The 72,089-nt window shown below is 33.4% G+C and overlaps 1 protein-coding gene across 10 annotated transcripts; it reads right to left on the bottom strand.

Annotated features, from left to right (window-relative positions):
* Positions 1-39,410: 39,410 nt before the first annotated feature.
* On the bottom strand, positions 39,411-71,654 carry LOC148599003 (uncharacterized). Of its 10 annotated transcripts, none has more exons than XM_088560726.1 (18): positions 71,475-71,654; positions 70,030-70,218; positions 68,950-69,056; positions 59,949-60,066; positions 59,579-59,671; positions 59,139-59,276; positions 53,036-53,158; positions 48,451-48,468; positions 47,337-47,528; positions 46,526-46,638; positions 45,277-45,391; positions 44,336-44,431; positions 43,414-43,542; positions 42,919-43,041; positions 41,672-41,825; positions 41,065-41,091; positions 40,499-40,574; positions 39,411-39,881 (listed from the first exon to the last, which is right to left on the bottom strand). In XM_088560726.1, the coding sequence occupies exons 1-18, from the start codon at positions 71,530-71,532 to the stop codon at positions 39,855-39,857; spliced, it is 1,896 nt and encodes a 631-aa protein (XP_088416852.1). In that variant the 5' UTR covers positions 71,533-71,654; the 3' UTR covers positions 39,411-39,854. The 10 variants fall into 10 exon arrangements, 8 of the variants coding, with proteins under 8 accessions (XP_088416852.1, XP_088416854.1, XP_088416853.1 ...); XM_088560727.1 differs by having other exon boundaries at positions 39,870-40,006; XR_015918402.1 differs by having other exon boundaries at positions 39,836-39,881; positions 41,065-41,825.
* Positions 71,655-72,089: the final 435 nt, after the last annotated feature.

Raw genomic sequence — 72,089 nt, 5'->3', positions numbered from 1 at the left:
CTATATGAAAACAATCTTTGTACCTGTATGTATGTTACGTTTAGAATAGAATATACTAGAAAAAAATATGTACGAGTTTTAACGCTATTTATAAAATATACAGTATACCGTGCAACCGGTTCGGTCCGTGGCAGAGTTATTATAATCCGCGAACTCACAATATGCCTTCTATTACTTGAATTTCATAAGAGATTAACATTCTGACGCGTAAAATCTTTAATTTCATTACAGATCTATGATGATATATTATGTTCGCTTGACAGATTAATTTTACAAAAAAAATAGTTTTCTTCTTTTTTTTTCTGTTCTTTGTTTTGTGTTTTTTATGTTGTGTATGTGTGTGTTTTATTATAAAATAATACAATATAAATTATAAAAAGAACTCAGTAGGTTACCATCCCGGAAGAGAAACAAAAATATATTTTATGCATTAAAAAAAAAACAAATGAAGATATGAGAGATGACAGATTCGTCCCGCGAAGAAAGGAAGTACGGATGGACAGAAGGACGGACACACCATCACTATATTCCCCACTTTGCAAGTTGGGGTATAAAAACGATCTTCAAACATATGACCATTTACTGATATGGTTTAACGTTCTTTGGCAGAAAGAACGAGAACTACTTTACTAATTGAACAGACCCTCCCCTGAACTAGTCGTTCAGCCAAAGTAAAGGAAGTTGACAACCTCTCTTGCACCGAAAACAATGTGTCTGGCTAAGTATTAAGATATGTAACATACAAGTATTACGGGATGCCAAAGCCGTAGCCAGGGGTGCAATGGGTGCGATCGCACCCCCATTTAAAAAAAAACCAACTCAAATTGATTTACATCTAAGTCTACAATTAAAGAGAAATCATACAAAATAACCAAGTAAAATTGTTCATCAGTGATCAGTTCACATCCCATTCAGAACTGCTGGCTATGGACATGGATGCGTATTCAGAATCTGTAGCGGGTGTTCTACGTTTGATGTATGGAAGCGAACCTTGGCATGATAACGGAAGGAAATATCATAATTAAATGTTTAGTGGACACTTATACAAGTGGAAATCTTCTTATACAAAATGTTTGTGAAATATCTCACTTTCTATCTAGTAAACAAAACAGACAAGTGAGTGCAAAACTATAAGTTACATGTATAACAATATACATGTTAAAAACGTAATTATACTCTATTCACTTTGCTCATGCATTATATAATTGAATGTAGGAACTTGAAATGTTAACAACAAAACACAATCATCCTAATCATCTGAGATGTAAGCGGGTTGTTTCTATGGTTTATAAGCTATCGTTTTTTAAACTATCTGGTAAAGTTTTCATACATGTTTAGACCCGTGAAACTCTTTAAGGTTGGATCCCCGTTTGACTCAGGCAGGCCATCTATAATAATATATCAACATGTATTTCGGACATCTATCTAAAAACATCGTTCAATAGATAACACACAGTAAACATCCCTGGTGCACTTCGATTTTTGTTTGTTGTTTGTTGGGGTTTAACGACCGAGCCGCAATATTTCAGCTATATTCAGACGATGAACATGAAATGGATGATAAAATGACCAAAAATGACCAAAAGACAATCCTTTGTTTGAATATTAGCGTAAGCTTGTTAAATTGAAACAACGTTTTTAAACACTTTTTCTTTTTGATTAACTAAGGGATGAATATGTTCACTTATGAATATGTTATTTTGAATTCAATTTACCTATTGTTACCTTTATCTGTATATTTAGATAATTAGAATATCTAGTTTAGATTTTTATTGGATTATCGCACTCTCTTTATTGCTCTTAACAGGGAGTGGACAGAGGGGTTAGTTCTTCTCGGTTCCCAACCCCGTACTCCCGGTTCCCTCCCCACTTGGCAATTTTACCCTTATTCCATTTAAACATGTTTCAAGTAAAGGAGGGGTTCTTCACAGTTTGACACCGAAACAGTGATAAATAGCAGACCCAGGGAATTCTAAAATTATTATATTAGGAGTATCATTTGTTGTCGAGGCTCCATGGACCATGGTGCTTTCGGATAAAGAATCATCATATAAACTAGTATTCATCGCTCAGATTGGCACTACGTGGCGGCTTAGGATCATGAAGATGAAATGCAATTAATACTACCAAGCATTTACTCGACGCTAAAGGCCGTCTTGATCTCGTCTTAGGGTATGTGTTACTCTCCATTACTGAAGGTCCTACACCAACTATCACGTTAAGGGCTAGGAATTACAGGAATAACAGCTCTGTTTCTTGATATTTTAGTTTTTTACCATGTTATTGACGTATACTATAGAATCATTATATGCACATAGTTGTATATGCTCTTTTTATTACGTATATTAACCAAAAAGGTTTCGAATGATCTAAATGGTCCTTGCTTGTGTCAGCATCAAAGGTTTTTGTAAAAGACGTGATTCGGTACTGGTTACGTAATCTCATCTGGGGCAATTTTGAGTTTGAAGTGTTTATTAATTTTGTTTTTACCCATCTTTGCCTTGTTTGTTTGTTTTTTTGTTACTCATCGGTACTAGTCACGTGATCCTTTTTCAATTTTGATTTTGATTTTGCATTGTTGTTTGTTGAACGGTCTTGTTGCTTTGTGTAGTCAGTGTTGCCATAGATCTCACAGCGGTACGAGTTCGACAGCACATCGTTTGGAATTATTCAGACTCTTCTATGCTTACGTATTATCTTGAAACAATCCTAATTTCGGGGATTTGATACATCGCATCTACCCCAAAGAACTTGAGATAAAGGATACTACAGACACTGTAAAGTCAGCCTCATATCTTGACCTACACATAGAAATCGATGGTAAAGGAAAACTATTGACCAAACTTTACGCCAAACGTGATGACTTTTCATTCATAATTGTCAACTTTCCTTTCATCTGTGGCAACATTAGCAGAGGACGCTTACCCTACTCCTATGCACCTGGTCCATGCTCCCACTTTTTAGTGGAGTCCAAGTTGCTCATATATTTTTGTTACTTTGTATGTATGATTTTAGTTACTTTATGTTCTTTGTTGTGTATGTCTGTTTTCCATGTCTGGTCTTTGTCACTGGATTACATTCTTTTGGTTACCGCTATAACCTTGGTTCCCTTGATTACTCTTTATCTTCCCTATATCAACTTGATCCGATGGAGCAGTACAGCGAATAGAGTCATCACATTCTGAGAAAAGTTGTTTTCAGTTCATTTCAATATCATTACTATAGTTCATGTTAATTTTACTTTTTACGACAAAAGGATGGTATCGCATTAAAGAAATGACAAAATTACGTTGAAATACAGTATTTATATATAGTATCAATAATGTATAGGATGATGGTATTTTCATTCCACTGGAACAAGGGAAATGATTACAATGATCCATTTTCAACGTACATGTATATGAACATTGTTCACATAAAAAATACTTTCCTATCATATTTAAATGGTACCGCATAAGTACAAAATACTCTATTATATAAAAGTTGGGTATGGTTTGCCCTAATTTTATTAAATGTTAATATATTCCCAATGTACCATGTACAACAAAAATGGATATTTTCGATATCCAAAATGAATTTTTTTACATTTTTAGACAAATAAGACGGAATTGCATTAAATTAAATGTTAAATTGCTTCGAAATAGAGTATTTTTTAACAATACTCTAGGAACTTTTGGTATTTTTATTCTCCTGAAACAACAAAAAGTATTCCCATTGATCCATATACAACAAACATGGAATTTTTTAATAAGAATATCGGGCCAATTACTCTGAGAGGATAGATTCATTTTTACTTTTTATAACTTGATATACCTGTCATACTGTTAGACGGTTAATGTTAGTGTAAGGCTTAGATAAGAGTAGAGTAAACGTTTTGGTTAGAGTTTGGGTTAGGCGTTACAAATACATGTACATGTGCACACTACAAAAATGTACATTTGTGCTTTTGTCAGTAATTATCGAAATGTTTTGGGCTATATATTTTCTATTTTTCAATATATATATATATAAATATAATGTAATGAATATATCAATACATATGTCTTACTTGTGTTTATTCAACCAGTCAGTGTTTTGTCGGTTCTGTCCAACCTTCCGCAATTCCCCATTTTGATCTACCTGATTTAACCCACTTTTTCGTTTCAAATGCCTGTATCTAATCAAACAATTGCGGTACCAGCTGCTGCGGTTGTGTAATATCTATTTTGCAGATTTTGTACCTGACTTGATTATGAAACGGATTAGTATTCTGTAATTTTGTTGTTACCCTTTTTTCAAACACTACATCAAAAAAATGTTGCTCTGTGTTCTCTCAGGGCCTTTATTTTAAGCATTGCATCATTCATGCGAAATTACAGTCCGCGTCGGACTCATAGCCAAATGTTTGAATGTTTAACAGTGTTTCAAAACAATCAACGATCTCCACTACTCCATCATTACACGTCGCTATCTGTTCGTGACAAAGTAACTAATTAGGAGTTTATTGTCTTATTCAAACTGTGAAAGTTTTATTATTCCTTAGCATATGAACATTTTGTCAAACATACAAAGGAGGAACCTAATGTAAGGGATAAAACATTTTTCGCCCCGTGCAGGTCTGGGTGTTAAAAGAATAAGCCTGCAGCAGCGCTAAGCTTGTCGTAAAAGGCGACTGAATAGTGCTCAGAAACCTAGCCCACAGAGCAGTGGTGGAATGGGGTACCCCTGGCGTGTTACATGCTGGGGTTGTCAGGCTATAATACGGAAAACCTGACCGCAAACCATAGTGGTGCGCCGTGTTGGGAAAGATGGCACGTTCCTTGCACGTTAAAGAACCTTGCTTTGGTATTCGATAGGAGTAGCAACATTTGCACTTTACCACAGGAGGCTAAATTGCCCGACCTTACCAATCCCTCCCTTTTATCTTATGGCAATCAAAATTTGTCGACCCTATTATCCTTGTGTTCCATCCCTCTTTTTTTCATTTCATCATCATTTCATGTTAGTTTTATCATCCATTTCATGTTTATTGTCTGAATATAGCTGAATTATTGCTGCTCGGGCGTTAAACCCCAATAATCTATCATTCATTCATATTTTTTTTTAAACGTGAATTCAAAGCATAACTGATCTATATTAAATTTGGACCGTTACTTTGGCTATAAAAAGTTTCCAAATACTATAAATCTTACTTTCGTTAATTTAAACCTTTAACATTTCTGACCAAATAAAATACCTATTAGCACAGATACTTTTTATAAATAGAGCACCCATAATGTCATTATAAATTGTTAGTGACATATCTTTTGCTATAATTGTGCTTATCAGAATTTATTCCTTGAAATAAGTTTACAGCATACATACATTTGTAATTTCGATACAATTGGTACTTTTTAACTTTAACCGAGTATCTCTAACATACACATCTATAGAAGTTAACAATTATTTAGCTGTTAGTTCCCTTTGTATGAACATTTTTTTTAATATATTGCATCGAATCTTAGTATGTTAGATGAAGGCGGAGAATGATTCTTCTTGCGTATTATTCCTATCAATAATTTAATTGTAATAAGTATTTACGATTATGTAATTTGTGAGTGACACACTACCATGCATCGGAATGGGAATTTTAAACTTTAAGTTATTTCGTGAAAAGTATCAGATGGAACAATGCGATCATAATTTTGCAGGTAGCAAGCTAAAGTTATATATTCCATTAAGTTGTAGAATTACAATCTATGTCTTAATTCCAATCAAATACCACAGTATATAGTTAGAAAATTCAAATCAATAAAATGCTTCTAGTAACACTTTTTGTAAGATATCCTCTTATGGTATTATTCCCACCAGATAGCAAAATACAAAATTGCGATTTTAGTTTCCATGTTTTATCATACAACACTTCCATAAGTATCCAATTAAACAATATTATTTAATCATATCATTTGGAGAATCGCTCCTTGGAGTTCAGAAAATGGTACTTTCTTGCCTTTTTTCCATCTTGAATACCATTAGAAACAAATAAAGTGTCAATTGATACACTATTCATGCCTGTGCTAATGTAAATCATTAAAAAGTATTAAGTCTGCTACATGCCAACTCATGGCCTACTTTTGTACAGATGTGTTTTCCGTTTTCCTTTGTCGGTAAAAGAATCCTTGAAAAAAAAGCCAGATATGAAAGTTGAAGATTTCTTTTAAATTCTATTTAAACTTTTATGCTTTTAAGACCTTCTATCGTTCTCATTACTTCATAAATCTTGTATTTATTTCACTTTTGTTTTTTTTTTATCATACAGTGTATATTATTAATAGGACTATCAATTAAATTGAAACAATTAAGACACAAAAAGAGTAGATAAATGCAAGATTTTTAATTGAATCAAAATTAAGTTTAAAAAAAAACTATTTCCTTTATTTCTTCCGTATTTGTTTTTTTTTAGACATGATAATTTCAAGCGGGTTATTTCCCAATGCCTTGTCAGTAGAACTTGTCAATACAAAGCTTCATTTACAATAAAGGATAGGCTACAGCTAAATGATTTGCTGGTCTGATTTCTAATAAAAATATAGGAAATGTCAGCAGGTAAAACAGATTAACCAATAGCAAATCTTCTAATGTAAGTGGCTAACACGACATTCGAAATTACATGAAGGCTCCTGGCTTGGCCAATGTACATGATTTCTTCCGCATTCATGATCCTTATAGTACCAATAGTAATTTACAACTTTAGATGATAGAAACGTAGGAATGGTGGTTGGAATGCCAGATGCAACTAATAATTCTAACATTAAAATACAAAGTTCATCGTATAAACATATTTCCTTCTATAATTATTTTGTCTATTTTATTTGTTAAATAATGGTATTCTCATTTATCTGTTCTGTTGTACCTAATTTCAATCGATGGTGTATTTATGCAGACGTAGGTATCAAGTACTAAATTGTTAATGTTAAAGGTATAAAATGAATTATTGATTGTTTCTTTGAATATGATTTCTTTATTGTTGAATTTGCACGCACAGTGAAATGTTAAGACAATTTACATTTGAGTCATCACAAAATTTAATGTAATACATGTCATAAAGGTTATTAAATTTTAAAGACTAGATAGTTTCACAACTGGTTATTGTTTAAATTAACGGAGCTTAAATTACTATGAATTATTTTTGAGTTCGGCGGTTGGTTATGTCCCCTTACGATTCGATTATTAGTTAATCTAACAGCACAAACAAAAGGTATCACTTTCACTCGGCTGACATCCCGTTGTAATGAATGACGAAAGCCGGATGAAAATTGAACAGGGAGAAAATAGCCAACTCATTCCCAAAGAAAGAAGCTATTATATTAAATTTGAGGTCTCTGCGACTAAACGTTTTTGGCTTCTTATTTTATTCCTTTCACTCTATTCCTCCTTCCGGAAGGGACCTGGCTATTTTCTCCCACAGTTTTTGAGTAAAGTTTTGAAATAATGTAGGATGTTTGTAAACAGTATGATGATGTGCATGGCAAATGAACTAGATGTTTATTAAAAGTGCCTAAACTTTATATATTTTTTATGTTGAGTATATTGTTTTCCCGAAATTTTGTAGGTTATTTATATTCATGATGGATTACTAGGGAGCCAAAAGGGTTTAAATTTGCATACGTATTGACCAAAATAGTTTAGCCTAATTTTCCATTGGAGTACATGGTACTTAAATTTACAGTATCACTTCATTGTCCATGTATGTCCTTTTTTGATAAAAGTCTTCGTCTCCAGGGAAGAAACATCACTAGTGTCTTCAAGTTTATGTGGTTCTTTTAATCTATAATTTGTTTTTTTTTTTCTACACAAGCTTCCTGAATTAGACACTATAGGAACATACATTTAAAAACCCACATGGTTTGAAACATCAAAAGGGTTGGTTTATGGTTATGTAAAAATTAAATAGCAATGTTATTCAGTTGCTATTTATATGGTTACGTGTAACTACAGTAATTTGAATTAAATAGCAAAGCTTACCCAGTTGATGAGTATCTGGTCACGTATAACTACAGTAATTTGATGTATAAGTGCAGGTATATACAGCAGATATCAATAAACGGATTGTATTGTGTAATTGTAGGAACTTCGTTTGAAAATTCATATCAAAAACAATGTAGATTCTGTGGGGAGGTCGCCTTGTTATGTAACGTTTTTTAAGTTGGTATCTGAAAATAAAATAAATCGAGGTAGTTGACATATCTTAATGCTGCAGTCGAGTGTAATTGAATTATTTTTTTGGTGGATGGATTAAACTATTAAAAATAATAAAAAAAAACACACACACATTCGCGAAAAAGAGATAAGTTATCTTGGTTGGAGGCACGAAACTCTTTTCTGTATCATTTCTTTGTAATATTATCATGTAATTTTAATTTGGTTTAATGTCAATTTTATAATTAATGTTGTAAATATGTATATGTTACGGGACCATATTGTAAACTAGTAATGTAACTAAAAATGTTTAAATAAAAGATATTATTACTACTATTACAACAGATCCCCAAAGTGCACTACGATAGTCTGTATTAGGCAAAATATAAGAGTTGTAAAGTTACAGCCTCGCATGAGTTGGTAAATACAACTTTATGGCAAATTTGTTTTTAAAACAGAGCTGTACTTAAACCCTAAAAAATATTTCGTTTTATCCCTAAAACAGTTATGTCAAGAGTTTTTTTCCAAATGTTAAAAGTTACTTATTACATTATGTACAAAGCTATAAAAAATAAATAAAAAACAACAATATCCGACGTTTTTAAACTTTAATTATACCAAAGGCTTCCTTGAGAAAAGAAATTAAACAGACGAGAACGACGGACGCCAAGTGGTGCCAATAGTTACGTGGCCTTTTGTTTTCAATTTTCTATGTAATGTATTGACATTTGGAAATAGAAATCACGAACACATGAGGACGACTTTAAGATCTTATTTTCAATAATAGAGATTTGGTTTAATAAAGGGCAGGAGTAAGGGTTCATTTGTTGTTTGAGAACAGTTTTCAGAACAGGTCCAACTATGCAATCCTAAAACGCGAAACATTTTTCTAGCACCAGTGTTGCTATGATTCTATTTTTGAAGGCTACTAAAATACAACAGTTTTAGAGCTGACTCTGCAATAAATGAGAGAATATTTCATTTACGGCTTAATTCATACGATTCTACGTTATCTTTAGGACCTCAAACGTTTCTAAATATGTTATAAAGCATGTGTTTCATTAAAACGCAATTTCATATAAGTAATATGTCTTTATTGCTATTGACATGAGCTGTGATAATTGAAAACACGCTCTGTCAATACAAATACAAATTGACTAAATCAAGGTATGAGTTGCGTTGGTATTTCCTACATGTGTTAGAATTTCATTTGGATTCTCCCTGTACTATTTAACCGAAGTTTTTTTCCGCATTCCCGATTGTAGCAGTTCGTACCATGATTCAAGATTGAAGGTGATTTAGAATTAAGAATGTTGGTGTGTCTACGTACAAGATAAAAAAAATAAATAAAAGACATAACTACTTCAGTTTCATTACCTTAATACCATATCTCATTTCCCATGCTTCAATTTATATAAATATATTTTTCTTTGTTTTCGTTACAAACTTTTTTCGATCCGGGAGATATTACAGCTTAACACTGACTTGATTTATGTAAACATCGTTTTAACATATTATATGCAGTTATAATCATTATTTGTTCACTATTTTTAAATACATTTTAATCGGTATAAAATGTTCAAAATATCATTAGTAAAATGAGGTGACATTACAAACATTTTAAACATTTATAATATAATTAATACATGTATTTATAAAAAACGATTCAAGAAACATAACACCGGATATATCAATCCTTATTTATTTCCCGATATCTCTCAGACAGTTTTTGAAATTTTACTTTTTTATTTGAATTTTTTTGGGCCTTTCCAAAAAAAAAATTATATCGGGACTTTGATCAAACTACCTATATCTAAAAATATATTTTAATCGTCATTGCGTAATCATGATAATCTTCGTGTTTGAATTGAACATATGTGACATAGTTTTATTTGGCATTTCGATATAACTAAGGAAAATATGAATACAACCATTAATGTTATGACCTTCAATATCAAAATATAAACCTGTTTGATAATTAGGTCTATTTTAGAATACCAACCAAGTTGTCACCTAAGCGATAATGAAATGAGGAAAATCATATAATATTATTAGTGAAGTATCATATTTGAGGAAATCGAAAACATACCTTCAAATTCTGGTCATTTACATGATATATGTTTTTGTGATGTGTAATTTTTTAACCATTGTAAAGGATGGATCCACATGTTAACAGCCAAAACAGACATAGAAAATTCATAAAAAAATCACAATTATTTTTGTACAAAAACACAAGCTCATTAGCCCAACAGACGTTGTGAACAATATTAAAATGAAGACCACATAATTGTCCTTAAATAGGGAGTTATAAGATGAATAGCTCAACTGTTGTGTTCTATTGATCAATTGCTGTCTTTGAAAACATCCAAATTGCTTCAGCTTCAGCACTAGGGATCTTGGTCGTCAATATCGTGATAAACTGAATATTTATTTGCAGGAAAAATCGTTGAAGGGTTGTTTCCAAACATACTTTTCTCAATTGCAGTGATGAGGCCGATAAAGCTAATTTGCAGTGTGCAATCACATTTAAAAAAGAAAATTGAACTTAGTTGATATATACATTGAGTGGTTATCATCCAAAATGTATCACTGAATAAAATATAAAAGCAAAATTACCGGACCGGTAAACTCTAGCCTATAGTAAAAAGACATAGCCAGAGTAGAAAAATGGCAAAATCAGGAAAATTCGAAACAACCCTGATGGTTATGAATTGTTCAGGCATTTCCGCTGGGAAATATGGGTGAAATCATGTTAGGCTTTGATGCATAACAATGTTAGCCACAATTGCGTTTAGTTGTTTCCGGTTTAATGCAATATGAACATGAAGCATACGTTTGTCACCATTCAAAAAGGATTATTCAGAAGTCAAAACCGAACAGACGATAATATAAAATCCATCGTCTATACATTGTTGTAAAAAACAAAACATTTCCCTTAAAAATCTGTATGTTGAACTCTTACATAAAATTCATGGTACATATTTTTTATAGCTTTGTTCTAAAAACTTATCTCTCTCTGGTAACTAAGGCGCATTGAAAAGTATGGTCACTGGCACTACAGAGAAATATCATCACCATTTGTTGGGGAAGCCAGTTTATTTCTGCACATTCTTCAAAATCTACCGCCTATCGAATTAATTATAAAGATCGAAACATGACCAACAGAAAACTGGTTTCTTTATTTCTAAATCTGATGTATGAACTGAACGTCATTCTACAAATGTAGGATTGTTAATAGAGAAAACAACGGGTTTGGAATATAATTTTGATTTATATATGTTGTTACAAGTTGTAATTTGTAAATGCACAAATCATAATTTGTATTTTACCTTTGTACACATTATAATTTGTTCAAAATCTACTTGGACAAATTATGATTAGTACAAAACCAGTTGGAAAAACACTTTCAAGAGCACCTCGGTGGGTGTTTCTAGAAAAGCAGAGGACGCTTACCCTACCGGTGCACCTGGTCCATACTCCCAATTTTTAATGGAGTCCGAGTTGCTCATTTGCTTTTGTTACTTTGTGATTACTCCTTCAATATTGTAGCAACATAACCCTGTTCAAATAGCCTATTTGTTAGAGGTCTAGCGCAATACAAAACAACTGGGTAGTTACGGCAATCTTTGACAAGGTTAGAGTTGTATAAAAACTCCATGCGCAGGTTCTGAAGGCATGTTTTGTTACATGCATGTAAAAAAAAAACCAAATTCACCTTTTCTTCTAATTGAAAATGAATGTACAGACCACCAGTCTTAGATTCTCCTTGTTGCTGCACTTTTGGTATGCAAATTATGCAGATTGTATATGATATAAGAACTAAGCAAAAGTTATCGTTTTTTATTTGCTTTGAGCTTAAGTTAGTTTATGTATAGTTTTCTAAAAGAAATACAGATCTGATTAAAAGAGATAGACTATTATTTCATAAATATATAGCATCTGAACGCCAATAAAACATCATTTGGTTAGTAAATATTTTAAACCAATAGCCACCTCTACCATTAGCAGTGTCATATGGAATGGTACTTATATGCTTAATTGTAAAAGTTGAACATATAAAAACACTATTAATTTGCAGACTGAAATTTTCTACACAATGTACATCTAACCGGATGAATATCAAACTTGCTAAGCACCCACTACTAAGTTATATAAGTCTGAATAGGGTACATTTTGTTCTAACTTGTGCCAACTCTGTCTTAACTTCTCTAAATATATCTGAAAAATACTAGGATTGTCTCGACTGAGTCTCACTATCTCCAATCAAGTCTAAAAAAGTCTTGACTGTGTCTCGACTTGTCTTATCTTGTCTTGACCAGTCTCGACCAAGTTTTCACCAGTCTCAACCTGTCTCGAAGAGTCTTGAACAGTCTTACCAGTCTTGAATAGTCTTAAAGAAGTGTCGACCAGTCTCAAATGAATCTCAAATTGTCTTGATAACATACATTTAACAATTAAGGACGATTGATTGATTGATTGGTTGGTTGTTGGCATAAAGGCTCTCAATAGGAGAGGTTCTGAAGGCACCAAGGCAAAGTCGCAACCCCTGGTGGTGCACAGCGTCTAAAATTTTAAGGTAAGATTTTTTGGCGGAACCATAAACAATAGATCCATAATCATAATCATTAACGCAAGAAGTGTATGTAGAGATGGATCAGGAAGATGTTTCAAAAGTTGATAGTTCCCGTGCAGGCCCGGGTGTTAAAAGAATAGGCCTGCAGCAGCGCTAAGCTTGTCGTATAAGGCGACTAAATAGTGCTCAGAAACCTAGCCGGGGGCTAGGCGCTCTGCCCACAGAGCAACTGGGATGTGTGCCCCAGATGGTGAAATGGGGTACCCCTGGCGTGTTGTATGCTGGGGTTGTCAGGCTATAATACGGAAAACCTGACCGCAAACCATAGTGGTGCACCGTGTTGGGAAAGATGCCACGTTCCTCGCCCGTTAAAGAACCCTGCTGTGGTATTCGATAGGAGTAGGAACCTTTGCGCTCCGCCACAGGAGGCTAAATTGCCCGACCTTACCCATCCCCCCTTTTTCCAGTGGCAATCAAAATTTGTCGACCCTATTATCCTTGTGACCCATCCTTTTTTTTCATTTCATGTTCATTTTATCATCCATTTCATGTTCATTGTTTGAATATAGCTGAAATATTGCTGCTCGGACGTTAAACCCCAACAAACAAACAAACAAAAGTTGATAGTGAATATTATCTAGCCCACTAGCTGTATCGTGGGCTTTAGCCAGTGACGATTTTAGTTCCTCTATAGAAAATTGAGAGTTGTAGGATTCAGCATTATTTGACTTGAAGTTTAATTTTGTCTTTTCTGCAGATGATTTAATTTTTTGAAAATCCGGTTTGTAGTTAGTTTAGGATGAATGTTTAGCGAACGTTTCGGCTAGCTTATTGGCGATATCTTTTTCGGTGGTTAGAGTGGTATTACCAACTTTAAGGTGTTTCACTGAAGAATTCGAATTTTTTCCTTTTACTTTTCTAATAAAATTCCATACTTTATTGAGGGGAGTGTGAGATTTAATACTAGAAACAAAATTTTTCCAAGAGGTTCGTCTGGCTTGTTTACATGTACGTCGAGCTTTTGCTCGAAATATTCGGAAGTTTGACAGATTTGCTGGTGTAGGATTTTTGTCAAACCGGCGATGGGCCTTGTTGCGTTCTTCGATCGCTTTGTCGCACTCATCAGTAAACCATGGTTTACTAGGCCCTTTTGGATTTGTCGAGGTTTTAGGTATTGTTTTATTAGCAATTGATGTCAGTCTTTCATTAAATAATAAAATGGGATCTTCAACATCCTTCTTCGTTTCTAATCGTAATTCTTCAAGACAGTGGGCTTCAAATGAAGCCCAATCTGCTTTCTTAAATTTAAAACGAGGTTGACGTTCCTCCGTTTTGGAGGATAAATGCTCCAAAATAATTGGAAAATGATCACTCCTGCACAAGTCATCATGAACTCGCCATGTAAACTCTGAAAGTACGAGAGGATCACAAATGCTTAAATCAATAGAAGAATACGATCCATTGCCTGAATGAAGGAACGTTGAAGATCCGTCATTAAATATGCACAAATCTTCTTGCTGAAGGAGCTCCTCAACTTTTTTACCTTTATCATTCGTATGATTACTTCCCCATAAAGGATTATGAGCATTAAAGTCACCCAAAATAATAAATGGTTTGGGCAACTGTTTAACCACATCAAGGTCACCAATCCTGGTTAATTTTAACAAATTTGATGATTGGCCAGGTCTGAGGCATTCAATTAAAATTCCTGATCTTATTTTCTTTGTATCTTTAACATCACGAGCTACACCCTTGATAGTTTTCTGTATTAAAAAAGGAGAAAGGTCATTAACATTTTTGTCTTTATCTTTTGCATAAATTACAATAAATCTTGGCCAGTTTTTATCACTTTCGTCGGAAGAATTGCAGACATCACTTTTTCGCTTTTTTTAATAAGAAACATTGGACTCCCCGTTGTTTTTTGTCTCCATGTTAAGTCTGTATAAGTTTCATCGTCTCTGTTCCCCACCCGCCACCGAGTGCCAACACGGGTGATGCTAGGACTCTTCGGATTTCCAGCAGATAGCATCAGGGATTCCAGAGATGACATACTCGAACAGAACGTATCTATCAATGGCGCATAGACAGCGTACTACTCGATTGACCCATGAGCCACCGCCTTCTTCATTTGCCATTTGTAAGCTTTTGAAATTCTTAGAAACATTGGATTTAACAAAATGCCATCAGTAAAGCAGGTGGACAAATGAAGGGCATGGCGTGACCAGCCGATTGATCGAACCGGGTCCATCCGATCCGATGACCTAAGAGCCGAGTGGCATATACAGCCGTATCCTCGATCATCCAGCCATCGATGACACGGGGATTACGTCACGACTGGAGTCTAGATACGACCTTCATCCACTAGGACCTCCTCGCCCACCAATAACTCACGGGTTGCAACTCACGGCAAACAAGTAGGTGAACCCACTTTTTATTTTACACACCGGGCCCACGGTCGATGTTCGGATCGCTTTAGTCTGGCCTCTAACCTTTGACCTTTCCAGCATGGGTAACCCTACCAGGAGAAAAAACTCCAGCTGGCATAGCTCTTAGGATCACTGAGGCACGCAAGCCCCCCTACCACGACAAGGATAGCGATCCACAGGGGGGTAGCTATTATGAGGTAAACATTGTATCCATAGTTTTTTGAAGCAACAATATTGTTTTTGGTTGCCATTTTCCCGGCAATATTTTACTTGCTGGGATTTCAATGATATTTGGTTTAGATAGGAGACATGGTGTCCTGAGTAGAATGTCGATGACACAAATTTGTTTTTGGCGGCATTTTCGAAATGCCTGCCATTTTCCCACATTAAACATCACTTCTCGCGTCTCCCATACACAAACATGTTTATTTGGCATTCTTCAAACGAGTTGTACGTAAATTGCAAGCTTCAATGCCGAGTGTATGGCATCTTTAGTCTTTAATGTCTGGCATATGGAAGAATAATAGATATATTTATTTGACTTTGCAAAGGGAGATTTTGCATTTTGGTTAACATAACATTGGCGTAACAGATGGTGAAGTTATAGGTCAGAATGTTTGATATACCCAGTGCTTAACCGGAGCATCTTCTATCTAGCTGGATCCACAAAATTGATCAAATTAGTTGGGGTTAGGTACGAAATTTAATAATCAGGGGGTTATAGGCTTACATTTACCCCTTTGTGCTTTCATTTTGTGAAAGAGTCACAATATCAATTTCCTCTATTTAAGATTTCTATATTCCTCTTTTCTGTTGAAACGAATAAAGACAAGCTTCCTGAATCCGACCTTATAGGTTCATGGATAAGCATTAAAAAAGCAAGGTTTTCCATTCGAAAATCATTTGTTTGCTATGTATCTCGTCACGTATAACTACAGAAATTTGGTTTATGTGTGCAGATATATTCAGCAGATATCAATGAACGGATTGTATTGTGTAATAGTTAGAAACTTGTTAGAAAAATAATAAAATAATATCAGGAACAATGTAGATCATGTGGGGAGTTCTCCCTGCTATGTGCTGGTGTTTAAGTTGTTATCTGATGATAATTTCTCTCAAGGCAGTTAACATATCGTAACACTGTACGCAAGTGTAATTGAATTGTGGATGGGTTAAACCAAAAAAAAAAAAAAAAAAAAAAAAAAAAAAAGACATGCAAGTATAAGTGCAATAGACTATTTATTTCTCTGTATTTAACTGGTTAACTAATGCTAACAATATTCAGATAAAGTCAAACTTTGAGAGCACTGATTGCAATAGGGATGACTTTTGTTTCTTTTAGGACGTACAATTAGTATGCATTGGTTAGGAGGCAGGATTGATTTATCAATTTCAAGATAATCAGGGAAACTGTTCAAACACATATGTTACGTCATCAAAACTACTCTTCCCGTGTTCATTTCCTTGGTATGCTATATAGGCAGTTGCATGAATCACTTATCGAAAGATTTTAGTAAAAGAGTAAATAATTCTTTATTAAAAGACGGTAATTTAATTAGATTTTTATTTGATCCCATTAAAACATAAATGAAATTTAAACAATTGTACAACCCGAATACAGTTATATAAACTACAATAATTTATATAAGGTAAAACATAAGAGTTGTAAAATTGCGCGACTTGGTAAATACAACTTTAATTTCTTTTTGTAAGGCAGAGATGCACAATGAAACTAAAGTTATTTCGTTTTATCCTTAAAATAGTTATGTTAAGAGTTTTTTTTTACATTTTGTACAAATCTATATAAAATGTAGGAATGAGGGTGATGATACAAGAAAAAAAAATAATAAATGGAAGACATAAATATTTACTACATCTCATTTTCCGTGCTTCAATTTATGTAAATATATATTTTTCATTTTTCCTTTACAACATTTCATGTTCAGTCCGGAATATAGCACAGCTTAACAGCGACTTAATTAATTATGAATACAGTACTTTAATATACAGTTGCAATCACCTCTAACCTCTCTTATAATCTGCCAGAATCTGTCAGGATTTCTATTCTACGACAGCAGATAGAACAGAAATCCTGATAAATCCTGACAGGGTCTGATAGAGGCTGTCCTGGGTCGTGACAAAGATAATACGAAAAGCTGTTCTAAACTGTCATACCCCTGGACAGTTCCTGACACTAAATTTGTCTATTCTGTGTGACGTGGTTTAGAACAGGAAGTCCGCGATTAATAAATGAAACAGTGTGAATAATGTGAATTAACTAACCCGATTAGAAAACAAATCTTGATTTCAAAATTTACATTGACTTTCCAATTATATATAGAAAGCTCATCATGATCATCATCCCACAATCACTCGAATCGTTGTTCATGTTCCAATTTCGTCGATCACGGTCCAGTCACTCATCGTTCAAAAATTATCATTGTTTACATGTATATTTTTTTTTACATTCTGTCATACACCTGTGATATTAATAAAATCAAATTATTTAATTATAAAATTAATGGTATATGTTTCTGTTCTAAGTGTAAAAGTCGAAACAGATAACTGTCAGATGTTTGGTAATTCTCACGAAGTTCAAGATTGACACAATAATTTTTAAGTGAAAGCTACTTTAAATAACATAATGGTCACAAATCATTCTAAAAATAGTTAAAATTGACAATTTTGCATTAAATGGGTAACTGATACCTAAATATCTCGGTCAAAATTCTTCAAAAACCCACATTTAGCAACGAATATGAGTGATAACACTTCCAATGTCCCTATATAGTCTCATATGTAGAAAATGTAGAAACTAAAAATGTTAGTTTTATATTAGTGACTGTGACACCATTATGACAGTAAAACATCTGCAAAATGTACGAGTGCAGGCAGTTTTATTTTTCATGAGGGTCTACAACTATTGACTAAAATGCTTATTTTTTTTTCAGGACAACTAACATGTGGGAGACTGTGGCTCATACATTTCTGTCAAAATTCTACAACAATGTCATATCCCAGTGTATGTATGAGTGCCCACACTTTCTATGAGATCCTAAAAATAATGACTAAAATGCTATTTTGTGTTCAATATAACTAACATGTGGTTGCTGTGACACATTTGTTTAGTCAAATATCTTTAAAAATGTCATATTCTTGCAAAATATATGTGTGTGCACACTTTTAATTTTCCTGAGGGTATAAAATTATTCAATAAAATGCTAATTATTTCGATAAAACTATCATTAATTTGAGTCAAAATTCTTTAAAAATGTCACATTCTTGCAAAATATATGTGTGCACACACTTTTAATTGGTATGAGGGTATAAAATTATTGACTAAAGTTTTCCAATATAACTATCATAAAGTGGCTTTGACATATAAATTGTAGTCAAAATTCATAAAAAATACCATATTCTTGCAACATGTATGAGTGTCTAAGAATAATGACTAAAATGCTACATGTTTCAATATAACTATCATGTGGTGGCTGCAATATTTTATTTTGAGTCAAAATTCTTTAAAAATGTCATATTCTTGCAAAATTTATTATTGCGCACACTTTTAATTTCCTTGAGGGTATAAAATTATTGACTACAATACCATATATTTCAATATAACTATCATATAGATCAAGTCTGAAGATGGCTGATGAATTGCCAACACCTACTACAAGCTGCATCAGCTCTATATCTTCAAATATGGTTGGTCTTGAAGGTGAGTGAGTTCTTTTTGTGGCAACAAAATTATTTGCATCTTTATCTTCCTTCATTTCATTTCATTTGCACTTCCAACCTTCAATCCATTTTCCCTTATTTCTTGTTGTTATGCTGACTCTTGAAATAAATGCCAGCACTTCAATTCTGGCTATTATCGCGTCTATCGAATTTTCATCCGATGGTGTTACCACCTTGGCATAACATTCTGGGAAATGTGACATCCAGAAACCATTGTTTTCTATTAAGAAATTTGATGGCATTAGTTCTATTTTTGACCGATGTTTCCCAAAAATGTGCTCTTTTAAGTCCACCAATCTTCTAAAGCTACTCTCAACATCGCATCACACACACACACACACACCGAACTCAGCTTCCTGTGTGGAAGGGCGGCAATATGGTTTTTCAACAGTCTTTTGTTTCTGAAGGTCTTGTCACATATCCAACACTTAAGAGTAACCTCCGAAGCAGGTCTCATTCTGAAAAAAAAAACAGACTTACCAAATCTCAAAACAAAACTTGATAGTCGAGCGGGTTTCATAAAAGCTATTAAATGTGTGTGCGTGTGTGATGTGAGTAGATGCAAGCGTAATTCACGGACTGACACGATTATATACCGCATTATTTACTCTTTACCACGAGGTTTATCATAGGTTAGTGCATTTCTCCCGATGTCAATCAATTTGATTGTCCGTCCAATTTCAATCAATTCCCTTGTTTGTTACGATCAGTTGGTCTAGTGTGTACATCTCCTTTTATTATCCTTCTCCTAATTTCAGGTATCAGAAGTGATTCATTTTATCCCATCCAAACCTTACAAAAAATATCTAGGAAGATTCGTGAATCGAGTATGTCGATTAATTTCTAATCAGCTGCCCCCGAGTAGTGTATCTTTATACTACCTCCGAGCAATATATCAATATATTGCCTGCGAGCAGAAAATCCTTCTACTGCCTCTTTATGTACTAGAAGATATTGGTCAGATATTTCTTTACATAAAATATGTGGATGCGCATCCATATTTAAATTCCTACAACCTCTTTTAGCAAGTTGCTGTACAGTCTTCCTTCTGATAATAAAAAAACATGATTCTGCTAAATATATTTGTACACATAAATTAGAAAATTACAATTAATCCAATTAACTGCACCATGCTGGCTTGTTCCTTCCAACATACAGCAACAACCTGTCTACGTGATATGCCTTGGCAAGTACCGTCTTTGATCTCTTAACAAGGTGAGTAATATCATCTATTTTGTTTTGTTATAACAAAATGTCCCTTCCATTTTGAGGTCAGTTTGTGACAAACTCCAACTTTCTTGCTGGCATCATAAATCCATACTGCTTGTCCTACTTTGAATTGACGTTTAGTTGCCTTGAGATCGTCATTGAGTTTCTCTTAAGATTCTCCCTAGCAACTTTGTGAGCCTTTTCTATTTTCTCTTGTAAATCATCAATGTATTGATCTTTTTCAGGAGTGTTTTTGTTCTCCGATTCTGGTCGAGGTGGTCGGGAAATGACAGCCTCCATTGGAAGTGTAATGATTCTGCCTAGAAAAATCATGATTGGAGTTTGACCAATAGATGAGTGGATCGAAGAGCGATATGCCATGAGGAGTTGTGGCAAGAACTCATCCCAATGCTTCTGGTTGTTTTCACAGTAGAATGTTAACATACATGTTAATGTCCTATTGAATTCATGATGTTAGCTATATCCCTGTCCTCAAGTTGTTGTTGTTTTATTCGGCCAGGTTCCCATCCAATCATGGTGTGTCCATTGCTTTCCTCAGTTTCCCCCCTGGTTTACAGTTTGGCTTCGTGTGCATACTCTTACTTTCTCATTCTGTTCTGAATTTTCTCTTCCATCTTGATCATTGGTTTCTTCTTGAACTTCATCGTCACTTATATGATTGCCACTTTCCTGTCTGATGCAAGACTTACATGGTCTCCGTGAGAGGGCATTGTCATTGGAATGGCTTCTCCCTGCTCGGAGGGTGACCTTAAGGTTATATGTTCCTAGCTCCTGAAGCAATTTTGCTGTCTGCCCAGAAGGCGTCTTTAAGTTCTTCATCCAAGATGCAGCAGCATTATGCAGAAGTATGCATGAAATGTTTTTAAAGCTGTAACAACTGCCAAAAGTTCCTTCCTTGTCATACAATATACCTGTTTATGTACATTCATTGCCTTGCTCATATAAATAATTACCTGCTTCTGTTTCTGTGATAAAACAGCTCCAGTTGCATTATCACTGGCATCAGAATCCAAAATAAAAGCATTTCCAGTTTCAGGATATGCTAATACTGGTTGTGTAGTAAGAGCTTCCTTCAAAAAGGCTTAAGTGCTTTCCTCATTCCAACTGAACTTAGAATTTTTCTCACAAATTTTGTGGAGAGGCCTGGCGATTTCCGCAAATCCTATAACAAATCTCCGGTAATATGAACACAGACCAAGGAAACTTCTTACTTGCTTTGCTGACTTTGATATTGCCCATTCCTTTACTGCATTTATTTTTCCAGTATTTGTAGATATTCTACTCACTGAAACTATGTGTCCCAAAAATCCCACCTCATTTTGAAAGAAGATACACTTGGTCGGTTGTACCTTCAGCTTAGCATGTCGCAGGCGCTGAAAGATCCTTTCGATGCGGTTGATTCTGTCATCAAATGTATTGCTTATGGATATGATGTCATCCATATATAGCAGAAGTTCTTTCCATTGCAGTTCTCTGAGTACATTTACCGTTAGCCTTTCAAATGTTGAGGGAGAATTAACCAGTTTAAAAGGCACGACTGAGAAATGGTATAGGCCTAAACTTGTTAGAAAACTGGTTTTGTGTTTGTCCTCGGGAGCCATACTGATTTGCCAAAATTCTGAATTAAAATCCATTGAAGAGAACCATTTTGAGCCAACCAGTGCATCAAGGCAGTCATCAACTCTTGGTATTGGATAGGAGTCCTTAGCAGTTAAGTCATGAGGCATTCTATAATCCACACAAAATCTTGTTTTTCCATCCTTTTGTACTAAGACAATGTTGGAGGCCCATGGGCTGTTTGATGGTTCAATGATTCCTTAGTATACCATTCTTTCCACTTCCTTCTTTTCTATTTATCTTTCCGATTGGCATTCGTCTTGGTCTCTGTCTAATGGGTACTGCATTTCCAGTGTTTATCCTTTGAGTCACTAGATCGGTGCGTCCTATATCCTCTGATGTTTTAGAGAAGACATCTTGATATTTTGTAAGTAGAATGGCTAAGGTCGTACTTTGATCCTTTTCTAAATGTGTTTAGCTTCTGGTCCATAGTTCAATCAAATGGTCCGGTACATTTCCTGTTTTCCTCGTTTCCGTTTCTATCCGTTTGTTGATAGACTTTGCGAGTCTAACCATATCCTTTTGGTCCCATTTTCTATGTATGATTCACATGTTCCGATTGATTGACTCTTGTAAAGTGTTACTTCATCATCAGTATAGTTCATAACATTCACCATTATGTCTTCTTATGTAGTGCTAACAATGCTTGGTGTAGTTAATAAATGTCCGTCTGAGTGTCCTTCCACTATTCCTAATTCTGTGAGATAACCAGCTCCTGGTATTTGTACAGGTACCATAGCGCTGGTCATAGAAGTTAGTGTAATTGTCTCCTTTACTTTCACCCTACAAACAGCATTCACTAGCCCTCCTATCCAGCATTGTATATCCTGACAACTCCTTGTATATAAAACCATACTTTTGTAATTTATTTTGTTGACTTCTGTAAGCAGAAAGTCTTGTCCTAATATTCCTTTATGTTGGATGTCACAGATTAAAAATTTCTGTTTTATACTCCCATGTCCTATTTCTGTGTCCAGAACAATTGATCCAACTGAGTAAATTTTATTCCCGTTAACGTCATTTATTTCTGCCTCATTAGGTTGTAGTGACGTCCAAACATTAGAGGGCAAAGTGTCGAAAATGTCCAGAGACAGTATTGATGTGGTCGATCCACTGTCTATCAAAAATGTGTCTTTTATATCAGAAATAAAACCATATGCGTAAAATCCATTATCCCATGCCTTACATTTCCTGCTAACTCTCGGCCTATCGAGTCAGCATTATCGCGTTTCCCTGGTTGTTGTGGAAATTAGTGTTTCCTGAAATTCCATGTTCTCTATACGTCCTTGGTTCCGTCTATTTCTTCGGCAATTATTTATAAAGTGGTCAGGGGCGTTACATGCGTAACATGTCTTTGTGCTGTCTCTACCCATTTTATCAAATGTCTTTTTCTGCTTTTCTAGTCTCTCCATTCTTTCTATCAAATCTTGTAACTGCTCTTTTTCTTTTGAATTTCCTGACTCAACGGCTCTTACTGTGCTCTTTTGACCTTCTCCGGTTATTAATTCATATCTTTCAATTACGTCGACTGCCTCGGAAACTGTTTGGCACTCCTTGTCAATACATCGGCATTTCATTTCTACCAGTATTATCTTGAAAAGTTGATTCAATGCTAGTGATTCTTGAGCGACCATGTCCAGATTACAGTACGCCTTCTGTGCTAACTGTCTAATATCATCGCCCAGCTCAGTACTACTTCCCCCTGGTATGCGCTTACGCATTTCTAGTTTTGATAGCCACTTGTTCTTATTCTTTGAACTTCCAAACCTGTGGTCTAGTTTTGTACCAATACTGCGTACTTCCTTCTATCTGCTTGCGTCAGACTCATGTAGAATGATCTAGCCTGACTCCTAAGGCTTGCGGCTAAAAATAAAAGCTTTGTGCGGTTATCCCATTGTCCTTATTCTGCACAGTCTTCAAAGTGCGAGTGATATTCTTCCCAACTTTCTTTTCCATAATAAAGCTCTGGTTTGAATGTCATGTTCATTGGATTAGTGATTGGTGTGTGATAGTCACGGTGATCGCCATTATTCCTGTTTTGTCGTAGACCTTGCATTGTTCTCTGGACTCCTTCATTTGCGTTCCTATCCCGCTCATCGTCTTCCGTATCTCCTTCGTATTCCTCACAGTCTCTAAATTGGTTCTGTTCAATAGCTGCAGGTCGACCGCCTCTGTCCATGTGAAATTATATTTCCGAATCTGGGGAGAATGCTCTACAATCGGCCATAACTCGTTCTAACTTCTATTATTCTAATAAAAAATTCCGAATTTTTTTTTTATTTTTATTTATTAATGAAAGCACAGTATGCACCATGTCGGGCCTTTTCCATCTCGGTTGTTATTTAGATGTACGGACAGCTTTAACTTTCTAGGTTCGGATCCTGGATACTAATTAGAATTTTAATATCCCACTTCTGACACCAAATTGTAAGCCGCTCGCCGGTATGCTGTCCGTAATACCTTCCGTTGGTTACCGTAATGTACATGTAGAACATGTAGCGCCATACTCATATAACTGTTCGATTATAATAGTTGTATTTGTAGTTTCCATTTTTTTGGGTTAACTTTTTATAGGTTTTACTTCTGTGCGTGTGTATGAGTAATCAAGGGAACCAAGGTTATAGCGGTAATCAAAAGAATGTAATCCAGGGACAACGACCAGACATGGAAAACAATCATACACAACAAAGAAAATAAAGTAACTAAAATCATACATACAAAGTAAATGAGCAAGTCGGACTCCACTAAAAACTGGGAGCATGGACCAGGTGCACAGGTAGCGTCCTCTGCTTTTCTAGAAACACCCGCCGAGTTGCTCATAAAAGTCAAGTCCGGGGTAGACAAACGAGGAAAGGAAAACTATGACCCGATGAATAAATCAGTTTTCATGGTGCTGATGGATACACCATAACGATCCACGAGTTCATGATGACGACCATAAAACTTCTGTAGTGATGACTTCAATCTTGTAGCAACATAACCCTGTTCCAGAAGCCTATATATAAGGAACAGATACAAAAATTTGCATCGCAAATTTGACAGTGATTACATCGTTGGGAATTTTTCAGACCTTTCTATACGTTTACATATCTTCCCTGTATCAATTTGAACCGATGGAACAATGTAGTGGATAGAGTCGTCACATTCTGAGACTTATAAATATATATATATATATATGAATAGGATTTTCTGGTATTAGTCTTTGGTCTTTGTCCCGTGAGATCGGATCTGGTATGCGTTCCTTTGTTTTATTGTGACCATGGATTCCCAATGTTTCTGGTAATCCAGATACTGTTCATAAGATAGGATCTTTGCTGTTAACTTCAAAACGTTTATTATAATAATAACAATGTTTATATATAACAACTATACCAACTGCACGATTGGTGTCCGACGTGGTGGGAGATAGCACTGGTTTCACGAAAGCGGTTTTATTATTCCGTTAAACTTCCCGCATAAATAGAGAGTAATATTAGCTGCTGACATACAAAATCATTATCTTCCTTAAGTTAAATAAAATCCGTATTTGGTATAATTTCCTCACCTAAAACGACCAATGGTAGATTGTTCTTTTTGTAAAGGGCGGGGTGTATAGACAATGGGAAATGCGTAAAACAGCAAAAAGAAGTTATGTCAACTTGTCCGCTAACTGTCCTTAGTAATATATTAATGAAACAATTCGGGTGAAAGTAAGAAATGGACAAGTTGTCATAAGATAAACGATCGGACACCACTCTCATAAATGCGCATCAATATTGCAGATGAAACAACGATGCGTAAGTTTCCTTTGACAAAATAGTACCCTCTACTATTCTTTATCACAAAATGCATGTTCAAGTGTTTCACTCCTATCCCCGAAAATGGCCTTGTTGACGCTGAACAAAACAAGTACAAAAAAAATGTTGAATAACCGCCGTGAATCATAACAAGAAGTGATATGACATGATTGACTACTCCAAAAATCTTGTGCAGCTTCAAAGAATGGCATAAGCCTATAAAATGACACAAATCAATGGAAGTGAGTAAGTGCAACCTTGCCATAGTAAACACTGTTTTTGATAAACATACAAGCCCATGCAGGTCCGGGTGTTGAAAGAATAGGCCTGCTGCAGCGCTAAGCTTGTCGTAAAGGGCGACTAAATAGTGCTCAGAACCCTAGCCGGGGGGTAGGGCGCTTTGCACACAGAGCAATTGGGATGTGTGCCCCAGGTGGTGGAATGGGGTACCCCTTGCGTGTTACATGCTGGGGTTGTCAGGCTATAATACGGAAAACCTGACCGCAAACCAAAGTGGTGCACCGTGTTGAGAAAGATGCCACGTTAAAGAACCCTACTGTGGTATTCTCCCGGAGTAGGAACCATAGGGCTCCGCCACAGGAGGCTAAATTGCCCGACCCTACCCACCTCTCCCTATTTCCAGGGGCAATCAAAATTCTCGACCCCATTGTCCTTGTGTCCCATCCCTTTTTCATTTCATGTTTATTTTAACACCAATTTCATGTTCATCGTCTGAATATAGCTGAAATACTGCTGCTCGGACGTTAAACCCCAACAAACAAAGAAACAAGACAAACATACAAAAATTGAAATTACTATGAAATAGCATGTGTAGTGATATGTCAAATACTGCTCACCTTGTGCCACAAGCATATCAAATATAATGAATTCCTACCCCTATCCCTCCATTAAAAAATGATTACTTTCCCAAGAATAAAAAAAAGTTGCCTACTGTTTCTTACAATATGTGTGTGTGTGTGTGTTACAAGTATTTGAATACATTGAACTGAATTACGATAAAACTACAACAGTTGCAATATTATATATTTCTTTCACTAACCTTAAACTCACATGTCAACATAATATTTTAAATGAAATAATAATTGTAATAGGATAAATAAATAAAATAGCGCTATAAGTACAAGTTCTTTTAATATTGATTGATACATGTCTCTTGAAAAAAACTTTATTTCCTGGACGCAAGATTAAGGTCACAGCCAATAGTTTCAAATAATTATTTTCCTGGAAAAAAAACTATTCTGACATTTGTCATTGCAATATCATACTTATTTTGCAAGAGTTGTATCAAATTCTGAAGAAATCATCATTACTGTTTAAAAATGTTCATTTGTCGTTAGCTCATATGGGCTTCATCGCTGAATATGATCATAATTGCTTTCACTTTTTATTTGTTCAGATTGAATATGCAACGAACGTTCCATTGCAGTAGGGTTAATGTCAAAATTATTATACTAAGCATTTTTCTGGACAATGGCATATGCATTGTGATCATGAGACGGGCCATTTATGGTCCTTTTTGTGTCACAATTGTTCTCATTGTCTTCGACAAATGCATCTTTCTGTCCTAATATGAAGTTTTCATCGATACACACTTGCTCAAAAGTACTTTTGTTTGCTTGCCTAGAAATAAAAAGAAAACTCTTTAAGGTAAATCTTATCCATACTTTAAACCTTACCCATATTCACGAATTGTGGCATTCATAATTTATGCATTTCTATGTATATGTGCTTTCCATTTTAAAATTTTTGTCTACTCGTTTTTGGTTTCTCTGATTGTGTTTACTTATGTGATATGTGCTCTTGATTCCAATTTCGTCTTGCTTGAAAATAGAATCCGTTTGACATTTGTGAAAACCATGAATTTTCTTGTTAAAAGCATAGTATTTTAGGATTATGTCTTCAAATTAAAATTATGCAGTACAAAGAATTAAGTTACTTTTTTAGTATTTTTGTTTGCAATAAAATTCTAATATACTTAGTCGCTGGAAAATTAATTTTATTTATCTTAGCCTTAGGGAGATATTTACAACAAGGTTGAAAGATTACTTTTCTCAAATTGATTGAAGACAACTTTAAAGTTTCAGATTAATAAAAGTTTTATAATTCAAGATTCAGGTTTTGCGCTGCAATATTTGCAATGTTTGTTGCGTTTCACCATATCCGTTTCTTTTCCCATTGAATGAATTTTATATGTACTAACGTAAAATAATCAGTTTTGAATACAAATATATGCATGGAAATTTGTCAAATGTTTAAATAAAAAGGCTTATAAAAAGAAAACAAAATACAACATCTTTAACATTTACATATTTTGATGTCTTTTTTGCAAAGGAGTAATCAAGGGAACCAAGGTTATAGCGGTAATCAAAAGAATGTAATCCAGGGACAAAGACCAGACATGGAAAACAAGATCAAATGAGCAACTCGGACTCCACTAAAAACTGAACTGAAGAACTGCATGCATTTAATTTCATGATTCCATAACAAAATTCAGGTTTTCGTTTCCTAATTATAGCTAGTTTCAGTATAAACCTGAATTCCATGAAAAGATAAAATAATTTGGTCATACATGAAAAAAAGTATTTGTTATCGAGTATTCTATATATTGCTCCATTTATCAACTTTTAATAGTCATCATATAGAACCGATCGTCTAGGGATCATACATGGACTATTCTATAAAACTAAATAAACAAAAAATGGAAGTATCTTGAAGAACAAAACCCTTCAATGCTTACAGATATATTTACCTTTTTCAACAGCAACAATAACAATTACAATAAACAGAAGTAAACCAAAACCAGATCCGAGACCTACAATCGCTGAAAATACAGAATTTGTTAGAATTTACTGTTGATAGCATAACATATCAAATAAGAAAAATAACAAGGTGTCATCGATAACACTTTACTTTAATTCTGACAGACAAATAGTGAATGAAAAACTTATTATGCAGCTTTAAACAGAAATGACATTAAGTTATTGTGGTATTTTGTTGTGGTAAAATTTAAACACCAAAAGAAATTAATTGATAAATTAATGTTATTGCCAATCTCAAACGTATTTACGCAAGATCTTGATGTATTCAAATACCCTTTTATCTGTGTAATGGTCCGGGTGTTTAATCGAATAGGCCTGCAGCAGCGCTAAGCTTGTCGTAAAAGGCGATAAAATAGTGCTCAGAAACCTAGCCGGGGACTAGGCGCACTGCCCAAAGAACAACTGAGATGTGAGTCCCAGGTGGTGGAATGGGCTACCCCTGGCATGTTACATGGTGGAGTTGTCAGGCTATAATACGGAAAACCTGACCGCAAACCATAGTGGTGCACCGTGTTTGGAAAAATGTCACGTTCCTCGCACGTTAAAGAATGCTGCTGTTTAATTCGATAGGAGTAGGAACTTTGCGCTCCGCCACAGAAGGCTAAATTGCCCGACCTTACCCATCCCCCCTTTTTCTAGTGGCAATAAAAATGTGTTGACCCTATTATCCTTGTGTTCCATCCTTTTTTTCATTTCATCATTATTTCATGTTCATTTTATCATCCATTTCATGTTCATCGTCTGAATATAGCTGAAACATTGCTGATCGGACGTTAAACCACACAAACAAACAAACATTTACCTGTATAATGACTTTTTTTACATATGGATATAACCATTGTGGAAAAAAACAAATGTTGGAATGTTAATCATGTAACAAATCAAAAACAAATATATGAATTAACGTAAAATTAATCAGTTTTGATTACAAATATATGCAAGTAAATTTGCCAAAAGTTTAAATTAAAAGGGTTATAAAAAGAACAAAAAATACAACATCTTTAATATTTACATTTACATAAAAAAACAAATTTAGGTATTGACACAACTCAATGCCTATCCATGTACAACATGTAGCGCTTTCAGTTTGAAAAACATCGTAATGAAATCGCCAAGATAAACTCTAAAAGTTAAATTTTGGCTATTAAATAACCTAATCAAGGCTTTTTGAATTTTGTTCAGTTCATAATTTAGGCTTGTTTCCTACTTTCAAAGCTTAATAATTTAGCTGTTTTGCCTTCTCTACTATCTGCCTTCGTCGTTTTCGCGGTGGCATCAATAAAGATAGATGACAGGGTTGTTTGCGTATCAGAATTGTGTAGTGTATGTTTTGCACGAGTTTCAAAAGAATTTTTTTGTGTTTTTTTCTGCAGTCACAGCAGTAGATGCGATTTTCAACAGTTTTTTCGTTTTTGTATTTTTGTAAATATTAAGTGTAGTTGATTGTTGATATGTTGTTTTTGACGACCGGAATTCGGTAGGATTACTCGTTGAGGATATATCCACTAGTTGTGACGATCGGAATTCAGTAGGATTCCTCGAAGAGGATGTTGTAGTATCCACTAGTTTAGTATATCTGCTTTCTAAACTTGTAACTCTAGTTGAATAAACTGATTGTCGACTACTTCTAATTGCTTTTGCAGTTGTTTTCGTAGTTTGTCTATTGTTTCCGATTGTATTTATACTTGTGTCGTGTGAAAATGTTTGTGAACTGCTTCCAATATTATTTCTAGTTGATTCTTGTAGTCGAGCGCTACTTACATTATTATTCATAGTTTCTTGCTGTCGTGCACTGTTTTTTACATTATTTTTGGTTGTTACTTGTTGTGCATTGCTTCCGATGTGTTGTATTGTTGTTGCTTGTGATGGAGAATGATTTTCGACATTATTTATGTGTGTTTCGTGTGCTTAGCTCCCGACAGTAGTTATGGTGCTTTCTCGTAATTGTGAAATGTTTTTTTTTTTTACCATGCACGTTTTTGTTCTTCGGTTGCTGACTGATTCTAAGCGTTGTACCACCTGCTTCAAAATTGTTTGATTTGTCTGTGACAGCCGTTGTAACAGTTTCATCACCTGTCATAACATCATCAGTAATCGTATCGCCGATAGTCTTCTTACTCGGTGATAGACTGATGGTTGAAATTTCGGTTTTAGGTGTAATTAGAAAAATACTTGCTAGAACATTGTGAGACGAAATAATGCTAGCTTGCTCAGTACTTAAAGCCTTTGGGCTTGTCATGATGCTCGACTTTGTTGTTGTGTTTAAAACGTCTAAAAGTAAATATATTTATGATAATAATATCGAACTTTGGTTGTTTTTTTTAAATCTATAATAAAGAAACATATAACTGTAGTTCTCCTTTCTGAACTACGTTTGTTAAAATTCTACAAATACAAAGTGTATGTTAGGCAGTGCAATAGCGTAGATTCCTATTGGAAAGTTGCATTGTCAAAAGTAGATTACCTTTCTATTTTACGAGCAATTTTTAACACAATATGAAAAACATGATGAATCAGATATTTAATTTATATTCAAGTCAGTAAAAAGCGGAACTCAAGAAAAAAAAGAACAAAAGATTAACGCGAATTCTCATATCTAAACTAACATGCAATTCCACCCATACCCTTTTAAGTGCAATAAATACATATATAATACATACATGTAACAGTTCTCCACGGATGAGGGGAATATTTTGTAATTAACCTCTAACCTAAGCAAACACAAATCAGACTGACGCAATTGGTACCCTGGCCTAAATTCTAACAAAATATTGCCTTTCCTTACTTAGAAAAGGTGTAAACAAATGGTGTCGTCCGCAGCAGTTTTTGGTAAACACTCCAAAAACTTTCAAATTTAAACAGTCCGAAATGGAAGGCCGACATTGACTTTTGAGATATCGGAATGTAAAATTAGAAACTTAATATTGAAAAAGCACATTCTGAAATTATTTTTCAATATCAAACATTTGCAGTAATATATCGAATTTTCTATTTAAATAGCAGCTTTGAAAGTGTCATTTCTCCATTAGTTCAAATACAAGTTCCTATTTGGTTCATTTTGTGACTATTTCGTATATCATCATATAATACTAAACAAAACTGTTTAGTATGCGTAAGATTTTTATAACAATCTCAGTTCTTGACAAAATTTGTGATAAACATGGAAACCTCAAAAGAACACGACTGAACCTGTCTATAATTTCTTGTTGTCCGGGCTACAACGGACACTTTCAGATTGGTCTAGAAACGTAAAGCATGATTAACTTTGAAAAAGATAATTCCAAAAATGCAATAAATGCAATTTAAAGAAAACAGCAGACAGAAGATATCATTATTGGCCAAAGCTGATCTTATTACACATAACAAAATAGTGCATTATGTATCCTCATTAATTTGGTTTTATTTTTTTTTCTTATATGGCTCATATTTGTCTTCAAAACTCCAGTGCAATACAAAAGAAAGAAGCAAAACGACTTCCATTTTATTATATAGGGCGCCAGAATTTAAATAGGTCATGGAATTTGAAAAACTGCACCACCAAGTGCTGACCAGTTCGATTATTTGTGTCGGCGACTAGTTTTTTTTATCGGCTTCGGAAACTTATAAGACGTTGACTTTGAATACTTTCTTAAAAGAACATACCTTTTAGTACCCAGGTGTGGAAAGAATAGGTTCTGAATATTTATTTCTTTGCGGAAAAGAAAGGATATTCCAATTTTATTGCACCGGCCTCTTGGCAGGATAGTATTGAAGATAGATATTTGTTCTACCCCGCTGTTTACCAACCTGATAAATTTTTATTGAATATTTTTATAATCTTATAGATTGTTTTAACTTTGCCGCTTTGCCGAAACATGAAAATAACATATATTTTCTTCTTAGACCACCAACATACTACCATAATGAAACGACTTTTAGAGTCAGATATTCTGAATTACATATAATTGGAGCACCCGCATAAGAATGGATACATCATTTATGAATTCCTACTTTTGTGGATATAGCGGAAATTTTGTGGAACAAAGCCAAAATATTTTGTTGGAACTATACAATTAATGCAATCCTGTCTTTTAATATGCCTTAATCTTTTATTGACTAATATTTGTTATGTACCCCATTAAAATCAAATCTACCAGTCTTAGTACTACATGTCGACAGTCTTTGTCCAGTGACTATTACAATTCGGAATTAAAACGTATCATACTCAGATGTCAAGGGTAAATTTAGGCGGTTTTTGGTTGAAACTTTAATTTCTTTCTAATTTTACCACTGCCCCTGATGTGTGCCAATGCTACATCAGTTTTCAAAGACCCCGATGTAGCAAAAACATTGTCTACTATACATAACAAATATGTTGTCGTACCAGCGGTTTTTGTCTGCAAAACCTTTTATATCCAATGTTTATTATCAGAGGTAGACGTAGAAAATAATAGCAGTGATAAGACCTATATTGCTGCCACACTCTCCAAACAAGAGATTGTGAAAAACCATTAATCTGGGTTATCCTCTTTTGGTCTCTCTACTAAGGACGATGATTGGATTAACACTGTATATTTTTATTCCCCATACTCAGTAAAAATCCCGACTTAAAAACATTATGCATCGTTGTTTTTTTCCAAAAACAAAATGCTACACCTAGATACAAATATACAGTGCTTGGTAGAGATTCCTCACCCTTTAATCTCAGTGTCCGCTATATAGATGACGTACTATCTTTAAACAATCCTAATTTAGGGGATTTGATATATTGCATCTATCCCAAAGAACTTGAGATAAAGGATACTACAGGCACTGTGAAGTCGGCCTCATATCTTGACCTACACTAAGAAATCGATCTGCGCCATGAAAACTGATTTATTCAACGTGTCATAGTTTTCCTTTCCTCTTTTGTCTACCCTGGACTTGACTTTTTATGAGCAACTCGGTGGGTGTTTCTAGACACACAACTTAATGTATCACATATAAACGAAGTGTCACAAGACAACGACGACGACAACTGCGCTATAACATTATTTGACCGCAAATTGTTTCCGGTCGTATAAAAAGGGGGCCCCTTACCAATTATGGTGGCTGGGACCAAAGTTCATTAGTCCATCATGAAACTGGAATTTGATTCTAGCCCTACTAAAAGACTATCAATTTGCAGAATATTGGGAATTTCATTATCTTCGTTTGTCATTGAGAAAATTTTAAGAAGAGACCCCTCATACCACTTATTGAGCACCTTCGAAGTCGGTAGCCGGGACCAAGGTCCATCAGTCCATTCTGGGACTTCAATGAGATTTTAAATCTACTTGAGGACTGCAATTTTCAAAATATTGGGCATTTCCATATCTTCCTCTGTCATTGAGAAAATTTTAAAAAGGGGGCCCCTTACCAATTATGTACCAACTTCAGTTTGGTGACTGGGACCGATGTCTGTTAGTCCATCTTGGGCCTACTTGAGCAATATTGATTCCCAAAGTGTTGTGATATTCTATATCTTCCACTGTCGTTGAGAAAATTTCAAAAAGCCCCCTCCTTACCACGATTTTAGGCCTACTTCATGACTATCAATTCCTCAAATATTGGGAATTTCCATGTCTTTATATTTAGTTCAGAAAATTGCAAAAAGGGGGCCCCTAACTACTTAAGTAATAGCCAACATTGATTATACTCTTTAATTTGTATTACGCGAGTTACAAAATAAATGAAAATTTCATTTAAATCTCATATGCAGTGGTTGATCCACGAGGCGGGGTCGGACCCCCCCCCCCTTTTTTTGGTTGTTGGGGAATTTAAGGAATTTAATTAATTCCGAGGAAAATTTTGCCAAAACTGAGCAGATATCTTCGAACCCCCCTTTTTCTGGTAAAAGTCTAAAACCTCCTTTTCCAAAACTTCTGGACCCGGTCCAACCCTTGATAGTACTATTGAAGACAAAAAAAATAACAATATTGAAAAAAAAATCTACTTATTTTTATTCCTTTTCAACGTTTTTATCATATGAATAACTTAATTTAAATTTTGAACGCACCGCTCATAAATATTAACGACGGCTACCTTTCAAGCGGACTGGTATTGACGGCTAGATTCACTTTAATTGTGAAATACACGACTTTGTACTTGGACCATACATTTACATGCCCGCTGGGCTCCGGATCCTTATAGGATCCATGGCATATAGACCCACTGGTTTAAAATTCAACTTCTTATCTTGAATTTTGTACTTACTATCTTACATTTTCAAATTTCTGTCTTAGATTGAAGGCTTGGATCAAATTGGAAATAAAAAAGTTCAAAAAATAAAAATGCAGGACACAAGATGAAAAGGGGCGAGATCTATTATTTGTTGTTGTTGTTGTTTATATCACAGGCCTTTGGTACCAGGATCTTTTTTATCACTAAAGTATAATAAATTAGTTTTTTTCTTCTCTGGGCATAGACGTTACGCTCACTATTGCAACATAAAAGGTAGCGTCGGAATTCGAAGTTTATCACTCAATGTTGGCAACACTTTTCGTTTCGGCGTTAAAGGGGAATTAGCTCGCTCCTTGAAACATGTGTACAGTATAGCGAAATATACAATAATTATATGATTGGTACATGTAGTTTTACATTATAAGTAATTCAAAATAGATGAAACATTTCTTAGAAAAGAAATATTAAACCGATAACTGGTGCTATGTGTTTGGACATGCGTGTACACCAGAGTGTGGAATGTAACCCTGACTATGAATATTAATATAACTCTTAACTTAGCTACACTAAACATAATCTGTCAAAAGGACAAACAGTAGATTGCATCGATCCCGAGGACCGCGTGACTATGTGTGGGTAAACATTGTTAGTTCCATTCATCATATTTATTTATGTTTTACAGATTTTACAATGTAACGAAGCCACAGCTATAAAAGAGTTTTAAATGTGTTACTACAAAAGCCAGGTATACGTGTGGTGTTTTCGTATGAAGGTTCCGCAAGTTATGGGTACAGGTTGGAATTTTTTGTGCATTTAAATTTTGGTAGAAATGAACAAATGATAGCCTGGGCCCTTCACAAAATCTTTGGATCGGAGCAGCTTCTTCTGGATCCGCCATTGGAAGTCTTTGTTTTTATACCTTCTGCTACTGAGTTCAAATTGTTATTAGAATAGTAATAGTCTTTACTTGTACATGTATCAAACGCAACATGTATGCACTCTCTGTCTGTCTAGAGAAGAACCATTGCAATTATTCCTGAAGGTAAATAAAAAAGTGCATTTTGATTTATTATCTTTTATTATGTTACATGTACCAATAGCATAATATAGTACGCCGATCGATTGAAAGAACTTTCTGTTCATCAGAAAAAAAGGAACAAATGTCTTTTTGGTCTCAACTTAAGGCCACTTGTTCTTTGTTCGTGTTTGTATTTATTTCATAAATAAGAAAATGAGACAATTGCATTTGAAGTAAATTGCTTCATACATGTGACTGAATACTTAAAATGCAATACGTATCACAATTTGTTATTATAATTAATTTGTTGAAAGTAGTGCGCATATTTATTTAATTCCGATACTTGAAACATAAGTCTAAGTGTGTATCAAATTATTCCTTTAAAGAAATATCATAGTCGTTGTTCTTATGCACATACGTATAATTTGTTGCACAGTTCATGTTCAATATATGCATGTACTGTCTCTCATTGAAACACTATTACCAATGACTTATATATAACACGACAGACATACTCAGTTACAATCCCGACTTAAAAACATTATACATCGTTGTTTTTCCAAAAAGGATGGTACACCTAGATACAAATATATAGTTCTTGGTAGAGATTCCTCATACTTTGTAAGAAATAATTCCAAATCATCTTCTAAATATACAGAGGAAGATGTTTACAAAATGCTGAAATTTTTAATCGACAACATATTTGTCCAGTGTGGTGGACGTGTTTTTCAACAAACGGTCGGCATTCCAATGGGAACAAATTGTGCTCCTTTACTAGCTGACTTATTCCTTCACTCTTATGAGGCTGACTTTATAGCTGCTCTGATCAGAGAGAAAGAATATTGTTTGGCTAGATACTTCAATCGCAGTTTCCGCTATATAGATGACGTGTTATCTTTAAACAATCCTAATTTCGGGGATTTGATACATCGCATCTACGCAAAAGAACTTGAGATAAAGGATACAACAGACACTGTGAAGTCAGCCTCATATCTTGACCTACACTTAGAAATCGATGGTAAAGAAACAATATTGACCAAACTTTACAAAAAAACGTGATGACTCTTCATTCAGAAGTGTCAACTTTCCTTTCATCTGTGGCAACATCCCTTCGGCTCCTGCGTATGGAGTGTTCATATCACAACTCATACATTATGCCAGAGCTTGCCGAAACTACGCAGACTTTTTGTATCGCGCTAGACTCTAACAAAAAGGCTTCTGGAACAGGGTTATGTTGCTACAAGATTAAAGTCGTCACTACAGAAGTTTTATGGTCGCCATCATGAACTCGTGGATCATTATGGTGTATCCATCAGCACCATGAGAACTGAATAATTCAACGGGTCATGGTTTTCCTTTCCTCGTTTGTCTACCCCGGACTTGACTTTTTATATGCAACTCGGTGGGTGTTTCTAGAAAAGCAGAGGACGCTTCTCTACCGGTGCACCTGATCAGAAAGAAAGAATATCGTTCGCCTAGATCCTTCAATCTCAGTTTCCGCTATATAGATGACGTATTATCTTTAAACAATCCTATTTCGGAGATTTGATACATCGCATCTACCCAAAAGAACTTGAGATAAAGGATACTACAGACACTGTGAAGTCAGCGTCATATCTTGACCTACACTTAGAAATCGATGGTATTCAGAATTGTCAACTTTCCTTTCATCTGTAGCAACATCCCTTTGGCTCCTGCGTATGGAGTGTTCATATCACAACTCATACGTTATGCCAGAGCTTGCTGAAACTACGCAGACTTTTTGTATCGCGCTAGAACTCTGACAAATAGGCTTCTGGAACAGGGTTATGTTGCTACATAATTGAAGTCATCACTACATAAGTTTTATGGTCGTAATCATGAACTTGTGGATCGTTATGATGTATCCATCAGCACCATGAAAACTGATTTATTCAACGGGTCATATTTTACCTTTCCTCGTTTGTCTACCCCGGACTTTACTTTTTATGAGCAACTCGGCAGATGTTTCTAGAAAAGCAGAGGGCGCTAACCCTACCGGTGCACCTGGTCCATGCTCCCAGCTTTTATTGGAGTCCGAGTTGCTCATTTACTTTTGTTACTTTGTATGTATGATCTTAGTTACATTATGTTCTTTTTTGTGTATGTCTGTTTTCCATGTCTAGTCCTTGTTCCTGGATTTCATTCTTTTGATTACCGATATAACCTTGGTTCCCTTGATTACTCTTTGATACATGTTGTTTCTAACAAACTGATTATATAAAATGTGTTTTAATAATGCCTACATATAAATTTCACTTGTTTATTATTAGTTCATCTTTAAATTGACGCACCTTCCCCACAAACTTCAAGACTTTTTGAAACTTTTCTTTTACTTTCACCCATTGTTCATTTTGTACCGCTTTTTAACAGGCGGAAATTTTGAACTGCCATTTGAATTAAAATACCGGAAATAATGAACCGTAATCGAAAAGGGTTTTTTTTTTTATATCTGTGTAGATTTTAGGCCTAAATGGGAAGTTGTGACCAAGAGGAAATATGTCATGGTTTTTCCAAAGATATTCCCGTTATGTGGTAATATGAAGGCATACACTGCCTATGCCATCATTACTATCAAACTCAAGTGGATAATTGACAATAATGATTGTTTTTGTCTGTTAAGCAAACCAGGGGTTCGGCTTTGTTCTTCAGGTTTGTGTCGGCCACATAAATGAAGAAAAATACCCAAAACAAGACCAAAACAAACAAACAAACAAACAAACAAACAAGCAAACAACGTCATACGAAACGAACAATACATAATGACGGAATCTTAAACATAACTGAACTAACGCATAGAATTCGGTGTTTGGACCAGCTGCATCAATAGGGTAGAACGTTATTTTTGCAGCGGAATCTGATGTTTATCAGTGTTACCTTTCAATAATAACGAACATGTTAAATACCTTTCATTCGCCCTGCAAGACTTCCAAGTAATGCGAACTGCATTAGCAGCTCCGGTCGACGATTGAAGTACAGTTTACACTACAAATCTCGCAAAGGGTGATACGTTCATACTTCTATAAACTTTAAAAATAGTGTAAATATATCCCGTGTGTCCAGTTATTCACTTGTAAAACAAATACAATTATGGAAAAGACTGAGGGAAGTGATGAAAGTGTAATCAAGGGAACCAAAAATGATGCAATGCATATATGAAACATACTTTTCCTTTCAATTTAAATCAACTATACTACTTTGACTAATGCCATTACTTTTTCAGAGCAATAGATGTACATTCATTTGGCATTTCGATCATACATGTCAATTCCTGAATACTTATATGTGGTCAAAGAAATATTTCATTTGCATGGTTCTAAATTGAGCTTCTTTTTGGTAAAAGTGTTAAATTAAACTTAAATGTTAACGGCGTACAAATGAGATTGGCAATGTTTCATGTACAAAAAAGAACTTAATTGTTTGAATCAAATCATGACACAAAGTCAGTCAATAAATGTTCAAATGATACTAACAATGTGAATCCTGTAAAAAAAAATAAGTGAATGTTATTAAACTTGATGCTTGTTTTTGCATTATGATCAAAACAAAAAACAAACAAATAAACAAACTAACTAACAAATTAAAAGAAAGACAAACACACACACGAATAAAAAATCAAAGAAGAAACATTTCATTATGCACAGCTGATAACAATGAGATAAAAGGTAACATTCTCCCTTTACGTCGCATGTATACAAGTATAAACAATTGTTTTATTGTCTTTACATTTAATTTCAAAATACTTAAACCAAATGACCAAATCAACAAATACGACATATTCGTCATGAAAACTGGAAAACTGTTTTGAATGCTTACAATATATATATATATATAAAAAACCAAAAAAAACAAAACTTGGATTTTTACTTAAGATCATCAATATTGGTATCTATATAGCTGGTCTTTGCGTCCACACAAACACAGAAATCAAAAGGTAACATGGTCATAATATATTTTGTTCATAATGTTTTTGTTTGAAATGTTTTGTACTGTTATAAGTCTAGCCTTCATCACAGCTTCCATTATAGTAGGTAAAATCTTCTTCAGTTATGTTATTCTTCAAAATATGGTCATAATCACTTTCATTGTAGAGAAATTGTGGTGGAATTTGCAAAACACATTCCATTGAGTTTGTTTGCTCTTTTTCGGGTTTAAAACTTTTTCTGGACCATTGCATATCCATTATTATCTCGACAAATTTCGTTAAAGTCATCGATATTCTCTTCTTTTACTTCATTAAACGACGGAGTTTTCGTATTAGAATTGTTCCCCAAAATAGTTTCATGTTTGCACAGTGCCATTTGTTGCCTGAAATGCATTCATAACATACCACTAAAAAGCTTTTAAACTAACTCTACGGAAATTGTATTTGATGTTCATTTTTTAACTGCAAAGCAGGTTATGCCTGATAGAGATCATTTTAATAGCCTTTACTGAAAAGTGTATTAGTACATTGAAAATCATGGCAAATCATAGAACCTTTTTCAATGTTAGCTTCAAATCTACTTTAAGATTATTTTGTATGATCTTCGTTGTGTCTTTTTATATTTCTTTTCAATTCAATATATTTAAACTTTTTTTTAAAATATGCGAATTAAAAAAAAAACAAAACAAAACAAAAAACAAAGGAAAACAAAAATAAAAACATAAAACGAACGTATATTTAATCAAAGTGTCTGATTAAGGTGTTACTAAGTTTAAATAAAATTAAGATTTAAACACAAATTGACGATTACAGTGTGTTGCACGTATATTTTCAAAGAGTACTTCGTGAAAATCTCATGATTTAGTCTCGTATGATAAAGTTAGATATCACAAGTTTGCCGTTATCGGTACACGCATTTGTTTTATTCATGTGATTCTAACCCTAAAATTATATCGATGCAAGCGTTCATAATACTTACATATTTATAGTATATTCTTACCTTCTTTTCACAATAAGTACCAAAATAATCACAATTATAAGCGTAACAACCATACCAGATCCTATACCAACAATAACTGCAAATAAAAACAAATCAAATATCAATAATATATGTTGTGAAGTGGCTCAAACAAATACAGTATAAATAAAACAAAATTAAAGAATATGGGCCCAATGTGACAACCGCCGACTGAAATACCAAATCAAATATGGTATTTTGAACTTTCTAGGTAAATTAAAGACTTTTACTCAATTTGAAAACGCCGGAATTATAAGGATAAAACTTGCTTTTATAATATTATTTGACTTTTTGTTCATACTAAATGGAGAGTCTTTGTCATATTACCATGGATTTTTATTACGTTTGTTGTCGGGGTCTTTTAGAATTTACTTAGAAAGTGTGATGACCTCTGTAAGTATTTACTATCTGTATATAGATTGTATCATGGTGCATTTGTTGCGTTTCACCACATTTGTTCCGTTTTCTATTTAATGAGGCCTGTGTTATTTAATTTTCTATAAAAATATATTGGTTATCGAAAACGTTCGATATTTTTTCATTCATACCTTTGGTACTGAAAACGTTTTCCATGTGACCCCCGCCTTCAGTGTTTTGTTTGGTTGTTGGTTCTACCATAGTTATTGTGTTCACATAATGTGTCGCTGTTACTGTTGTCTCTGCAGATGAATTTCCACCACTATGTTGTAGATGACCTTTATATTGATGGTCACCAGTAATTTTGAACATATCGCCAGTGGTATGATAGTTTTTAGTATTTTTAAAATTCGTTTGTGTATAATTTTTTATAGATAGCGAACTTTTGCCGCTAAACAATTCCGTAGTTTCTCGAATTTTGTTGATCGTTGTTACTGAATTTGTAGTGATGTCCTTTAATAATTCATCGCTGCTTTGAATGGAGTCGGATGTCGGAGATAATTTGCTTGGTGTCGGAACTGTAGAACGGACAATTATAGATCGAGTTATTCTAGCTATATCGCTGGTACGTAACTTTGAACCGAGCTAGCATCATAAGCGATTTGTTCTGTTGTTTTTGGAATTAAAATATTAGTTTTTCCCTGAAACGGAGAAGCGTTCTCTTTAACTCCACTGGAAATGCTACTTAATGCATGACTTCCTTCAGTTGCAGTACCTATCATTTTACCTGAGGAATGTTTATATGATGAACCTGATAAAATGGTTGATGCTATTTTGGTCGAAACTTCCAGAGTCGACTCTGTTGATGTTTCTATGTGGTTCTCAGCAATTGTTGCACTAGATTCAAGTGTATCTTTACCTGATAAAACTGTTATAGCTTTGTCAGTCAAAACTGCAAAAAGAGACAATGTAGGCGATTTTGAGGTCTGATCTTCAACAATTTTTAAACTATAGTCAGTTGTTTTATTTGATGAAATGGTTAGTGCTATGTCAGTTGAAACGTAATTGGGAAACTTTGTAGGTAATGATTCGATTTGGTACTCAGCAGTTGTTGTAATAGAAACAGGAGCAGTTTTTCTTGATAAAATTGTTGTTGCTATTTCAGTTGAAACTTTACTAGAAGTCGTTGTAGGTAATGTTTCGGTTTGATTGGAAGCAGCTGTTGTAAAAGATTCAGTGGTTACAGTTAACTTACTTGTTTTGCATTTCATTGGAGTTGTTGACGGTTTGTTTTTGTGATCTATGTTAAAGGGTAAAAACGTATATATTTTCTTATCAATACAATATAGACGTAATACATATGCATGAATCTGTGTCGGTTATCTTTAACATATCTTATTGAAAATATTGTCGTTGAAGTGTTTCTCACACTCTACTTGACTGTTCATTATACATATATTAGCTTGTTGTAGTCTGCCTGTGGTGTGAGGGTTTCCTGGCCATTCGTGGAAAACCATGTGTGGCCTTAAGTTTATGTCCCCCTTGGGGTTGTTTTCTCTTCGACAAAAAAAAAAAAAAAAAAAAAACTAAAAATATAAAAAAATAAAAAGCTATGAAGACAATATGTAGACGGGGACCCACAGGTGCCATTAAATAATTGTACCACAAAAGACCGCTTTTTTAATATATATATACTGGTGTATATGTTCGATGCATCTCAAAGCAATAATGATTATTAATAGAGATTTTGTATGTGTTTATTTTTAACTGTCTCCCAAATTTGCTTCATTTTTATCTGTTTCTCTGATAATGAAAATTGTATTATTAATTTTATTTTCAGAAGAAAGTCACCTGTCACTTTTTTATATCTTATTAAATGTATAATATCGTTATTTTCTGGTCAAAGTTAATTGCTACATACAACTTCACAACTCTAGTATTACAATCAAACACAATGAACAAAGAATACAGACAATGCATCCGTATCAATTTTGTCTTGATCGCTTGCTTTACATTTTAGGATTGAGCTATTACATTTTATTTACCAACTGAACACACGAATCCATCAGCAGATTTACTGCATTTTCCCTTCCGTTCTACACGACTCGTGCCACTCTCACATTCATAAAAGTAGCACGTATTAAATGTTTTCAGTTCATCGTCATTGCCTGGAATAAATGTATTCGAAACCTCATGTTCATTTGAGCTATAAAACCAACGGGTTATGTGTCTTATGTTAGTACAATATGGTAAGCAATAATATGTTTGTCACTTCTTCCTGCATTATATGTAGTTTAGAAGTATAAACATAATTTGCATATATGTAAGTTTGCTCAAACACAATCATATAACAACGGTGTTACATGTACATATAAACTGATGGAGAAAGAAAACGGATATAAGTTACTTAAATGATTTTTCTTTTTCAAGAAGAATTTTGTACAGCTAAAGTCGATTATTATATATCTATTATATTTATCCATTTAGATACAAAAAATGATCTTTAAGGATTATATATATAGTGTATAAACACGACTTACCATTGAATTTAGTCACGTTTTGTGGTATGCGGAAATACCTATCCACGTTTTGAATTTGTGTGCTCGGACATGACAAACCATTTGCCCTGTCCCATTTCTGTAACTCTTCATTAGTAATATTAGTTGATTCTAAATAAAAGAGTAATAAAGGGAACCATGATTATAGCGGAAATCGAACGAATGTAATAAAGGGACAAAGACCAGACATGGAAAACACAACAAAGAATATAAAGTAACTAAAATAACATATACAAAGTCACAAAAGTAAATGAGCAACTCAGACTCCACTAAAAACTGGAGGCATGCACCAGGTGCACCTGTAGGGTAAGCGTCCTCATTTTTCACGGTCCTTAACTTTGAACCGACAGTCAAATGATACATATTAAGCTAGTAGAACTTGGCATACGAATACAGAATTAATTTCTTCTTGATAAATCAAATTTTATTTTTAGAGAAATGCCATGCATCAAAGTCAATTTGAGTAACATTACAAAATCATAATATTATCAAGTTAATTATAGGAGAGAGTAATCAAGGGAAACAAGGTTATAGCGGTAATCAAAAGAATGTAATCCAGGGACAAAGACCAGACATGGAAAACAGACATACACAACAAAGAACATAAATTAACGAAAATCATACATGCAAAGTAACACAAGTAAATGAGCAACTTGGACTGGGAGCACGGACCAGGTGCACCGGTAGGGTAAGCGTCCTCTGCTTTTCTAGAAACACCCGCCGAGTTGCTCATAAAAAGTCAAGTCCGGGGTAGACAAACGAGGGAAGGAAAACTATGACCCGTTGAATAAACACGTCCACCACACTGGACAAATATGTTGTCGATTAAAAGGAGGCTTGTAATAAAATCTATCAATCAAAATCGAATATTTTTTTTCAAAAGCGTGTCCTATATTATTCTTACTACAATTGTCATTTCCAAATATAACTTCATTGGTATTTTGGTGTTGTACTGAATGACATTCTTTATCATCTTTTGGATTGATAGGCACATCATGAACTGTTAAAAAAGATTGATAAATATATTATGTAACGAAATGAAAAACTATTATTCATGTAATAATTTGCATTGTCTTTTTGCACTATATTTTTATGAGAGAGGGAAGGGAAAAAATCGCACATACTATTTTTTTTAAAATTTAGTTAAATCAAAAAAAGTATTTCAAAATGAATTAGGATTTTAGAACAAATGATCCAATAAGTTAACACTTGTTGTAATTGTAAAACGTCTAAATTTATGTCCAACAATTTGTATTAAAACAAATTATAAGTAAATCCTTTTTTTTTTAAAAAATCTCCAGTTGTAACTAATTATAAAATGTTGTAAAAATTTTAGACCACTTGTTTTATTAATTTATTGTGGAAAGAGTAATATGTACATTGACAACTTTTTTGAATAAAAACAGTTCTAAGTGTAAGAATGAAGCAGTTACAATAAACAAACAGTAACACGAACCAATCTGTATGCTCTGCTTACTAGATAGTTTTGTATAGTTTTTTACTCCCAGATGAACTGGCCATAAATGAATATGAATGTAAGATCAGCCTATTATAACAAGGATGATTTTAAAGATCATATAATTTATGACATGAAACAATTATAGAAAATAGTTTGAAACATTGAAAAGGCGGGTGTCATCATGACTCCAAGCATATTGAGCCAATTCAAATGTCTGGTAGTTTACAGTTTGCAACATTTAAACACGTTAAATAAACAGAAGTAAGATCAAAACATAACGTGTACTCCAAAAAATTCCATACATCTAATTACAAATACATACATATACTTATTTACTCAATATTTCGATACATTAAAATGTATTCAAATATTTATACTCAGCCTACTTTGTAAAAGCGTCACTTTTGCAAAATCAATGTCCGATCGTAGATCAGCACAGTCTCCAAAGTTCAATGACGATTTGCATTTATCAGTATCAGCCTTGCAAGCACAATTTATACCCTAAGTGGAATAATTTATGAGAGTCAATAATACGCTGAACAACGTACTACATGCTCATTTATATTTAGTTTCATGTCTTTAAAAAAGATGACAAAATATATATACGTTGTATAGTAGAAAAAATATGTTCTTATCAAGATTATTTTACGTACCGATATTTTATGTAAGATGAAACATTTGTAATAAATACTTATTTGCAATTAAAAACTGACAGAATAAACGGTATGCAGCCGCAGACAGAGCCTTGTGAGAATGATTATTTATATAGTCACCAAAGAAAGAAGAGAAATGTAGTCTTGCCCATTTAAGCAATGCTATTCATTGTTTTGTCTGTTATTATCATTTGTAAAAAAAATCAAAAGCTCGTGATCACCAGAATTCCGATGGTCAAAATAATGTCACACCTCTGAACAAACTAAAGCAAAAAAAAATTACTATGTTCACGTGTTGTCGAATATCCAATCGCTTTAAATACTGCTAATCACTACTACATCTGTACTAACAGTTTGCCATTCTGTTTTCCATTTGTAGTAAATTTACTGTACCTTAATATCTTAAACGTAGTTTTCCCTTCCTCTTTCTTCTAACCCGGACTTGACATTTCATGAGCAACTCGGCGGGTTTTTCTAGACAAGCAGAGGACGCTTACCCTACCGGTGCACCTGGTCCATGCTATCAGTTTTTAGTGGAGTCCGAGTTGCTCATTTGTTTTTGTTACTGTGTATGTATGATTTTAGTTACTTTATGTTCTTTTTTGTGTATGTCTGTTTTCCATGTCTGGTCTATGTCCCTGGATTACATTCTTTTAAATACCGCTATAATCTTGGTTTCATTGAATACTCGTAAGAAGAAAATGTTTGAAATTAAAAAAAATGAAGGATTACAACGGTCGACGGGAAATTAAAATCGAACCGAAAATTCTAAATACTATGTACATCTTGTAAATCAACAGCTTTAGAATAGCATCAGTGTTATTTAAAAAATTCAAACCTCTGCTGTTAACCATGCCACTTCAAATCCGTCATTGATCGACTGAAGTGAATAATCAAGCATCAACATTCAAAATAGTAGCTACTCGAAACAAACATACAACATGGCTTATCACGAAAATTACAAATAAAATGAATTATTTACATCATACGCGATGAGCTGCTTTTTCTGGTTTATGTTCTGACATGAGGAAATGCATGCCTTTAAATTGCCCTGTCTTGTACTTTGTAACTGGTTAAGGTTAAACCTGTAACAACCTATCGGAAAATAAAAAAAATAAATACATGATGCATCGTAGCTTCAGTAAAAGATTGGTGTTAACAAATTAAATGCATCTAATGTGTATGCGCTATTCGTGTAAACAAAACGTTTTGGACGTCATTGTCAGTTTCGTATACCATTATTTAAGTAACCAGCTATTTAAGATTGTGTCCCGTTTGATATAAGATGAAAAAATATCATTGTATTTGTTTATCTTGTGAAGGAAGGTGACAAACGTTTAGATCCGCTGTAAACATTGGATTTGGAAATTTATAATGGAGATAAAAATCAACTACATCATGGTTAACAAAATCATTCAAAATCAGTAAATCTGCCTATGTAAGACATCATGAAATATAGCATAGACAAAACAATTTGCAACAGCATTTTATTATTTCGTATTTGTATCTAAGCGTTTAAAAATATCTTAAAATATATACATTTTATTATAAAATACACGAACATAGATCAAAAATACAAAGTAGCTTATTTTATTTCATATACATAATGTTTTGTAAGAACTTCATGAATTTAGATACTTGAATGCAATTTTACAGTTAATAATATATGTAACAATTTCTTCACTATGAATAAATATGAAAGGCTCATTTAACACGCACATGTCTTTATTCCAATTAATACCTGTCACCCAAGGTTTTTAAAATATTTTAAGATCAAATACAAGTAGATGTACCTTTGATCAATATCCAGGAAGAATATGTTGTATATTTTCCCGACCATATCCTTAGTTTCGTTGTATTCTTCATATCTCTTTGGTCTGTTACGTTGCGGCAAAAAAAGTCGGAAACCAAGCTTCCTCCTTTAGCATCGCACGATTGCCATGAATCAGTCAAATTGGTTCTTTCTGGATAGTAGACCTTTAAAACTATTATTTAATATAATGTCCTACCATAATTTATATTGTAAAAAAGTACGTTAAAAATTTTTGTTTGATTTTTTCTTTTTCAATATTTTCATTGTACACCAACATGCTGTAGTTTTCATCTGAAACATATTTTAGAGAACACCTTTCATTAAAATAGAGGTGACGTCCAATATAACAAAGAGTGCTATTAGTCGATAGAATGTTCTGCAATGACCATGGGTTTGCACGTTTTACTTAAAATATACCTAGTACATGTCATCTCTAAAAGAAACGTTTCCATTCCTTAGGATGTTATTATTTGTTTTTCTTTTTCAAACTCGTCCTGTAAACATTATTAACATAAGACTAAAAGGAATAAAAGAATAAAACTATATCAATAAAGCGTTACCATTTTACTTTTGTTGTCGAGGCCTTTCAGAGCTTACTTGAAGGTGTATTTACACTTATTGAAGGCCTTTTGGTGATTTCTATATTTTTATGTTTTACATATGAGATGGTGCATTTGTTTCACCATATATGTTTCCTTATCTCCTAGCTGATTAGTGTATACAACAAACGAATCTAGATTCATACAACATTTATTCTATATATAAATTTCGTTTGACTTTTATTTATATTGAATTGTGTTTTTTTTTAATTTATGGAATGCAATCCATTTAAGCATGTTTTCAAAGTGATGTTACCACCAACACACAACAACCTGGGGAAGAACATTTTTACTCCAGCTACAGTAAGTCATTTTTGTTTTATATTTGTAGTCTACTGTTGTCCATTTCTCAAATTGAACAGAAACCAGTCTGGTTGGAGCGTTACTTCCCTTTGCTCAAAATTTAAAAAAAAAAAAACAGGAAGTTGAAGTCAAGATTATGAAAAGGGTATATTAGTATATTATTATTATACCTGATTAATGTACAGTACTTACTTTTTTCATGTGTCTGGGCTAAACACATTAAAAGAATAAGAACATGAAGCTCCATTTGTACGCAAAAATACCTCTGCAATGCTTGATCTAGATACCACAAACAAGTACTTTAAATAGCTGTTTATATCTCAAGTGTTTGCTATATCTTTCTTTGCTGATATATTATATCTAAGGTAATACTGTAAAAAAATAAAGACAAGGAAAACCCTTACCTGTTGGAAATTTCTGTAATTGGCATAACAAATACATTAACAAATACTCTGTTTATATAATATATTCCCGTCGTGCACAGTAATGTCAACACATACTGTAATTACAAATCGAAAAACAAACTCGCTATTTGAATAATTCTTTTTTTTTTACGACAAGGACCCAATTTATCATGCTCATTCCTCATTCTTCGGGGTTGATAACTATGGAAAATTAAAATTTCTTCAGCGATGCTATCGAATTAAAACTAAGCATGATGTATGTATAACGCAGATTATGCACTCTCTTTAATAGTATGGTAAAGTTCTGCAACTTCACTTCAATGTAACGATGTGATACTTCCTTACTTAAATTCCCATGTTTATTTTATACAACAAAATGGTTACACAATATCACGCCAAACCGTTAGTTCAAATGCCAGAAATAAACATAACAAAGGATTTCTACTTTAAATGTTGACAGACAGTGTATCTTTGGGAAATTTTGCTAAGTTACTAAGCTAACCGCACAAGAAAATCATTTGTTGATCTCAAAATACTTTTTATTTTGCCTTTTAGTTCATCTGGACCAAAAGGCAATTTTAGATATTTCATCACTTTGCAATTGTCCGCACTGTTGATATTTCCATAGAATTTCTCGGAATTATGTTGATTTCACTGATCTGGGAACAAAAAAGGAGTGAAACCATTTAATTCATAGTACAAAAAAATATCCTTCATGGAAAGATCTTACAACCATATATTGGTTCAGAGTTGTTATTGACCTTCCAAAACAATAATGACGTCTTCTAGTCAATAAACATAATGTAAAAAAGTGAATCCGTCTTTCAATATACAGCTTACACATTAACGTTTAAAAGGACTTTCTTATATAACAGTGTGACACAGTTTAAAGAAAACTGTTTTGAAGTTCTTTTTATAAAATCAGTAGTAAATTAAACGTTAACAACAAATTGCATTAAATTCACGAATCACATAAACATGACATCATCTTTGTTATTTATTTTACGTTGCAAACCAAAAGGAGGCAGTTCAAATTTCTCATTTAAATCTATAAACGATCATAGTTTGACTCTCTTTCCGGTTGTTTCGAGTGGGTTGAAGTTGCATATATCGCGTCCGCCTCAAAACTATCATATGAATTGTCCTTGCGAGTTGACTCTGTTGTCTCGTTCCACTGGAGATGGTCATATGTTGCGTCATTGTCGTCACAAGGTTGTGTAGGACGACTACTAAACAAACAATCCATTTTACGTGACTGAATTTTATCAGAATATTTATGCACTACTGCATATCCGCATTTATCATGATCTAGGTCTGTTACTTCGCAGTTATGTTCTTCTCCTAATGCACTCGTGATTTGCTCTCCATTTTCAGTACATGGAATGTAATTGGTATTCATTGCCTTTTCAGAATATCTGCATAGAGTGCTGCGTCGCCTGTAAATTGTTGATAGTTTTAAGTGGAAATATCTTTTCACTAAAATAAAAGTATTGCTTAATGTTACCACTTAATAAGCATGTACCACCATAATGAGGCACGTCCACGACATTTTCTATTTATTTTTTTTCTGATTTTCATATGTATCTACTTCTTTTTTTGTTTAAGGATGATATTGAATTTTACATTGTTTACGTTGAAAATAGTAAATTCATAATTCAATACAGTTTAGACGAAAAAGTATTCAGAATATTTTTAAAATTACATGAAATGATAATATACCTTTTTTGAAATACGACCAAAATGATAATCAATAAGATCAATACAACGATGACACCAGTTCCAATACCAACAAAATCTACAGAAATATATAAAATGACAAACTGAATATAAGCAGATGTCTATATGTTTTGATAACATAAGCATTTAGGACAGATTTGATAAATGTTGTAGGGTATATCTTGTTTAAAAAAAAGCAGGTACAGACTTAAACCAAGCGGACGTTGCTCAAATTTGTCGTGTGTGTGTGTGTGTGTGTGTGTGTGTGTGTGCAACACTTTTTTCCTTAACATTATCATTAATTGTCAGTTTACGATTCGATTCGTGTTTGATATAACTTGCTATTTGTTACAGCTCACGCTTATATCGCGTTATAGAACGAACAATAGAACATGGTCTTTTGTACTGTTTACATATGTCACAATATCTTTCTCTAATAAGGCATTTAAAGTATCTGTACTACAAAAATAAAGAAAATAATAAAACAGAATGAAAAACAATCCGTTTACGACTTGAAACGACAAAGCAAAAACCACAGTAATTAAAAAAAGAAAATGAGAGCGTATTGATTTGTCGCCGCTGTACATATATTATTGGCATTTCCGAATTTTCTATTTTATAACAATATTCTCTCAGTTTCTATATGTTGTTGCTATTTCTTATTTGTTTTTGTTCATATCAACTCAACATATTATCTAATGCATTATGAGTCTACAATTAAAGCTGCAAACCTACAACTTCCATCGACTTTTCGTTTTTTTCTTTTTCATTATTTGCATGAGTCGTCCACATTGTACTGTATGAAATATCCTCTTCTTCCATGGTGGTATGTGTTGGTGCTTCAAACGACAAACCTGCTATCATAAATGTAAGTGGCAGTTTATCAGATGCCGAATGGTAACGGACTGATCAGAATTTTTTTTTTCACGTTCACGGACTATAATCGTGATGAGTTTCGAACTTAAACAGCACATAATTCTCGCATTATTTTAAATACTTTTGACTTTTGTAATATATGGTGAGATAAGATGCAGTTTTGTCTTTGCTGACATTAAAGATTAGAGTATTAAACTTTTCTCGTCGAGGTTTAGATTCTGGCGTTAACCTTTTTTAAATTAAGTGTTTACCTGTATTTTCATCGTTGGTAAAAGTGCTCGATGAAGTTGATTTTTCGGGTAATTTTGATGTTTTCATTGTTGAGTTGGAAGAAATATTGTTCTTTGAAATGTTTTTATCAGATGCAATGTCTTTTAAAGCTTCCGATGTTGAAGTCGGTGATTTGTCGGTCGTCGATTGATGACTCTTCTTTAAGATATTAACGTCTGTTTGTAGTTCCGTTGTGTCTATATTAACATTGGTATTTTCAGTTGTTATAATTCGGATTGTCTGGCTTGTTTGTTCGGCTGTCAAAAGAATACCCTGGTGCACTAAAGTAGACAATTTAGTTTTGAGACCCAACTACGTTCTTGCTTCAGATAAATCCGAAAATGCTGTTGTTGACTGTAAAGTCGTGGTTTGTGCTACAAATCAAAGTTTCTCATTTTAAATGTTTAAATATGAATTAAAAAGATTCAAAAATAATACGTTATCTTTGTTGAAGAGTAATCAAGGGAACCAAGGTTATAGCGGTAATCAAAAGAATGTAATCTAGGGGCAAAGACCAGACATGAAAAACAGACACACACAACAAAGAACATAAAGTAACTAAAATCATACATACAAAGTAACGAAAGTAAATGAGCAATTCGGACTCCACTAAAAACTGGGAGCATGGACCAGGTGCGCCGGTAGGGTAAGCGTCCTCTAGAAACACCCGCCAGGTTGCTCATAAAAAGTCAAGTCCGGGGTAGACAAACGAGGAAAGGCAAACTATGACCCGTTGAATAAATCAGTTTTCATGGTGCTGATGGATACATCATAACGATCCACAAATTCATGATGACGACCATAAAACTTCTGTAGTGATGTCTTCAATCTTGTAACAACATAACCCTGTTCCAGAAGCCTATTTGTTAGACTTCTAGCGCGATACAAAAAGTCTGCATAGTTTCAGCAAGCTCTGGCATAACGTATGAGTTGTGATATGAACACTCCATACGCAGGAGCCGAAGGAATGTTGCCACAGACGAAAGGAAAGTTGACAATTCTGAATGAAAAGTCATCACGTTTGTTGTAAAGTTTGGTCAATAGTTTTCCTTTACCATCGATTTCTAAGTGTAGGTCAAGATATGAGGCTGACTTCACAGTGTCTGAACAATATTGAACAATATTTATTCGATACTTTTTGTTACCTTCTGTAACAAATACTTTTTTTCCAAAAATGCATATCTAGACGTGACATATATTCCAAGATTATATTATTGCTTCATTTTAATTCATGGCTAATAAGAAAGTTTACATATTATAGTTTTATTTGTTGCATAGTATCATATTGATTTTAAAACTTATATGGTAAATTACTATGCAGATATTTTATTTTTCAACGTATTTTGTTAATTTGGTTTTGATCAAATATCTATACGTTGGTTGTTATTTTTTCAGAGTTTTAAACAGTAAATCTGATACACAAATATTTTAAAATCTTCCAAAGGCTAACATAAAAATATAATAAACAGTCAATATGAGTCGTTAATTTAGATTTAGTTTTTCCTATTTACCTATTTTACAAAAATATCCACTGGCAGTCTCATTGCAGTTTGCCTCCATTTCGAGTCCGCCTTGTCCTATTTTGCACATTGTAATGTAACATTTATCAAGCTTTTCTTGACTGAAGTAATTATCTATGATTAAAAGAAAAAAATCATTTAGCAAAACTACGTACAAATTTCGAAAAGCGAGACGTACTCTGAACTACTCTATCAAAGCACAAATAGTTCTGAGTGGTATATACATTATATATATATATCGTATAAAAGCGCGAGGAACGCCTTAACCACTCTTTCAAGCAATGGGTATTTCTATATTTCTATATGGGAGTGATAAAATACATTCAAAATGGTCTTATAACTTTTAGAGTTCTTGAGCATGTTATACTCGGAATTCGCACTTTACCTGGAATACATTAAAAAGTACATTTCAATCATTTGGAAGAAAGTTAAGAGCCATCCTTTTTTTCACTCTATTTTAAGGAGTTAGACCTAGCGTAATGGACGTAACTCTTGAAATCAGTGATATGTTTCTATCATATTAATTTCACCAAAGCCTATGAAGCTTCCATTTGAAAAAGAATGAAATCAGTCCAAGTTACTTGAGACTGATGTAAAATGCTGAATGCAAACGTTCCAATGATTGTAAGAGTTGTGTCCCTTACTCTAGGTCTACCTGCTTTAGAAATATAAATATATCTTAAGCAAAGTTTCATGATTTAAATGTATACCATAATCTTTCATTACAAAACACCCGTGCGTTAAACGTGTTTAAACTTAAACAAACCAAATTCGAAGAAAAAAATATCGACGTTTCAAACAACTGAAATAGTGTGTAGAGAGGGCGGAGTTATTACAGTTTGCAGAATGATGAGCAGCTCCTGCTTTGAATTTCTAGCAGAAGGTTTAAATTAAGATACAAAATATTCTTTTACTAGTTCAGTTCAGTATTTAAACTCAAACTTTCGTAACTACATGTACAAAACTGTCTTTTTGGGGATGTTACTTTAATGGGAAGATGAAGCACAGGAAAATACGTTCTTCTTAAGGTATAATACAAATCTTAACCAAATTCTTGTAAAGAATACGAGGCATGTTAAGATCGAATTCGATTTCAGAAATGTTCAGACCGTTTGAGACTACAAGTTTGTTTTCAGTTGTGACGACCGTTTTTGTAGTGATCACTTCATTTTGAAGCAAGGTAACCCTGTTCCAGAAGCATATTTGTACGAAGTCTAGTGAGATACAAAAAAAATTGCGTAGAAACGTCAAGCTCTGGCATAACGGATGGGTTGTGATATAAAACCTATATACGCAGGTGCTGATGGGATTTTGCCTGAAATGAAAGAAAATGAAAAGTCACTGCGTTTGTTCATGACTTATCATTTTCCATCAATTTCTAATACTAGGTCAAGAAATGAAGCTGACTTCATAATGTCTATGGTGTTGTTTTTTTTTCAAGGTGTAGGTAGATGCGGTGTATGAAATCTTCTAAAATAGGATTGTTTGTATATAAATATATATAGCGGAATCTAAGATCAAAGGATCTGGCTAAGCGATGTTTCTTTCTTTGGACCATCTATGAAGTCGGACTCATAAGAGTGAAATAATAGGTGAGCGTGTAGAGGAGCACAATTTGCTGACATTTGAATGCTGACCGTTTGCTGAAAAAAATGCGCCTTACACACTTTACAAATATGTTGACATTGAAAAGTTCCATCATTTTGAAAACATCTTCTACGGTATATTTGGGGGGTGATTTGGATTCTTTTTCGACGGATATCTTCCAAGTACTACATATTTGTATTTAGGTGTACCGTCTATTTGTGGAGTGACAATGATGTTTAATGGTTTTGAGGCGTCATTTTAACTGAGTATAGGGAATAGAAGTATACAAATTGAAAACAAAATTCATAAGAGTTTAATTCTATTGTATTCTAATAATATTCTAGAATTTCAGGATCAAAATTTAATTAATACAACCACGGGAATAACAAGTGTCGAAGAAGTAATAGAGCCATCTTTGATAACTGTGAGTATAGAAGTTACAGGTCTTTGAAAACTTATGTTGAAAACTTACGTAGCATTATAATTGAAAATTCTGGAAGCAAAAGGTAAAGTATAGGAATACATGGGAATTTTGTTCGTGACGTTTTTGTGAAGGAGGATGTTAGCCAATTTTTTTGCATGTAACACCTTTCTTGACAAACGGTATTGGAAGAAATGAGCGTTTTTCTTCATCTTGACATTTAATACAAACCGAGTCTGAGGAAACAAATATCCAAAATGATGGACACAATTCTATATAATGACAAAGTGGCATCAGAAATAGGATTGTCAAGACTTGATTTGTAATAACATGAGGGGTATAGAATAGAGTTTAGTTTGAATGTTAAAAAATATTTTTGTATGACAGGAAGAAGCCCATCTATGGTGATGCATAGTGGAGATGGCCATAACTCCTTATCCGTCTTTGATTTTTGTCAAATTAAATTATATTTACGTTATTGCTAAATTCACATACTTTTGGTGTTGTTATTGCAACCGTATCCTGTATTCTTTCCCATCGACAGATTTCACCTAGAACAGGACTGTTTATTGGATTGTATATATTTTTTTTCAAGAATTAGAACTTTTATAGAGAGGATTAAATGATCATGTTGGTTATAATGTTGATAAACTGTCGGGAGTTTTTGACAATAATTCCGACATATTTTAGACCACATTGAATGCATTTTAATACGTAGATTAAGTAGATAGAGTCAAAGATACTGTAAGATCGTGTCGTGTATAAAAATGTTTGAACATAATTATCCCCTCAGACAATATTTCAAAATAATGAGCTGTTCTTAGAATTCTTTGTAATAGTAATTAATAGTTCATCTTTATTCCAAATATTATTAACATGTATTTCAATAAAAAAAAAATATTAAAATTAAAATGTTGTCATTAATATTTAATCTGTTTTAGTTTACGTTATCCTTCCGTTTGATTTAAAAATAGATTTTTCTTTTACAGATGACTTTAAATATATATGTAGTAAATGTGTCTGGTAATCGTAGTAAAACTTTAAAACGACGAGAGGTGCAAAGCTACCTTCAAATTACACTCACGGTTAATTTGCATTTTAAAATATGTAAAAGGATATCGAAAATTTGACTTTTTAAAACAGTGTCGAAAAGAAATTTTCCTTATCATTTAATAATCTAATAAACACTAATTACGGTAACTGAACCGATCCGTGCAACAAAAATTGTGATCGGTCATCGATCACTGGTCAGTTTCCGATCAGTCATCGATCCGTCAAACCGATTCATTATACCGGTGATCGTATCACGTGTCCACAGAGCTGTCATTGTATTTTACGGTATTTGGTTCAAGGACTGTAACCACGTCTATATTCTGTGCTGTCGTTCACATTGTAATTGTTTTTAAAGCCATCAAATAAAAAATTGCAAACTGCAAACCGCGTTTACAGATTATGTGAGTCGCTTGCCGACACAATGCAAAGATAAAGAAACCGCATGTGCTACATTTGTACCACACCAATTAACCCTATCGATACAAGAACTTATTAAACTCTCAATTTCACATTGATTTACTGATTTTGTTTACTTCAGCTTAGTTATTCTTGAAAAAAATTCACAAGTGATAAAATCAGACTCTTCTATTTGGTGGAGATACATTTTTGGTCAACCCACGAAATGATCAATCACCTCATTCATTTAGTCACCCAATCGGAAGTTCCGGGAGATAACGTCTTTAAGTTATGACAAGACATGCTTCTACACCTGATATTGTGGTAAATAGCGGTCGATACGTAGTTCAAATTATCGATTGAGTCGCAGATTCGCACTTGCGACAATTTAAAGAACCTCGATACCTATTTTAATCAAATTCAGACAAATTTGAATTTTCAACCGCGATTGCGGCCATTTTGAAAATGACGGTGGATACGTAGCTCAGATTATTAATCAGGATGGCTCAAAGAACCTGGATTTAAATATTCCTAAAAATCGGACAAATTAAAATTTTCGAACGCAGCGGCGGCCAGTTTAAAAATGCCGGTCCAAACGAGCTCAAATGCCAATTGAGCCGCAGATTCTTAATCGGGACGACTTAAAGAACCTAGATATCAATTTTCATCAAAGTCGGACAAATCAAAATCTTCGATCGCGGTGACGGCGATTTTAAAAATGGACTCCGACACGTAGCTGAAATTGCCGATTGAGCCGTAGAATTTTAATCGGGACGCCTCAAAGAACTAGATATAAATTTTCATTAAAATTGGACAAATTAGAATTTTCGTTTGCGTTGGCGGCCATTTTGAAAATGGCGGCCGAGACGCTCGCGATTTTTTTTCTGGATACACCAAGTTTAATTACATTCTGATCTAACGAAATTAAAATTTGAAAAATTCGGTGCAAAGGTGAAGTCACAAACACGCAAAAAAAAAAATCCTTGAGTCAAATATTCAAAAGGAAGTCACATACAGAAAAATAAACGATAGGCAGTGCAAAACTCTGGTAATAAAATCAGACTTTTTCTTGATTGAGATTGAGATTGAGATAAATGGTAATTGACAAGTGACCCCTTTCTAGCAGTCTTGTTGTCAACCAACATCGTACATAATCTTTCAGACTCAATATGTTCGGATGACTTCTTTTAAACATATAACAACCATTACATATAAGTGAAAAAACACAGACGGTACTATTACAAATAGCTAGCGCGAGGTAAAGTTGACAGTTATTGCAAAATTATTAGAAAAGATAGTGCTTCATCGAATTCAATAATGGTAGAAATCGTATGAGCATGAACATACTTTTATAATAGAAACTATTCTACTTAATATATCTAAAGAAAATGTCAATAAATAATGAACTGTGATACACGTGTTTTATTCAAAATTCAATTGTTATCATAGAAATATAATGGTACATTGGCTGCGAAATAGGGAGAACTATCTTATCACTTGACCAATCAAAATTATTCTCCATTCCCCATTGTCTCATTCATGATTTCCATTACCCATTCACAATGCCGCATGCTCTAAAACCCATTCATCAAGCCCCAATATCCTATTCTCCATCCACCACTGCCCTATGCCCCATAAGAATGGGAAGTTAATCTAAAATAGGTAATGTACTGAAGTATTTCTAACATTCAATAATGACTTGATCGATCTTCTAGTAAAATATGACATGATCTGTTTTCTTGAAGTTTTATTGCAGAAATGTACATACAAAATAAAAAGACTGTGTTCATAAGTAGCATGTCAGTCAGGGACTATTTTCAAAGAGACCAGTAAATAATTATTCGATCAACGTCGCTCTAACTCAATCGGTATCGAAACACCCAATTTTGTTTAATTGGACATAGACCTGTTAAAAATATCGAAATTACAAAACAGCTTCTCCTCTTTACTTTTCTCGATTCATGTGTAATCGAAGATTGCCACTGTACATTACTTTGTAATTTATATATATATACCAAAGATCGTCGTCTTTGGTATAGAGATCAAAAGAGGAAAGCACAGGTTTAATGTTTTTTTTTCTCTGGAGTGTATGGTAGCAGTATATATCATATTACTGTTATTATTTTTCATACATCTATCACTGATAATAAACATTGAATGTAATACGTTGTGCAGACTAAATCAGTGCTTGGGATAATATATTACCGAAAAGAGCTATAAAAAAATATTTGGAAGTGCAAATAGAAAATGCTTGACCATCTTTATCTATTATGAATTGTAGTTCATCAAGATGCCCATTGGCTGTTGAAACACTTGTTCACCAAACGGAGCGAATTCATTGACTTTCAAGTTTACCAGTAAAGTAAACTAATATTATCATATTTTCAAATGTTTCGGGATCTTAACTTTTTTTCGAAAACATAGATCCAAGGCTTATAACAGATAAGTATTACCAGTTGTCCCGTCATTTAAAAACATGTCCGTTGTCCTGGTTGCAGTGTACATGCATCTGTATCAAATGACAAAGGCATCAAATTGTAATCGAATCCATAAAGGAGAAGAAGATTCTATGCAGCTAAAACATTAAATTACTTAATACAATACAAGGTGCCAAATCACTTTATGATGATTACTTACTGCTTTGTAATGAAGTATTAAATTGAAAACGAAAATATCCTTCCACAGTATCATTTTCCTTTCCTGAATGTGACGGACATTTTAAACCACAGTTGCTGGCCCAGCTTTTAAAACATCTAGAAGTTATGTCGTTTCCCACTAAAATCAAACAAATTATTTAATAATAACTAAGTCAAACAACATCAACAAAAAATCGTTTGTCTGAAATGTAGAAAATGGTATTTATTGACTGTCACAATAGAGTGAGAGTACAACAGCAGGAACATGCTTAAGAGCAATGCTAAAATCATGATTATGTTAAATATTTTACTTCTGTTGAAATCACTCCTTAAGAAGATCTCAATTGTTTAGTTATTACATATTTGAATATTAGAAGGAAATAAAAAAAAGTTCAATAGTAATTAGGAGAAAAAATAGAACGATAAAGAAAAAGAACATACGGCATTCTGTATTATGGGAAGTATGGTTATCATGACGTTTCACATAATAGCACGTTGCATTTGTAGTATTGAATCCAAGTGACGTTTTGATTTCTAAAACAGAAATTTATATATTAAGAGATACAATGAATTGTCAAGTATTTTACCTGATTAAAACAAGACAAAACATTGTCATAGCGTCGTAAGAATATGATATGGCATTTTATATATACATTATTTACATTAATATAATTTCTTTCTGTAATAAAACCTGTTTCCTTTTCTAAGCATGATATATTTTTTTTCTTTTTATGTTAGGAGAAGGCGAGGGAAAAAAAGAAAAACAATTACCAAAACGAAATAAAACAAATTGATGTAACGTACACTATACCTTGAAAAACATACATTTTGATGTTTGCCGGAAATGTATTTATTTGCCCAGGATTAGCACAAGTCAGTAAATCTTGTTGAACTGTCCACTTGTTTACACCACATTGGCAAAAACCATCCTAATCAATAGGGATAAACTATGTAATTGTTGTAGTGACATATAGTATAAAAAGTAACACAGCATTTGAAATGCCATAAAAATTATTTCGAAGATGAAATATAACAGCATTTGAACGGTATAAACTTCCCACTTATACCATATTCAATCCCCCATTCCCATTCCCTGTTATTCCCATCCCCGTTCTCCATTGACAATTACCAATCCTTATAGAAAAAAATCCCAATCTCCCAACATAATTCCTCTGTATTTTTCTTATCAAATATTAATGTTATAAATTAAATTTCATGTTTAAAAATTTCAGCATTTAAACTAAAATTTTAATAAAATATAATACATTGTTATATATAAATAATGTAAAAATAATGTTCCCATCCTCCCCTCTAAAATCCCTATCCCCATACATCAACCCCAATTCCCAATCCCCTATACGAAAAAATATGAAGTTATCGCCTTTCAAGTATTTTAGTCTCCAAACAAAACAATATGTTGTTTTACAGAAGATGACGGCATATGTAATTTACCAGAGGTTAACATATACAAAAGATTTGCGCAGATAACACAGATAATAAAAGAGGCTAATATTTTCTAGGAACTAAATCATATATAAATAGTGCTTATAAAAAAATTATAGTTTTTTAAACATGACGCCATCTGTTTTAATATAAAAATCGAATGTCAAATTTAATATTCCCTTCCAACTATTTTATTAGTCGAGAGGTAATATACTTGTATTTGAAAGAGGAATCAAGGGAACCAAGGTTATAACGGTAATCAAAAAAACGTAATCCAGGGACAAAAACCAGACATAGATAACAGACACACACAACAAAGAACACACAGTAACCAAAATCATACATACAAAGTAACAAAAGTAAACCTCGGACTCCACTAAAAACTGTGACATGGACCAGGTGCATCGGTAGGATAAGCGTCCTCTGCTTTTCTAGAAACATCCGAAAAGCGTCGTCTGCTCGTCTAGAAATACCCACCGAATTGCTAATAAACATTATATTACAAAGTCTTTTCAAGTCATGAACATTTAATCAAGTTTTCCTTGAGGTTCCTTTTTCAGTTTTGGTAGAGCGCTTATTATACTTAAACCAAAATCCAATGAAAACACACCTAAAGTTTTATTATATTAACTGCAATTTTAAAGCTTTATTCTTTGTGGATATGGTTTTGTCAGGATTTTAATGTACCACCAACTGGGATGACATTTATATATCAATATAAAAAACAGACGCAATGATACACAGGTGATTTTTTTTAAATTTCGCTACAGGTTTTTTCTTGTTCATGTACAACATTCGCATGTACTTCCTCATTTTCGTTTACCTGTTTATTGAACAAATTTAATAGATAGACACTTTGAGAGATTAAGTAAAAACTTTCTTTCAAAGTTGCAACATAAAACATATTTTACTGCCTCTTCCATATGTGTAGTATTGTGTCACATTTTGTTATGTAAAATTATTTTGTAATTTGTAACTCAAAACATGTTGAATTAATACGATTATACCTGCTTTGCACGATACGATGTTCAAATTCAATAACGATCCATGACTTCATGATAATGACCATAAAATGTATGTAGTGATGACTTCAATCTTGTAGCAACATAACACAGTTCCAGAAGCCTATTTGTTAGAGTTCTAGTGCGATACAAAAAGTCTTCGTAGTTTTGGCAAGCTCTGGCATAACGTATGAGTTGTGATATGAACACTCCATACGCAGGTGCTACAGATGAAAGGAAAGTTGACAATCCTGAATGAAAAGTCATGTGCATTCCCTATTTTGTGAACAAAACTGATTCCTGTGTTAGTTTTTGAATTAAGGCTTTTCAAAAAGGTGGGACGGATCAAGCTTGAATGTCATTCCATCTTTTCGAATTTTCATATTGGATTTACAACATCCGATATACACAACTGTTTGTTATAATTATTTAAAGTGTCTGTATTGACATTTTGGGTAACTGACGTTCTTCACGATTTTCGATGATTTTTTCTTCACATGTCACAGTATAATTTGAGAGACCCGCATCATATTACATGCAACTTAAAATTTTGAAACTTAACACAATTGTTTTTTATACCCCACTTATTAGATATTTTAATCACCTTGCCTTTCAGTCTATTACATTTTTCCGTAACATATTTCTCAGGTTTTCTTGGAGTTAACGCTTAGATATATATGAAATTACCTTTTTTATGACCGGTACTATGTCTACAACTCCAAGTCCCTCACAAATGTATTTCATATTTACCAAAGGACTTATTGATTTGTCCGCTAGTGCATAAAATTGAAAAATAAGTTGAGTGTGTGTTGTCTTTGCAAGATGAAGTAAAGTGTACATCTTGTTTATAATGGTCTAATTTTCTTTATACTTTTTTGAGCAAATTCTATTTTTTTTCCAAAATCCAAATTAAGTGATGGGACTTATACATATTTGTATTGGATTTATTTTTCACATGCACTATAGCTGCATCATGTGTATATTTTAATACCTAACTGTTTATTACCTTTTCACTTGGTCACTTTTTTCAGCAGTATATGCTGTCATATGTACATACATACAGTACTTCAAGTTCTTTATACCCCACACTGTATTTATTTGTAGTGTTTTTGCATATATTGAAGATAAACATGTTACATGCAATTTGGTGACAAATATAACAGTCACACAGGTCCAGAAACGTTAACGCCTTTGCCCTGACGTTCGTCATGTAACTTAATTAAAACATGCACAAAACGTTTTGATATAATGAAAGAGTAATCAATGGAACCAAGATTCTGGCGGAAATCAAAAGAATGTAATCCAAGGACAAGGCCCGGACATTGAAAATGGAAACACACGATAAAGAACATAAAACTACTACAATAATACATACAAAGTGTTAGGATGCTGTATTTTTGCTATAATTGTAAGATTCATATAAACACTGAACATCTGAAACGGAAATGAATCTATTTGATGATGAATGACTGAATGCTATTTTGTGAGTACATTCATTCTTTAACACTGGACTTCTGAGTACACCTTTGTAGCTTGGACTAAGTGCTTGAAGTTATTCTGTTCCGGACTAATACTATTCAAATTAACTTTGGGGTTTCTGCTATATCAAAAAATTCAAAATTGGATATCAAACGTTGGACGGATTAGCAAACTATCCAGACTGTATATTAATAAGTAACTTGATAAGTAACTTTTGTAATTATAATTACTGTAAATTGTAACTCATTACTTTTTTAGTTTAATAAAAAAAAATGTAAAATTGTAATTTGTCTCTTGTTGGCTTCATCTTTCTAAGAGGTTATTTCTGACCTTGACATTTTTGTTGTAACAGAAGTAACAATAGTAAATGAGAAACTGGGTTTCAAGGTTTCAAACTACAAAAAGGAAGGTTGGAGTTGATATTGGGATTATGGTCCAAACTGTTTTAGAATTAGAGGCCAAAGATAAGCATTTCATGGCATTTAACTACATAACTCCAGTAATAGCATAGTTGTTTCACAATATTCGATACAACAATGGATAGACTGGTATTCATTTTGGGGTCAAGACCTGACTAAGAAATTAGTAGCCAAAAATGGGGACCTGAAACATGACGTTTCCTTTTGTACAGACATTAATTTGATTATTAGTAAATAGGTCGCTTTGAAGTCGGATAAAAAAAATTCATACCACCAAAGGAAGGCTTGGATATAATTTGGGGGTTAAGACTTTAATATTATGGGTATAAGGGGCCAAAAAGCTGGCTGTCTGAAACAGGCATTTTCCTTATGTTCAGACTATTAGTTGAGTGAAAATGAATGGATTTCATATACATTTTACAACATAGTGCCATACCACAAAACATGTTTTGGGTTGTGTACTCAGACAGGTACAAATATGTATCTTTTTTACTTCTGGATAATATTTTAAGTATAAGGGTATGAACTGCGTTGGATTTGTGCCATACTCGCAAAGCAAGGTTTGGAATGTGTCCATACATGCCCCAACTGTTCAGAGTTCGACCTTTGCGGTTGTATTAAGCCGTGCCATGCAAAGCATTGTTCTTGTTGTTCTAATTCTAAGCCAGATATAAGGTATAATACTAGCTTTTCTTCTTGTTGTAGGGACTGAAACTGACATGTTTGAAATTTGGTTGCAGTCCATTCCGGTATAACTGTATTCCATTATGGTAAAATTAATTTATCCTGGATTCTGAATGGATTGCCAGCTATTTTCCTATGTGTTTTTATAAGACAATTTTGCTGCTCTAAAACAATGTTGTTTCACTCTATCTAAGACAGAAACGAAAGAAAACAGAGTTCTACTAAATTTCTAGATTAAGAATGAAGTGTCATCAAATGGTTGCACAAATAGATTGAAAAATGTTGTTTATATTCTCTTGTGATTTTAAGCTGCAGTATATGAAAATATGTATGCAGGTTGTCATTGTAATTTCTTGTGAAACATATTCAAATTGAAAATGTGGAATTTTTATAAATATAATATACATATAGTGTGGCGCACTGTTGTACACATTGTGCATGTACAGAAATCATGTTTGATTACTCAATTATGTTGAGAAGGATTTCAAATGTTTGATCAATTATAAATCGTGATGAAAGGAAATAAATGCCTGTGCATTGTATGTCTGTTAATTGAAAAGAATGCTAACCGTGAGGATTTGTGCATCATTTGTTGTTGTTAATGGTAGAACAATATGTATGTCAATTTTAATTTTTTAATTCTTAATATTTGAGATCTGGTAAGCAAGCTTAACGTGACTTTTTGATTGAAGCTGTAAACTTTACTTCATGACCTTAAGGTACGTACGTACAGATTTGTATGTATTTTTATTTGTAGTGATCTGTTTTTTTTAAATATAGATTGTAGGAATCTATAGTTGAGTCAGCAATCTGTCGTTCAGACTTGTGTTTGTGGTGGGTCGATGAGGCATTGCATTTTGTTTTATAATGTGATCTACATCAGTTAAATCAAACAAAATAAACTACAGCAATCTGCAGTCATATAATGGTATATGTATGACCCTGTTTTTTTTTTTTTATAATTTTTAGCTTACAGAAAAAAAAAATACTGGAGAAGATGTTTGAAAATTATGGAAAAAAGATGAAATAGCAATAAAATCTGATACAAAATCATAAATAACTTTATATCCGATAAAAAAATGTAGGGATAGGGATAGCAAACACAAGTGAGAATTGATTGGTGGATCATTTACAGCTAAACAAGAGTTTGCATGTATTATATCAAAGAACAACCTACATGTAGATTTAATCATTGTGATCATTTTTAAGATAATAATTTTCAAGAAACACTATTTCGATGAAATGAGGAAGTAAATACTCTTATTGTTGTGGTTAAACGATATTTAAAAACAATAAAGCTGTTATCAATAATATAAGAATAGCTATTACGAAATACATAAATTGCACCCATTATACCTCACATATGTTTATATCATGGACAGACTAATGTTTAAACTTATAAAGATTTGTTATTGTGTTTAAATGGGGCTGACGATTTGAGTTAAAACAGTTCTCCTTCCGGTCATCAACATCAAGTACTTTCGTACCTACCATTATCGAATCAATTTGTCACAAAAGAATATATTGAAATTCTTTTTCAGTATTAGTCTATATTTGTACCCGAATGACATAATAAGCAAAGGTATTGTGACTCAATTTTTTGAGCGACTAAGTCTTCCTTAGAGATCACATGTAAATAAACAAAATATATTTAGGTATCTATATATGATGTAGCATCAAAACTATTATATCTATTCCATCGAAAAATCTCTAATTCATTAGAATTATAAATGACACTCTTGATTCTCTCTGACCCCTTAAAAACTATGATTGTATTACCCTCCGCAACTTTACAACTCAATGCAATTTGTAATAATATGTTTTTCTGCATATATCTGTCTTAGTATTACATGTAATGCTTCAGCAAAATGGTTTACTCTTATCACAATCGATACATCTGTGGTTCTTTTGCTGACTTGTGGCTATTTCATATTTCAAAATTTATAAAAACAAATTGCAAAAAAAATGTACGAATTTAGAAAAAAAAGTTAGAACATTACCCCTACCCGTAGAAAACTGGTCTCAGTATCAGACAAAATTCTCATTCACGGCATACCGAAACAGTAAATCTCATATTTTAGTCCCTCGTAATTAAGATACTAATGTATCCAACATATATGATCAATTCAAACGTTTAGATTTTCCTGTTAGTGTTACAATTATTATACAATCATAAAAGAATAATTTTCAGCATTTCTTATTTTCTACACACCGTTGTTCAAACAAGATCTTGTATGATCCGGTAGAGGTATGTATATAATATCATAACTTTCGAATTAGACCAAGTAATATATAAAGGATATTTTTAAATAAACCCAATAAAATATTTCTCAGACCAGGTGCATCGGTAGGGTAAGCGTCCTGTGCCTTTCTAGAAACACCCGCCGAGTTGCTCATAAAAAGTCAAGTCCGAGGTAGACGAAAGAGGAAAGGACAACTATGACAGGTTGAACAAATCAGTTTTCATGGCACATGTGGATGCACCGTAACGATCCATGAGTTCATGATGACGACAATAAAATTTTTGTAGTGATGATTTCAATCTTGTAGCAACATAATCCTTCTTCATAAGCCTATTTATTAGAATTCTAGCGCGATACAAAAAGTCTGCATAATCTCGGCAAGCTCTGGCATAACGTATGAGTTGTGATATGAACACTCCATATGCATGTGCTGAACGGATGTTGACACAGATGAAAGGAAAGTTAACAATTTTGAATGAAAAGTCATCACGTTTGTCATTTTAAGTTTGGTCAATAGGTTTTCTTTACCATTGATTTCTTAGTGTGGGTGAAGGCTGACTTCATAGTGTCTGTTATATCCTTTATTAAAAAGAGGAAATATCATAAATACAGATTATCACTCTATAATGGATTTGTGTGTTTCCTATATCGCAGTTCTTACATGATTTTGGTTGCTAGCATATTGATAGCCTCTAAGTTTTCGAAAAAGGAACAACAATAAATGATTGTAACACGACACAAAAGAACTATGAATTTTCAAGGAAATTATTTTTTTATTGAAAAGTCGCCACAAGTCAGCAAAAGAAAGAGTAATCAAGGGAACCAAGGTTATAGCGGTAATCAAAAGAATGTAATCCAGGGACAAAGACCAGACATGGAAAACAAACATACACAACAAAGGACATAAAGTAACTAAAATCATACATACAAAGTAACAAAAGTAAATGAGCAACTCGGACTCCACTAAAAACTGGGAGCATGGACCAGGTGCACCGGTAGGGTAAGCGTCCTCTGCTTTTCTAGAAACACCCGCCGAGTTGCTCATAAAAAGTCAAGTCCGGGGTAGACAAACGAGGAAAGGAAAACCATGACCCGTTGAATAAATCAGTTTTCATGGTGTTGATGGATACACCATAACGATCCACGAGTTCATTATGACGACCATAAAATTTCTGTAGTGATGACTTCAATCTTGTAGCAACATAACCCTGTTCCAGAAGCTTATTTGTTAAACTTCTAGCGCAGGAAATAGTGATAGTAATAAATAGAAAATACCAAATAATCCGTTTATACTTACGTTTAAATAATCTACGAACTTTGACATAAAAATTATGTCTAACTAAGCGATTTTTTGGTCGGGTAAGGGTACATATTTTCAATTGTACTCTAATACCATGAGTGTTACCGAAATTATTTTGGAACCATTACAAAACATTTGGCTGTCTAATGATATTAAGATATGTAAATTCACTTCGTTTTTTAGAAAAAAAGTTAGAAGAATAAAAATATATAACGAAAATGATTGATTTTTGCCTCAACAAAAAATACCAAAATGCTTCAGTTAATTTTTGGCGACAAAATGATTCATAAGTTGGAGGTTTAAGGGAATCTGAAAATCAAAGGGGTGCTTTTGGGAGGGGGTTATCTCAGCCCACGTACCAATAAACTATTTATGAAAATGTATGGATAAACATGATGTTCAACATCCTTATGTGAAAAGATTATGTCCTGTATAATCCCACACTTTATGTTTGTCTTGATATTAATGCTATTCTGATTCAATTTAAGAGTAATCAAGGGAACCAAGGTTATAGCGGTAATCAAAAGAATGTAATCCAGGGTAAAATACCAGACAAGGAAAACAGACATACACAACAAAGCCTTTCTCAAACTTGTAAAATGTAATTGAATATGGATTGAATGGATGTCTGGCAAGACATGCTGGATCCATTATGATTGTTTGTATTTACTGAGTTAATACCAGCAAATGTGTTAATTTTGTTGGTGCTCAAATATTGTAAAGTATGTTATTGAAATATGGTAGGATGCAAACGTTTTGGTTGAGAATAATATTTTGGCTACCGATAAGAGCCTTTTTGTAAATCTCTGGATCTGTAATTGAGAACAATTTATTTGACATGACCTTCAAAACTGAATATTTGCTTGAATGTCTGATATATGCGGTTAGAAACTTAGATTACTCATTTAGAAACGCAAATCAGACGTATGGTTGTAATACGTTGGCCAAGCGTCTAGGTTTTGAATCAAATCTTGATCCCCTTGATTACTAATTAAATTCATTTTTGACTTACTTTAATATCTCAAATTAAATTAACTCCAGTTTTGAATTTGACGGATTAGAAAATATAAAAGTTGAATCTGTAATGGTACAAAAATTCAAATTGCTTTCAGATTTAATGAATATTGGGTATTTCTATCGGGTATGTGGATCATCTATGAGAAATTGCGAATTGATATGATGTGAAACCACAATCCTAAAAAATATATTTCTAGTTTATTTAATACAACATTTATCAACCTACATTAAATGCTATCCCTTGATGCTTGTCTCCAGTAAGCAAACAGGATGTAAGATAACCCTTCATGTCTTTCGTGCGGTTGGCTTTTGTAACGTTCAATCTATAACAACCTAATAAATGATCCATATATAAAGAGTAATCAAGGGAACCAAGGTTATAGCGGTAATCAAAAGAATGGAATCCAGGGACAAAGACCAGACATGGAAAACTGACAAATACGACAAAGAACATAAAGTAACTAAAATCATACATACAAATTAACAAAAGCAAATGAGCAACTCGGACTCCACTAAACACTTATAGCATGGACCAGGTACACCGATAGGGTAAGCGTCCTCTGCTTTTCTAGAAACACTCACCGAGTTGCTAATAAAATTATACTTTCTTTGTATTTACATTCTAACTTACTTATGCATTAAATTAAATAAAGAACAAATTAAAAAAGACAGCAATGGTGATATAGTCCCTAAAACTAATTTCGGGAATTTGCTATTTGTTCTCTGCATTTTCATCATTCATGTTTGATTCGTATTATCATAATTATTTAATTTCTTACAGGTCATTTTCCTTAATATTTTGCAAACATTTGTTAGCGGATTAAATTCTAACTACTCGTCGAAAAGGATCAACACGTCAATATGATTGACTTTTACATAGATTCAAAGCTTTAACATTGAATAATGCAAACTTTGTGGTAAGTTTAGATTTTTCGTAGAGTGCTTAAAGTCCGAGTTGCTCATTTGCTTTTGTTACTTTTGTATGTATGATTTAAGTTACTTTTTTGTTCTTTGTTGTGTTTGTCTGTTTTTCATGTCTTTTTTTCTACACGAAATCACTTTAAAATTATTAAATTTAAGGTCAATTATTAATATAATAAGAAAACAAATAGTTACTACCAAAATATTGTAAACCACAGTAGTTCAAATATTGCTAAATGTTTTGTACTTCTCGACACAATTTAACAAGAAAATTCAAAGTTGAACAAAAATAATTAAAAGTTATTCCATCTTTCTGCAAATGTAGAGAGATACAGCAGTGATTGGTTCTCTCTTCACAAAATGACAACACATGCTGAAGTATTACCTTTCAAAGATATCCAGCTGGGATGTGTAAGATATTTTCCATTCCATATTCTTAACTCTGGATACTTTGAGTAAATGGTCTTGTGAACAGCGCGGCACAGAGGTTTTACCTCAAACTGTCCTCCCAAAGATTGACATTTTTTCAATGAGTCAGTGATATTTAAGATGCCCTCCAAAAAGGTTGGAGTGACTGAAAAATATTTGTATATCCATTAGAAAATACAGCAGGGAAAAAAACAGAAAAAAAAAACAAAATGATACAACTTCACACGAAATGTTAAAGGTTATTGCTTCATTCAAGGGAATTGCTATGCTGTTCAAAGAAAGACTGTTATATGTTTTTTGAAGAATTAAATGACCACCAAAAGCAGAGAGATCATATCAGAAATTACGGCATAGTATAAAAAGAAGAAGTTTTGATTGATTGATCTAAATTTAACAAATATTGCGATTTACAGCTACCAAATGTTCATTTATAAGTGTAATATGAAATAATTGTAGCTACATGTATAAGACCTTTTAAATTAATAAAAGACCTATAGTGCTACAACTTCATTCATATTTCTGATTTCTCATTTGGAACTGAGAAATTTCAACTTGGAATTGAAAAACGCCATATTAAACTGAGAAATGTCAACATTTAATTGAGAAAAGTCAATTTAAAATCAAGAAATATCAATGAGTAAGTGAGAAATGTCAATTTGAAACTGCAAAATGTCAATTTTGAAATGGGAAATGTCATGTGTGAAATACAAAATGTCAACTTTGAACTGGGAAATGGCATGCTGGAACTTCAAAATGTCTAAAAGGAACCGTGAAATGTCAACTTGGAGCAGAGAAATGTCTATTCAATCGTAAATCAAGAAGTACGGTTAGCAAGACTGTATTGCCATTTTAATAAAAGAGTAATCAAGGGAACCAAAGTTATAGCGGTAATCAAAAGAATGTAATCCAGGGACAAAAACCAGACATGGACAACAGACATACACAAAAAAGAACATAAAGTAACTAAAATCATACATACAAAGTAACAAAAGTAAATGAGCAACTCGGACTCCAGTAAAAACTGGGAGCATGGATCAGGTGCACCGGTAGGGTTAGCGTCCTCTGCTTTTCTAGAAATACCCGCCGAGTTGCTCATAAAAAGTCAAGTCCGGGGTAGACAAACGAGGAAAGGAAAACTATGACCCGTTGAATAAATCAGTTTCCATGGTGTTGTTGGATACACCATAACGATCCACGAGTTCATGATGACGACCAAAAAACTTCTGTAGTGATGACTTCAATCTTGTAGCAACATGACCCTGTTCCAACTGTCGATCTTTTAAGATATTTATCAAATTGATAATAAAAATAATATCTGCATAGGAAGTAAACATGTGAGGGGTTGAATTATTTAAATTATATGCTAACATTTCACTTTGAGTTAATTATATGTGTACTTACGTTCTCCATAAGTTTGAACTATAAAATAAAACAAAGCGTGAAATATCAGTAACTCCATTATCAAATGCAAATTAGATTGCTAGATCTACAAATTTGCCTCAAGTTGACAGGGAAAAAAATCTCGTCTATTGATTTCTTTCTATATCCGTTGAAACATTTAAACAACTATAGATTGGTAACATTTTTATCTTTGTCTGTCTAAAAATACCAAAATCAATTCCATTTGAAAATCATTTTGGAAATCGTGGTATTATGTGACATACACCACCTGTGTTTTGCCATATAAAAACAAATGCAAGACATGATTCAGAGAAATCAAGATCATTTTTAACTTCTTAAGATCCGTAGAAATATATGCCCAAATATTGTACACAACTTAGATTTGTACAAAATGAAAATTCACACAACGTAAATGCATTGCACATACAAATAAAATTTTAAATTTAGGCTTGATACCATTGTTCCTTAACTGTCAAATTTGTAACTTCAAATTATTCTCAATTCGCCTCTAGTGTAATTTGGTGTGAACTTAAACGAAATTAATCTCAAGTTAACACCAATAGAGTGCTAGTTTCGTTTTTACAGTTATATACTATATACACATGTACAAACTGA

This window comes from Perna viridis, chromosome 14, assembly GCF_037379345.1.
Source record: "Perna viridis isolate PV_CMFRI_1.1 ecotype Kerala chromosome 14, ASM3737934v1, whole genome shotgun sequence".
Taxonomy (NCBI): Eukaryota; Metazoa; Mollusca; class Bivalvia; order Mytilida; family Mytilidae; genus Perna; species Perna viridis.
The sequence above is the reverse complement of the archived record's forward strand: the minus strand, read 5'-3'. Positions and strand labels throughout refer to the sequence as shown.

Coding starts and splice junctions, on each gene's coding strand:
- LOC148599003 (XM_088560726.1), bottom strand. CDS start 71,532: ATGGAGTTACTGATATTTCACGCTTTGTTTTATTTTATAGTTCAAACT. Junction 45,392..46,525: donor AGCAGCTCATCGCGTATGAT/GTAAATAATTCA, acceptor TATTCCACTTAG/GGTATAAATTGTGCTTGCAA. Junction 39,882..40,498: donor GTACTTATTGTGAAAAGAAG/GTAAGAATATAC, acceptor AATGCATTTCAG/GCAACAAATGGCACTGTGCA.